Source organism: Ischnura elegans, chromosome 9 (assembly GCF_921293095.1).
Source record: "Ischnura elegans chromosome 9, ioIscEleg1.1, whole genome shotgun sequence".
Lineage (NCBI taxonomy): Eukaryota > Metazoa > Arthropoda > Insecta > Odonata > Coenagrionidae > Ischnura > Ischnura elegans.
In genome coordinates, this window is record NC_060254.1 from 7,450,589 (window position 1) to 7,522,677 (window position 72,089).

The window sequence follows — 72,089 nt, forward strand, 5'->3', positions numbered from 1 at the left end:
TATCAAAATGATTTTCCACCTTTATCGCAAGCAGTATGTTATGGAGCTTTTAATTCCTGTTTTCTGGTAAAGATAAATTTACATTCTAATCTCAATCGAAATTTTATCGCATAGGCGAGCCTGTACTTAATAGCAAACAAAAATGAGAGAATTTTCATCAATAATATTCTACCTCCTACGGATAATTTGATATCGTTACTTCCGACATCAGTAAAAAAAAGGCAACCTTGTAACTTCTGTCATTATTTTCGTTTAACCTACTAAGAGTTTAACTGGAATTTTCCATTCGAAAGGGAATACGTGGATATCCTTTTCAGGTAATTATTTTCACACGATGAAACTGTGTTCTTCATCACGTCATCTTTCACGCTTAATTTGCCATCTTATTCCTAACTTAAGCATAAATATGGAGCACTGGAGAACTAGGCACACCAAAAGACTGCTCATTGTTCCGTGTTCTTAGGGACTTAACGTAAACAGGCCTCTTAACGGTCTTGAGCCTAAACATACATCTTATGCGAATGATTATTTAAAAGTCACCTCTGCGCCATAATCGACTCAATACGACAAATTGTTTTGATTGATGAATGAGTTGTTCGGATAGGTAGGTTTCACCCCAATCCCAGGATAGAATTCCCTTCTTGTCCGCGGCGCCAGGATAATCACTCCGCTTCGAGTGCGCGCCAGTGGAATACTTTTCCTTTTACAAGTGATCGAGTATCGAGCGCAGTCTCGGCCTCTTTCGTGAGCGTCGTCGAGTGTCAGGGCCGGAAACCGAAAGGAAAGCCCAACACTACACCGACCCCTGGTACAACTTCAAGTTTTGGCAACTGAATCCATGGAATGACATCCATACGGAGAACTGATTTCGGCGCCTGCACATATCAGACCGCAGCGAAACTCTTCATCCAGTCATTTAGCCCGAAATGTTTTCAGAAGGGGTGCGTGGTAAACGGTTTACAATGCGAGCACTTCTTTTTCAATTTTGACTAATCGCAAAATCATAAATTTCATCCTACAAGCAATGAATTTCGTATTCATAGGGCTGACACTAATAGTCATCGTTGATACTTACCGGAAAGGCCGTAGTTGGCTTGGTTTCCGAAAGCGTTTTTTTCCGAAATACTCGAGATTTGTTGAAAACAACTGAAACTTCAGGGCATTGGCGGCAGTAGTTAATAATATCCGATTTTGAGGTGGTTTCGGATCTGAGAACTTGATCTTATTCCGCAACCTTTGATATTTAAGAGAAAGTCAGAGGATAAGTTCCCCAGGTGCTAGTCGTCTTCAAAGGGAATGTTTCGCAGTCACTGCAAGGTATAAAATTTGGGGGTGTGAGGTTGAACCACCCAGAATCTCATCAACCCTCGCCTACGCGCCTGCCTTCATCACTGGAAAATGAAGTTAATATAAATGAATTTACTGGAAAATGAGGAAAATGAAATCTGTGAGAGTACAAATACTGTTTGACATTTCTCGTGGTTTATGAAATGATAAAATTGAAATTAGGATAAATTCCTCATGTTCAATCACAATCATAAAGTCCAAATCACTAGTGGGATGAAAGAAATGAAAGTGGTGAAGTTTGAAACAGGCTTGTGAGTTTGAAATTTCGTCCTTAAATTATATTATTTAAGTCCTATTAAAAGAATAGGGTAGTTTCCTTCATCAAAGAAAACGAAAGGCATTGATTGCGATTCGTTACCCACCATTAGTGTATTCATAATACACAAATTATTTGGTTTTTGAAATACCGGTTTAGACGAATGGCATGGGTCAAATTTTATCCTCATTTGAAAAAGGCCAGATTGGCGCCCATGCGATTCCACTCCGCATGACGTCACAGGGACCTAGTTTCTACACGAGAGGATAGGAGTTATACATCGTCTGAGGTTACCAATGCATGCATGAGGCACAGAGCTCAGGGAAACATGTCTTAATAATCACCTATTAAAACTGGCTAAGTTCGGAAAGTTTTCTTCGTTTGATAAGGTATTAATAAACCTTTTTTAAGCCAAGCGCTACCAGACAGCAAGGTACAAGGCTAGCCGCTAGCAGCCTGCGTGGTATCAGCGCTAAGCCTCGCCTCAAGGTCACCTCGTAGGGCGGGAGGGGGAACCAGAAATACGTCACGCAGAGAGACTTCCCGACATTCATACTTAAGCGTCGCGTTTTCGCGCGCTTGAAAATTTTCACTTTTCATTTCATCGCGAAAAATAGGTATCATCACTTAAAAATCTAAAAGCGTGAAATACGTACTCCAGGAGTAATAATCTTTCGATTTAGGCAATAAAAAAATAATAGGAAACCACCCTATTAGTGAAGTTAGCTAAATGGTAGTTTTTTGATATTTTAATATTATTATTCAATATTATAAAAAGTTATTTGCCTCAGTAAATTAACAAAATTGATGTTCCTAGAATGATTTAACGGTCTATACTTGAAATCTTGTAGTCATATTAGGATATTTACTGCCAATTCAATGCAATATTTTATGATGGAGATTAATGTTTACGCATCTCTCACACACAAAGGCAACTGCATGAGGCACTTAATTTGGCGTAACATTTTTAAATATCCCCCAGACCTACGAGCTAAATATTCCACCTTTCATAGCTCAGACCGAGAATCAATCGTGAAATCGATTTTGTATAACTTTGGATAGTTCATATGCCAGTCGATAGATATTATTATTTTCCAAGCTACTGGCTGCTTTGAAGAGAAATTTCATCTTTTTCAACTATCTCCTTCACTAATAAACATTCCCCGTCAATTTACGCCTATTTAAGTAGTCGCGAAGCAGTAGCTCCTTGAGTTTTCGACTCCTAAATATGCCAAGTCAGTTTCAATTGTTGTGGACGGGACTTAACATTTATATTTCACGTCAATGGCCTCAGCGTACACGAAATTGAATGGATATGCTTTTTCCGAACATGGGAAAGGCCTTATTTTTAACCTCCCCAAGGTCATACTTTCACATCTAATTCCAAACCAATTCAAGTCGCAAACAGATTTATATCAGGCATCCGTCTTTCGCCGCTCTTTCTTCTCCGAGGCCTTATCGGGAGACAGTTCGTGGGAACGGAGTTGAAGGGAATCGCTAACACGGCCCGAGTTGAAAGCGTGCCTTCTCTTCTATTGGCGGGTAGAGAGTAGCCAAATGCTGACCCCAAGACATGCAAGCAGGCACGTAGCCGCAAATACACTTCCCGGAATGCTATGTATGTATGCGGATTGCCTATACAAGACGTTTTTTTTTGTTACTTCGAACGCATTGGAAAAATAAATACATACTACATTGCAAATATTTAGAATAAATAGATCGCTCTGCTCTCATCGACGCGCTGTGAACATTTATGAAAAATCTAATATATAACGGTCCTCATGGATATAACCGAATTTTATTATTAATTTTAATTTAAAATTTTATTACCGGATAAATATTAAAATGTAATTATTGGATACTTTGAGACGTAGATTACGGGTGCGGTTGCCTGTAATAATGATCGTATGACAGTTGAAAATTACGCATAAAATTCAATTACTTTTAATCCGTTAACGATTGAATGAAATTTAAAAATAAACGAATGATTTCTCTACCGATGTAATTAGTATTCTTGAGGAAATATAAAGCTCACGTCAGTCAAACACATTGGAAATTATTAAAAGAAAATCAAAATTGTACGGGACTGGCATTGTGCAGTCCTCTTCTCTGTAGTCGCCTCGGGGAAAAAATGACAGCCGATGGAAAAACAAAAGAGCGACGCAGCGCGAACTCCGTTTCGAGTGATTTCCACTGCAGCAGCAGCAGCACTCCTTCCCCTTGAAGGCGTTAATCACGGCTCCTTCTGCCGTCACGAACGGCCCAATCAATTCAAACGCCTTCCCACCGATCCACAACTCATTGGCAATGCGCATGCCGTGCGTGAGCCGACCTTGTTGTCCTTCGCCCCCTTTTCGAAGACGGATAGAACGAGAGACTGACCCTCATTGAACGCACTTCAGCGCAGGCACATGGCAATCGAAATTGACTTGACTTATGTTTTATTTTACCTGGCTCGGGTGAGGCCACAATCCGGCCCCCTCTTCCCCCGAGCCAAGGCTCTTTTACATACGTATTTAAGTTCATTCTTACAGTACAAAATATGATATCGGTATGTATTATTATCTTCTTTTCGTACATTTGCTTCAGCTCCTTGGACATTCAACAGTCATTGTATGTCGGGCTGGTCAAGTCTTTTCTTTGCTTCATTCGAGTTCATCTCGGGAAATCCAGCATATACGATATGTATATGAAAAAAAATAAAAAAATAAAAATTTAATTGAAGCAATATAAAAAACAAATACCTACTTTGAATATACATAAGAGTATAGGCTGCATTCCCACCAATCAGTGAAGGACGAGAACAAAAATCAGATGCTTTAAAAGTTGGAATAAAAATGTTAAAACATTATAATATTCTGGTAATCAGAATGAAAATTTTATAACAAGTCAAAAAGGACATTTCAAAATAAATTGGTTCTAACAATATAATATGAATGGACTCGTGTGCGAGAGGAATTGGACTTTAGCCTTCCGCCTAGTGAAGTGTTTTTTAACTAGACTCCGGCACTGCTTTCGCTATGAGGTATGGTATGGTATTTGAAGACGACGACCGACAGCTGAGGTCATTTGCGCCATCAGGGAGGGAAGGGTAGAGAGAAACCCGGCGTCGGCATAAGTCTGAAAGGCGCCAAGGGGATCACGTATGAACATCCCATCCGACGGACTTGAAGCGCCCCCCACAAAGAACTAAGTAGGGATCGGGCAGCCAATGAAAACTGTCCGCCACCATCGGGACTTGTACCCGGGCCCACGGGTTGTGAAGTTAGCACGCTAGCCGCCACCCCTCCTGCCAAACAAAAGACTGTGAGGACTACAGTTTACAGGCCAATGGCAGAATAAATGATGGCAAAGGAAGGCGTGCATTGAGTTGCAATGATAATTACGTTGAGCTGCTCATTTGCTTCATTTGGTAATACCGGACATCGACCGGTTTTGAGATTCACTAGTCATTATAAAGAGGAAAGACCGAAAAAAGCTGTTTGGATCTATGCATTTATTTAACGATGCGTTATCGTTGTGCGGTCTCGAGGTAAATACCGATGCAATGGCTTCGACGAGCAACTGTGATTGATTATTTTGCAATTGAGCTGTACCTTCGAGGGAACATAGTTAGCATCTCCTCTATACCAAATCATTTTACGATTGGTATTTCCTCTAAACATAAAAAAATTACTGTTCCCAAATATTTTATCACTATCTCCAAGGCTATTGATAAACACCTACGAAAATAAACATTTGCAAATACCTGTCTACAGGGTATTAATCCGGCCTGCGTCGCTAAGATGCAGCAACCCCTTAGAGCAAATTGGCTTCCCATAGTTCGGCTTAATACCAATCGAAATGAACTTCACCACGATCCCTTTCAAGCCATTATAATGGAGATTGGACTTCTCAAATCAAAATTTTTTAATTACCAGCCTAAGACGGTTTCACCAAAAAAATAGGGGGATAAGTCTTGTAGAAATTCGAAATATGTCCTTCACATCGATGTCTACACCCACACTTGTAAAACCAAAAATGAGAGTTCTAAATTCCACTAATGGAAATCGGATTTTTTAAATCTCAAAACTGTGATAGACTCTAACGAATACATTTTCATATGAATAGAGAAATTTAAAATTAGAGTTTGAATGTAAAAAGGGAATAAATGATTCCTTGACATTGTTCCGCAGGTTACTAAATACCACTGGTCACTGGAACAAAAATCAATCAAAGTGAAAAGAATTTACTTTCTATATACTTGCATTGAAAAATAAAAGATAATAAATAAAAATTCTGCTTTACTATAGCTAAGACAACAAATAAAATACATCCATCTCTATAAAAAGTTGTTCCAGAAAATACCAAATATTTTTCTAGTCCATATAAGTTAACGATCTAAAATGTATTGCTTTACTACACAAAAGTCATTTAAATTAAATTTTGGCACGCAAATTAAGAGATTTTTTCAGGATATTAACTTTAAGCTTGAATTTTACGCTACATATGCCCCACACAATCCCTTTTTACGTTCCTGCAGTGTGAAATTATCTTTGTAGTTTTGAAAAATTATAAAATATTTCATTTTTAAGTAATCATTCTAAACCTGCCATTTTCCAGCAATATCATGTAGCGGTATCAGTCAATAGCATGTAGCTTCTGCTAACTTCAGTTAAAATAGCTTCTGACTAATGTATCACCAACAACACTGAACATTCGTCAACCCCTTCGTGCAAAGTAGAAGTTCCCACAGTACTACGTAGTAACGGGATCAAGACCGCACGAGCGGTAAATCTTTATATATGTCATAAATATTTATTTTAATGGCAGAGGGGTGGAGAACACACGGCAGTGTTTGCCAAAATGTAAGTTTAAGCCACTACTTCGTGTCAGTTGTAACAACTAGTAAATGTTGAAAATCAACATGAACTTTACTTTGTACTAAAATAATTCTTTTTTCTTTTCTCCTTCCCATTATTCTGAAAATTGAAAGCGGGGGATAACACTTGTTATTACATAATTATGTTGCTTCGCTTTTTGTACGTAACTGTACGCTTATATTTGGGGGAACCAATATTTGCGTGATCATTCACATAAAAAACGAGAGAATGGCCTTAAGCCTTAAGCGAGTATTGCCGTCTTTGATGAAGTCACGCGCAAGCTATGGCCAATCGCATTTCAAGAGAATTCCGGAACCTGTGAATCAAATTCCGAGAGGTAAAATAATACTTTCTTGCCTTCCATCAATCACAGCAGCCTATACAATTGCTGACATTCAAGGAGGAAGATGAGAATTTCAAAAGGCAATACCGTCAATCACGAAATGATATATCATTACAAAATTTCTTGTTGTAAAAATCAAAATGCCATGATTCATCGCTGGGATAATTATGCTAGGCATGCGAAGAGGATTTGGAGATTTTATTTGATTGACTACATATTTTTATTTGTGGAAATTGCGCTTCGCAAATGGAACACACTGCCGATAATATTTCCAAATGGCTCCCGCATTTATTCCTCAAATATCCTCAATCAAATGTTCAGAGAGTCTTCCCTTGAATTGATTCCATGTCAAATTCTGGGTCTCATACCTTTAATTTGTTGCCGTTCGAACAGCGATCGATAGGGAAAGCTTCTTTCATAAGATTTATTTATTTATAAAGATAAATGTCGGCTGTCCACTATTTACGAATAGTTTATTTTTCCATTATGTTTTCAGAGATTAAATAGTTTCCAAATATAAACTGATATAAGAAAGCTGTATAGAGCACGGTTTTGCTCTTAGAATGCTTTAAATATATACTAAAATGATCTAGCACAGGCATTATCATCTCAGCTTCACAGGAATTCGTAGACAACGTTTGATAGTGGTGAAAAACTGCGGATAATATTGTTTTATTTAAACTTGAATGAATTATTATTATCGTAGGGTATATCAGAATTATAACAAAATAGAATTTAATTTCTATTGGTGCGAAATATTAGCAAAAAATCATCAGTGAAAGTCCGTTACAAGTGAACGGAACTTCAGGTGATATGTTCAAAGTCTGATAGTCTGTCCATAATGATCATTAATTCAGGAAAAGGAGGGCAATGACCAATTTAGCCAAAGGTCAATTTACCTTCTTTAATGAAAATTGTTCCGCCCATTTATTCCGGTAAAGACGAAAATAGCATGCAAATCAAAAGTGTTGCGTTCCTAAAGAAATTTGATCATGTTCTAACTATTTTTACTACATCAACTGAGAGGTACTTAAAATATTAATGAAACGAAGAAATAAATAGCAATCGTTTGTTTTAAAACATTTCATATTTAGCGAAACGACATTGTTTTCTTAAGTTTCGGAAAATAAAGTTCGATAGAAGGTTATAGTATCGTTGAAATAGAAAGTAAAATGACTGCGATGGGTGGTAGGGATGCCTTGTGTTGTGCCTCTTCCTAAGAATTTAATTTTTTTGCGTTGCAGGCGTCTTGCCCTTCCGCCTTCAGATTCCGCTCACTGACGACCAACTTCCTCGAGGTTTTGCTTGCGGGAAAAGCTTTTGCCCCAGATTCGTGATCTCCCTTCGGAATCTGCCATGTTCCGCTCATTCACCGACTTTCTCACGAAGTTGAACTTAAGTCACCCCTCTTGTATTTCCTCAACTTTTGAGTCATTTTCTTTTCATAATTTCCATCATATTCGACTTACATGAGGTTTATTTTTACACAATAATACTGATTCGAATGGAAAAAATCATTTATTGTGTATTTTAAAATTACAAGCAATGGTTTTCTGTCATAAATAAAAATTTAATCGAATTTTTCGCGAAATTTTCAACTGTCACGGGGTCCAATTTTTATGAGAGGCGATCATACCCGTAATCTACGCCGAAAGCCATCCGGTAATTATTGCATTTCAGCAATCGCTGTTGAAAAAATATACATGCAAGTGTCATTCCACCCCAATTCGACAAGATGGTTGGCCGATTGAGCACGGATTTCTACCAAATTAGGCAAATCACCTTCACTTCATTAGACAATAAACATTCCAAAGTTTCTAGCAATGCATGCTATGATTTAAAAGGCATTTCATGGTTGAAAAGCTGCAATTCTACGAAAGCGTCTTCCCAGGGGATGTTGTGTCTCCGTAAATAAGGAAAATTAAAAATAATTATACAATATTTCATTTTAAATGCATTGAATTAAAAAACATAATTAATGGATTTTTATAGAATGTAAGCATTTAAAATTGTTTATAAAATTCAAAATTTCAAATCGATTTTTGACCATTTACCTACAACTTCGATTCTTCTCATTATCTATATGTTGTACATACAACCCTCCTCTGTACGTTTAAAAAAATTGTAGGGATTTTATTTCATTTAAGAAAGAAGAAAAAATTAAGTAACGTTGGCCTTAGCGGCGTCCGGCTCTTCAAATTCGAATTTTGTAATTTTTTTGACAACATAGCTAGGTACCCCATTGATTTTACTCATTTGCTTCTATAACAACTGCTGTAGGAGATTTCATAATCCACAATCCACGATTTGAATTGATAAACCATGAATTTATTAATTTGTTGACATTTTGTAAAATGACACATAAGCTGTCTTTCTCAATTCAAGTTTTTTAAGATGAGACATTTCACGTATTTTTATCTTCCTTATTTGTTAATCATTCCCCAGAAGTCATTAATTGTGAAGAGCTGGATGATTCTATGGCGTGAAGCCCGCGTTACTCAATAAAATTTTATTTCTTTAATGAAATATTACCAATATCCATTTTATAACTCGCTGACGAGGGTTCTATCTATATCATATAACAAATTGAGAAAGATAGAACTGATGGCTAAGTGGTCAGCAAAGGAATTAATTGAGAAAACTAATGGCACTTTTCATTGAATAACTTTTACTTTAAATATTAAGCAAAATTACTAAAATATACTAAATTGTGTTGTAACAATTTAGATCTATTTTACTCTAAGATTTGTACCAGTTATATTTCTGTGAACGTTGAACAGAAGAAATCAATTTCCTCTGAATGGGTCTAAGAAGAATTTGCGAGCAGCTGGTGAAATGCTTGAACGTCGTCCGGCGGAAATACTCAAATTAACTATTAAAACATTTCTCAAACACTCAATGTTTTCGTGAAATTTTTATTTTCGTCCAAGACATTGTAAAAGAATTAAAAGTTATACAATTTGTCTTCTGGCATAAAATCGCGGATTGTCCACGAAATCCGCTACGTAGGGCTACAGATGCGACACAGATTGGGATGTGTGACGCATTGACAGGTATGCAAACGGAGTTACACAGCGTAAATGTGGGTTGCGTCAACAAGGATATCAATTGCTGCGGTTAATAACAGACGCTATAAGACAGGGGTGTCAAACACGCGGCCCGCGGCACCATGACTTCTTCAGTCGCATTCGATACTTCCATTGCTCCTTTAAGATTTACAGCTCTTGCAGTTGGAAGATCAAAACTTACTCGCACTTCATCCATATTACCCACATGCATTTCTTCTACTCCGAAAATGCTCTCTTTCACGAAATGTCTACTACTAATTGTCTACAGCGTTGGAAAATTTGTAATACTACACATTTTCCAACACTGAAGTCCCTGCAAAACTCACCTGAATTTCGTGCTGAAATTAACACCGAAAAATGCCGTGAACAAATTTTGAATTTGTGATCGAGTTTCGAGAAAGATTTGCAGACTTTAAAAACCTTAAGAATATTTTCTCTATCTTCCGGAATCATTTCTCTGTTAGAGCTGATGAAATCCCAGAAAATTTACAGCTAGAACTATTAGAACTCCAGTTCTGTGTTGAAGAATAAGTTTTCAACTATAGATCTTAGTACATTTTATCAGTATGTTGGGCCTAGATATCCCCAAATTGATAATTTGGCCTCAAAGATCATGTCAATGTTTGGCAGCGCACAAACAACTTTGTTCAAATTCATGACAGAAAAAAGGGTAAAGAGGTGCCAAGTTTCTGGGAGTATTAGTACCAGGAATTAAAGTAAATAAACATTTCTTCTCTTTCAGCTGCCTTTTTAAATAATAATAATTATAATATAGTTGTGGTAGTATTTTACATAATTCTCCTGTTATTGGTCCTGAAGTACACATGCGGCCCTCGAGCTGTATGAGTTGGCTAATGTGGCCCGCCAAGGTGAATGAGTTGGACACCCCTGCTATAAGAGCTCCAAATAAATATTTAGCAAATAACTGAATGAAAAATACTATGGCCCTGGCCTTTGTCCCTAAAGAGGATGCCAATGCAAAGAATACGTTAGGTATCTGTCCCTGCTTCTAAGTTGTAACGTTTTCTTTTAATTCCTCTTTGTTTCTCTTCACCTACAAACATTTTATTTCACTTTAAATAATACAAACTCGGGAGCAAGGGAACACCCGTCCGCCATAACTATCACAATCCGACTCCCCTCTTTACTTCCTCTCGCGCCGTCAACAATCACAACAATTACCTCACTCCACCTCTGCTGCTTATTATTGCTTGTATTACGTCACACCAAAAACCAAAACAAACCACTCAAAATTAGGTGTTACATTTGCCCCAATGGAAAAGAACATGGAATGACATGCAATTTTCTTTTTCAAAGCCTTCAAAAACAAAGTATTATGGGTTATGGGCGTGGCCCCAACGCCTTCAGTTTTGAACTTCCCCCTTAAGTTAATAGTAATTATTTTTTTTTACAATGGGAACACATGTCATATCACATTAGCAGAATATCCCTCGTTGACCATTTGATCGGATGTAATATCGGCTTTGACATGAATAATGTACCAGATTGCTAATAATATTTAGGAAAATAATGAACACTTGAAACCATAACTTTTAAAACACATTCATACCTCTTCTATTGCTGCTGAAAGCCATAGCACTTCACTCCCCCTTTCCATCACATAAACACAGTTCACTCCACTTCACACACTGGCATTTTATTATTCTATTTGTCACACTTCTTTTACTTATCACTCCCCTTCTTTATTCACTTTACTCATTCAATCATCATTGTCATCATTCATTCCAAGCATATAAATATTAGCTATGTACTTAATAAATAATCAACAAACACTTTTGTAATCATCCATATCAAATTATTACACATGTATTTACCCTCTTTTTTTGTCATATCACCCTTCCACCGTCTCTCTAGGGTGTAATTACTTTCGCCACTTATCTAATTACCCTATTTTAAATTTTACTCTCTTCCTTTTATCTTTCCTCCTTCTTCTCTCCACCCGATTTTCGTCCTTTCTTACGTTATTTTCACGTATCCTAAATATTCTCGCGATCTTCTCAGAGTCACTTTCTCCTGCTGATCTAAGCTCGGTTATGTGATTGTTTCCTTCCGCCATCATGGAATTGACAAGGTGCTGTCGCTCCGGTTGGCGCGCCTCCGCTACATTGTTTAGTGCAGGCCGCTGATCAGCTGATCTCTCGCCCGGCCGGTGAACGTATCCATCGCCGCGAAAGTTTTTGTCTCGTCGTCCCTCTCTCTGCTGGCTCGACGCTTGCCACTCCCGTTGCTGTGATTTCTTCGAGTCCCATCCGTGCTGCTGGTTGTGCTGGAACGCGCCTCCCGACGTCCTCCACGCACGCTCCTCACGAGGTCCTGATGTATGCCTCCCATCAAACGTCGGGACCCTCAACTGCACCGCGGATGCCACTGCGACGTCGGGTCCCGTGCCTTTCTCACGCACGATGCGTTGGACTGCTTCCTCATCTAGCCCAGCTGCCTTTGTGGTGGATTGTTGTCCGTCCGCCATCTTCCCGGGCACTTCCTCCACTTGTTTTTCCTTTCTCCCCTTACATTCTCGCCGAAACGCCGCTAGCCCTTCGTTGATGCTTTTCATTGTCTCCTCCAACTTTTTTTCTCTTTCTTCTTGTTTGCTATCTCGCCTCTCCATTTCTTCTTTCCATTTTCTATCTCGACTCTCCCGTTCTGCTTCCCATTTTCTATCTCGACTCTCCCGTTCTTCTTCCCATTTTCTATTTCGACTCTTCTGTTCTTCTAGCATCTGTCTTAGTAGCACCCGTAGGTCACTGTATCCTTGGTCCTGCGTCTCCATCTCAAATTCATGTGTCTCTATATCTACCCCTTCTTTTATCAAAAGCGGTTTTAAACGTTCCTGCAGCTCATATTTCGCCCCTTGGGTCGTCGATCCCCGATCCCTCAGCAAACTTTGTAAATCCACCTTTTTCAGTTCGTAAAATTTTTTCACTCCCGCCATCTTGAATTCCCGCTCTCTACGACGCGACTCGTTCCTCAGGCGTTCCGTGGTCTCGATCCTCTCGAGAAGTCGTGCCCTACACGTTGCGGCGCCAAAATGTAACGTTTTTTTTATCACTCTTATTTTCACGTCACTTACAAATATTTTATTTCACTTTAAATAATACAAACTCGGGAGCAAGGGAACACCCGTCCGCCATAACTATCACAATCCGACTCCCCTCTTTACTTCCTCTCGCGCCGTCAACAATCACAACAATTACCTCACTCCACCTCTGCTGCTTATTATTGCTTGTATTACGTCACACCAAAAACCAAAACAAACCACTCAAAATTAGGTGTTACAAAGTGTTATGTCAAACCTCTGCTGTTTTGGGTTCGGACACCTAGGGGCGCTGCACTTGGGAGTGGTGAACGAAGCAACGGATATATAATCGTCGTCCGTTCGCTTCCCCAGGAAATTATTCCGCGGATATATACGCCGCTCGTCTCCTTGAGAAGCAAATTCACGGATATATTCATCAAAAGTAGGGAATCTACCTCGGACGTATTTTCCATGTTCTCTAAAATGATCTTTTCACCTGTTAAATGGCCGAGCAGATCATTTCCCATGCCTACATCAGTGCAAACCATTATACATCTTCGGTCAATCGGATCTACACTTCGTGAACCGAGTGGATAATATTATAATTTGGCAAAATTAAGTAATTTGATTTCATTAATCACTGCGATAAAGTTCCTAAATCCCCGATTAAAATTAATGTAGGAAAAGATTTTTTTAATGAAGGACAAGAAATTGCCTGTGAAATGACCTGAGACCCCCTACCTTGAATTCATGGAATTCACACGCCTGCGGTTCCCTCTAACTTGAGTTTCACCATCATTGATCCAAAACAGCCCGAAGGTAGACGCACTAATTAGAATTGCCCCCGTATTTGACATGACCCAAGTAAATACCCGAAGCTAGATTATTAGATTCAATGAGCTTACGCAAACAGTCACCGTTTTGGTTTAACACATAGGGGGATTGTCAATTAGCTGTAAAAGACACAAAACTCTCTTTTATAAAGAAAATTTTCCCAAATTTTCAAATAAAACTCATTCATGAATGGCCTCAGCTCCTCTGAAAATTTCCGATTTATGTAGCCCGTACTGTCGCAGCATCTCTTAACCAGAAGTTAGTCCATGAAAGCTTACAACTACCAACTAATGATCAGTTTACAGAATAAATTGGCAATAAATTATCCGTGTGGTGAAGTTAGCGAGAGATTCCAGCGCCCATATTTAAATGGCGGCGTTCACAGAGACTGGAGAAATTAGCGCAGTTTTGAAGTCACGGGAAATTTTTACGTGAAAATTTGGAACGAGCAGGGACTTTTCTTGCGCTCTGCCACCGTGTTGTATTAGTTATAACTATGAACCGTGAAAGTATACAACTCTGAATGAAAAATAACAGAGATATAAAATGGGATTGGGAAGTTAACTCTGGAAAATATAAAGATACGGCTGACAAACAGCTCAACTCAATTTGAATACCTTGCCTTCAAGCATTTTGCCGTAATAGTCATGAATAAGAATGCAACGAGACCAAGATAATGTTTTCAATGAAGCCCCGAATATCCCGAGGCTATGAAGCTTCCTGTTTATTTGATCCTAATTTATTTTAATTGCTAATTTTTTCTATGAACAGTCCTTGCGTCACAAAAATGATAGTGTTTATTAGTTGATGGTGTTTGTGAATTTATAAACCCAAGTATTAATCAAGGTAACCAAAGGGAGCAGAAATAAAATAGTGTGCGCCTTTTCCAACGGAAATTTCAAATTTTGGGAGAGAGATGGAGAGATGAAAAGTTTGGGGCGATGACGTCAGGAGGCACTTAGGGAGGCAAAATTAGAAAATTTAATAAGTGGTGAATTTATTTTACTCTTGAAAAAATCTTTTTGGCATTCTCTTTCGTCTTGGAAAACTATGGAGAAGCGAGTTGAAAGGAATAAATCAAATGGAATTACACTGAAATTATAATTAAAGAGGGACCGCCGCTTCCAAGGCTGATACTCATCGGTTATATGTTTCCAGCGAGGATATAGTTGGTAGGGTTCCCCGCGGCCATTCCAACGGTATCTTTTAACTTACTATCACCACGTGTACTACCTTTCGTCTGGTTCTTGTCCTAAGAAGTATCCGAAATGGGCCTCCTACAATAGTAATTGAGAATAACAGCCAGCTTTTTGCCTCCGCTAATGCATCTCTAGAATGCTCAAGCCTTTTCTTCCACGACGACGTTCGAGCCCAATAGAAAGCTAATTAAACTTCTCTAACTTTAATATACAAATGAATTTATAACCAATATAAATGTGCGATACCATGCGAGTCGTAACACAAATAAAGATTTACTTTTACGAGGCTCATTCGATTGTGCTCGATTTTTAACAGAAGAAATTCTTACTTTGGTTTCCAACGTCCATTCCAGCAGTGTTTTTCAAAAATATGTTACATGGATGGCCGTATCGAGATCAATAGATGATTATTCCATCCAGTGAGGCCCTAGGAGACATTGGAATGCGCAAGTCCAACCACCGCGACAAGATTGTTGTACAAGGGAAAGGCACACTGAAATAAAATGTGAAAATACTTTTCATGAGAAATTGCGGTTCTCAACCGGCTGTCTTCCCGTCAGTAATTCATGAACGATTCGCTTCCCTTGCATAAAACTTGCATTGCGGAATTTTTAGATCGCAGATCGCTTTCGCGTGCATTCAAATCATTTTGGAATTTCAAGTGGGAGACTTCTTTCGCGGTCGCAGTTTTCTTCCCCAACAAAGAGTCGAAGTCTGCAGTCGAAGGTTTGGGCGAAAGATTTACGGAACGTCTTTATGTGACCAAGAATAGATATCGTTACCGTCGAGACGGCGTGGCATATCCCGGAATGGCATAAACTCACGTCGATCGACAAATATATTTTTAAAGATTAAAAGGGTTGGACTAGACTTTATCGAGACTCAAAGATAAAAAATGTTCTCTTCAGCAGGCAGTTAAAATATAAAATAGCCTCTAAATCTATCGGTGGATAAAAAAGCTACGAAAAGGCAACCGGAGACGTCAACTAATAATGCGCTTTAAAAATGACCCTATTAATAATGAAAGTTTTGGGTAAAACATTACGGCTCCATCTTCACCCGTCCTCACCAAAACAAGGTCGAAAACAATACGCATACACAGATATTTTACATAATAGCACTCGGATAATTAAAATAATCCAATAACCTCATTACACTACCATGCGGAATGAATGACAGCGTCTTCGTTATGAAGCAGAAGTAATTGAGGTTAAATTGATTAATTTTCGCTTGAGATGATGAAAAAAAATAAGGGTCGCAGTACCCGAGGTTAGTTCGCAAAAAATAGTAGCCATGTTTCACTTGAATCCAAGCATCTCAATTAGTAAAAAAAAATACTTAACCAATTGAAGTATTTACGCACGCAAAGCTCTAATAATTATGCAGAGAGAATAGATGGATTTATAAAATATTACGTTTATAAAAGCGGCAATAAAAAAGTGGGACAATTTTTCCAAACTTCATTACCTAAAAATTATGCAGGCTCCACTTTGTGTAATAATGATGGCGTTGCAAGAAGTATTACAAACTCCGTAATATTCTTCTGCGTTTAAATTTAAAGTACCCATCTGGTTTCGCCGATTACGTGTTCTTCGGGATTTCGATGGATTGTACTTAAACGAGTAATGGGTTAGGATGGGTGAAGATAAATTCCGAGGAAGGCTTAGGGAAAAATGTTTCCCTTTGCCTTCCTCGGAACTTGAGTCATAAATTATGATCCGCAAAAGCAGGAGTGTATTTTTGAATTAAGAAGAAAGATTTTTGGGAAGGCAATTAAAGCATAAGATAGATGAAAATTCACGATTCATTCACAGAAATAGGATTTTAGAAAGTATTATCATACTTAAAAGATTGAAACTGCTAGTTTAAAAGCATAACAAAGCCACGAAATTTGAACATAGTCTCTTAACACCACTACGGATCTTCAAATGAAAATCACCAACTTATTTATCAGAAATTAGCAAGCCACCCGGTCAGCAGGCCATCGATTTTTTTACATTGAAACCCCAAATAAGGCAAATTCAAAATTTGGGTTTGGAATAACATTTTGAGATCAAAAGGTCAAAATTGTAAAATTTGCTTACAGTCAAGAAAACTTAGGACCTTTCCCCATAGTTATGCCCATTTTCATGAATACAGCTCGAGGCGAAGTTACTAAAATTAGAGGTCAAAAATGACACACGACATGTGGGACAGTCTGTATATGGATAGATGTAGAGTGCCCAAAATTATCAATTTAGCATATTTGCGATTAAGTAAAATGTTTTTATTTTATTTATATACATTTATCATATCAGGCTTTGCCGGCGATTATTAATATTATTCTTTAAATTTATTATCCGGTGACGAGCTAGAGATATTTCATCCATGTTAAAATCTTACCCTTCGGCTCCGCCGTTGATGACCGAAGACATTTAAAAAAAGATATAGGCGAAAATGCAGATCAGTAGCTCGATGCTTTCCCCGCACTAAGTCTCATGAAGAGAATACAAATTGCAGTGGAAAAACAGTCACTATACTCAGGCGACGCAATTTTCTAACCTTGACCTAAGGCTCAACACGGCAATTCTGAGTGAATAGCGAGGACTTCACGACACCAATTTCCGCTCAAACATCCTGTAAGGGTCCTCCAGAAGTACCTCCACTCGGCAAAAACACAAGTTCAACTCTGGAAATAGCATTCAGGAAATAGAGACGAAAGTAGAATAAACGGGCCCAATAATATCAACTAGTACTGAAACTTTTGCCAAGGCTATCTAATTCCGAGTGAATACTAACTCAATCTCCTCACATTGTTTAAAAACTCACATTCTATTGAACGAAAAAATACTTTTTAATAATTTTTCTGACATCTTTGTGAGGGCTACGACATTTACCACTCATAAATTAAGTCACTTTCTTGTCTGTTCGCTACCTTGTTTCCATTATGTAATACAAAAACACGCCGTCGATTAAACTACAAATAAGAAAATCTTTAAAAATCCAGGTTTTTGTTCCAATTAAAATGGAAAAAAATATACCACCATGACTTGGTCCAAGTTCCCACGTTGAAATTTCAGTGATAAAAGACTACATGTTCAAAATAAAAAACGTGATGTGCATCAATTTCAACATCTTAAATCGAATTCTTATTTCTGTAAATATTTATTGTAATACCACAACTAAAATCTCAAATCAATGTTGAAGAATTTAACTCATTCTAGTGTCAAATGCAAAGCGAATGCGCGCCACGCTTTTGGTTTTGAACATTCAGTCTCTTATCCCTAAAATTTAAAGGTGGGACTTTGAACCAAGTCATAGTTCCATTTTACTTCAAATAAAAACGTGGGGTTTTAAATTAACTCTTTAATTGATCTTAATATTTTCTAACTCGCAGATATTTTTCACAACAAGGAGTAAGTAGTTATATCAATTCTAGTTTGATTTATCATCTCTTTACATGGATATGATAAACAAGTGATAGGTAAGTCAATTATTCTTTTATGAAACAAAAAGACATGCTAAATGGATGAGATGGAACCTTCATCCTCAAATACCATTCATCGACAGGAAATCAATAAAATCGTGATAGTCACAAGATATACATCGAAGCCTGAATTTCAATTGACCGCATCGTGGACTTGATTTTAAGTCGCTATTTATTCAAAGATTTTACGCGTTAAAGAGAGGGAACGCAGCCTTAACACGGCCATTTTGTGGTTTGCGGTTGGGAAAAGGGGAGGGGGTGGAACAACCGAGAAAGCAACCGTTGACCTTTTCTTTTATAAAAAATCCGATTGGCCTTTTCGCGTGTATAGTGGGGAAAATTGCAGTACCACAGAAGTAAGCTTCCTCTCACCTCATCTATTGTTGCACGCGAGAAAAAAAGTGTCAAAATACAAAAAGAACTTAGGCTAAGTAACTCAACGAAACGGTATTATTACTTTCAGCCAACCGCGGAAATAAATCCCCAGGTAGACAGTAGATATAAATCGAAGACGTTCGATTAGGAAATCGCTTCTTTCTATTTTCCGCTATTTTTGGAGTCAGACGTCAACTGCGGACATGCCTCGTGTATTTTTTAAATAATCGGAATAGCAGACGTTTGCCTAAGGAATAGCATCTACATGCCACTCCAATAGGCGTGTGGTAGAGGGTGTAGGCTATAGGGGTACAATCTGTTGACAAAGTAAAAGAGAAGAAAGAGAAAAAAGGAAAGGGGATGCGCGTACCAAGCCTCGCCTACAATTTCTTAATATCCATCACTCGTTGGGGGAAATCGCTATATCTGCCCACCTGGAAAAATATATCTCGTTTAATTCATCGTTTCCATCGGCCCTACACATATATTGAGGTTCTTCGTGCCGCTCCGAAATCGAAGCCTCCAAGTATGTGGCAGCTCCTGCCCTATAATCCGTGTAACAGTCGTGTAATGCTTTCTGCTCGCCTGTAACAGTTTTTGACGAATCGGGCAGCTTTCCTATTCTGTTTTGCATCTTTCTTCGCCGAATCCCATGAGCTCACTGCGTATTCAAGGTATCTAGCGATTTGATCGTTGGATTATTCTTCCTCATAGAATAACGCTCCAAGGTCGTTAGAAATTTAATGGCTTTGCCTGGTTTCGCTAGGATGGTAGGACCCGCCCGCCTTTGTGACGGTGCGGGATTCCTCGTCCCATCCCTTCCTTCCCTATTCCGTCCCCGGAGGCGTCGCGACGTCGGGCTCCTACCGCGGCGGCGCCTCCTTCCTTTTTCCTTCCAGTCCTCCCCCTTCTTCGGTGCAGAGGTGAAAAGCTCGCGCTTACAGACCCTGCCCCAGGAGTGTATTCCCGCGAGCCCGCGAGTCTCGTTCCATTGGCGTATTCAAGGTATGGCTGGACGAGTGCGAAAAACGATAGGTACCGGACTCCTGAGAGAACGCAGAAAAATCTAAATCAATCTTACAAAGTGCCTCCGTGTCTCTTCCAAAAGATAAGCACTTGCATACTATTGGCTCAACGGGCGTAGCCAGGAATTTCGTTCGGGGGGGGGGTCCAAAAGCAGAGGAGAAATTTTTTTAAAACAGGAAGCTTACATTAGAAGAGGGTTTTAAAATATTTTTAACACTTTTCATAGTCGAAAAAACTTCATTTGTTAAAGAAATATTTTGTAAATTCAGATTTTACAATATTTTATTTTCTTTTATGAAGGAAAATAATTTTTTTTATATATAGGGGGGTTCGGACCCCCCGGAACTCCCCCCCATGGCTATGCCACTGCTTAACGTAGAATATGATATTCTGTTTTCAAGATTTGATTCACAAAATCCATTTAAATGATCCCCTTTTCCCATTGCAGATTTGAAAAAAAAACTCCTCAACGTATATGAAATCTATGCAAATTCGAGCATATTACTTATGTATTGGTCACATATTTTTGATTTCCTTTCCTATACTGTATTTCCACAATGTAAAGCCGCAAAGGGTAAACACTACGTAATCAGAACTTAGTACCAAAGTGTTCGTTTGAGTAATAGAGTCCCGGACCCCCCGAAATATAAAAACAAAATTATTTTCCTTCATAAAATAAAACAAAATATTGAAAAATCTGAATATACCAAACATTTCTTTAACAAATGAAGTTTTTTCGAATATGGAGATAGTACTTATGAGTAAGATACTCTCACAGAAACTCCTGTTGAATGTGTCGAGGTAATCAAGATTTCAGAGAGGCATTCAAGTATCCGCAATCGGTATAGGTCGTAAAGGGTTTTTCAACTCGTAATACTCGTTATTCAGGTGATTTTTTTAACGATTATCTTACAGGGTACTAGAGAACTCTTTGGAGCCTGTAATACCTGTTTCGGCTCAGTCCTAGGCAGTGGAGTATATAGGATTTGATTTTAGGGGGTAAGGGCTGATCACATTTAATAGCACATCACGCAAAGTGAAACAACGAAAAGCGAGGCATGGGATTAATATTAACGAAACCTATTAGAACATCATTAACTGTGAAAATAAACTATATACTAATTTGAATAAATTATGATGTATAAAAAATATAATACCGTGTTTTTAAAACTCTTGTCTAGAGATTAATTTGATAAGTAATTTGAGTATCCATAATTTTTTTGTTATAATTATTTCTGATTTGTTGCAATCGGGAAGTTATTTTGATAAATATTTAATTATGAACATTTTTCCGTGAATAAAGATGCCTTGGTGCGAGTATAAATTTTTGTTTTGTCTGTGCTGCCATGTCAACCCCTTCGAAAGAGTGCTCTTCTGGGCTGCCTCTTTTCATTATTTTACAGCTGATACTTATTGCTTGTAAATTAATTAAATAAAGTCATACATTATTATGCTGTATAGTAATTAGTGTGGATAAATTTAAACTAAAAAAATTGATTACTGCATTTAAAAACCAGTAGGATTGCTGCGATGGGAATTATTTTTTTAGGGTTATTGGGGGAGAGTAGTTGTATACCTCTCGTTCTTCCCGTCCCCATAGTTATGCCACTACCCCTGGGAATATGGGCATCAGTGGGTTATGAAGAAGGATAGGACGTGGAGAAGGCGGTGTGATGGGAGCTTCGGCGATTGATGAGTTTGAAAATGAATTCGGAATTCTCACCTCGTGGTCTTTGAGCGTCGAAAGTGCGCGTTGAGCTCACGAAGGACGAAGCGGAAGGATTAGTTAATATGCCTCATCCTTCACGGAGAAATTCGTCAGCATTAGAAGGGGCCTTCTTTCGCCCACCCACGATCTTAACGAGGGCGAATATCACTGGCTGTATCACCCTATGGTAAGATCATTCATCATCAGCCTACATTGCTTCAAACAGTAACATTGGGCTCGGGTGAGCTCGACCACAATTATTGATTATGAGATTATTGATTAAAACTGCCATCAATTACTCAGGGACCCAAGATACTTAAGCTGTTATTTTAACCTCTCAAGCTGATTATTACTGTAAAATTTCCCATAATAAGGAAAATATTTAGCTACTTGAAGATATGTTTCTCCAAAAACTAAAATGATTTTTAAAAATAAGAAATTGATAGACTTTTAAACAATTGCATCATAATTATTACAAATCATACGAAGATTTAAGCTGAAAATGTTATTTTAATTTCATAAATTTTATTGTTAATCGGAAGTTATTAATGATAGTATTCATCAATATTCGCGCCAAAAACAATTTTTAGGCAGATTTTAAGTTTCAAACATACTTTTAAAATATAATATTGAAGTGTATTTTTTGGGCCTACCTATGTGCTCTTCGTGTTGTTGTTAACTTTTTAACTAACAACGACACGTTAATTTTTTAGGTTAGTAATAGATCAAGGTAGTGTGATTAAATCAATAACCAACGATTAAACCGAGTTAATCAAAATAAGTCAGAAATGTCCTGATATAGAGATTTTTCCAACATCTGCTCTCGAGAATATTTAAGTTATAAAGTGTAGGGCAGCTTTTTCACGATGTTGCTCACTGAGAGGCAATCACTGCATAAACATTCCTAACAAGCTAAAGATCACGCTTAGAAGTAAAAAATAATACTTATGAAATTATTCCCAAGTCGTCAGCATGCAACTCTGGCCTCCGTAATTTATGCCTTCCTCTAATTTAGTATATTTTCTTTTAATTTCTCTCTGATGGAATTTTAAATGGGGAAATATTTCGTGGTTTGCCTTGCCTGGATGGTTCCCCTAACGTGTAAATATTCTTAATGGCTTAATTTGGGCTCCCGTTTTTATTCGACTGCGGAGAAATTAAAAAAAAATAATTTAGTGCTTCAGAAGTTTATTTTAGAACTTGGGACCCCCCAAGTATTCACGTTGTTTTCTGACTGCTCTTATCCACGTGAAATCATTTGAAATAAGAGCCATTCGTGATTTTTACGGCGATTGACGATTTGAAATATTTTACTGCTTCCCTGAAACGAAAATATACGGTTCTTGCTCATTTCACACCGACTATTTATTGTATTTCTCGTGCTCTCATTCAGTGCTTTGGATAGAATAATTTGTTTCTTAATACTTTTTAAATATGCTAAATGTAGCTCTGGGTTTATTCTCCATTATATTTGCAAGAATCCTAGGTAGGACTATTTTGAAATGAAAATTCTTTGATTCTAAACAAAATATTCAGAATTATACATTAACATCATTAAGACTTCAACTGGGATTGGAATTATTTAGAACAAATAAATTCCTATGGTGAATGCTTCATACGATCCATCAGTGGATCGGTAGAAATACTTGACACTAGTAGTACCAATACTGATATCACTTGGTACTGGTAGTACTGGAGAACTCGCAGGCGTAAGAATTGATACCATAGTACCTATATGAGTATTCAAATACCATCTGAGTACTCAAGTACCTGTATACTAGGCATATTTGTAGTTTAAAATCCTCTCTTCCCGAATAGCGCCCGTATCACTGCATATTCTGAAGGCCCCTTTTAAAGGTTATAACGTTTCTATCCCTTCAAAAAGAAAACTCGTCCACCCAGGGTCGGAACTAGGAGTTTTGCCAGTGGGGGCAAAGGTCACTTGGCCGCCTACCCAAACCACTAAAATACGCAAGTACGCAATTTTTTTGAGTTGCGGTAGTTGAAATTACACAAGAGTATGTTGGCTATTATGAAGTTTTATTAATAAGATTATTTAACAATTTATAAATTCATTATCATTGCTTAATAATTAAGTAAGATGAATTAAATGACTTTTTAAAAACTTTTAAGATTATGCCCCCCCTGAAATCTGCCGCCCGGGGCACGTGCCCTGTCCCGGGCCTTCCTTCACCGTTTCTCAGTCTCTTCCTCCACCACACTTACTCGAGCACCTATTTTATACGTCCACACCTAAACGATACGACTTCATTTGCCGTCTTCCAGTTAGGGCTGCCTTTTCCCGGAGTGGCCAAAGGAGTTTCCTATCACTCCGATATTCCGATGGCCTCTTGACTGACTCTTCTTTCCCTGAATAACGCACTCAAAAACAGTCTTCTTTCCCCCACCCAAACCTTTTCCCATTCCTCAACCTCATGCCCCCACCCTACTTCGCCTCGGAATGACATCGAATCACGTGACCTTCCCCCACCCTCCCGAGCCCGAAAAAGATTCCCCCCCCCCCACCTACCTCCTTTTGGCTCGGATTAAATTGGCCCATAAAACATTTCTTTTGCCTTCTTCGAGATTCGTGCACATCCCCTGATATTTTTGTCCTTTCTTTTTTTTTTCTTCTGAGAGAAGGTTGAAAGCGATTTGTGACGTGCGTGCACGGCGAATAAAAAAAGAGAGGTTGAGGGAATGGGAGTTTGAAAAGGGGGCAAGTAAATAGTCTTTGACTTCGGAAGTTATGCTATTTATGTGGACGTCAGATGTGCATTTCTTATCTCTTTTGTTTTTCCATTCGTGTCGCCGTAACAAGATGAGATCAGGGTGCCGATATGACGAAGGGGCAGGATTTGTTGGACGCTATTCTGAACGGATCTGGGTCACGTGAATTGCATCCATATGTCATCTTCTCCCAAAGCACCATGATCGTGTCTTACAAATTAACCGCAACCACTGATTTTGGGTACTCATCTAAATGTTCCAGACAGAACATTAATGTTTTAAGATGCGTTACTGATGGGTTCTCCCTGTCCCTGCATATTCCTGTTCTTTTGAATTTTGGAAAGAAACGTTGTTCGCTTACGAGTAGAAAAATATTACATTGAATATAAGTTTGTAAATTATACCCCTTGTGTCATTCCATCCTTTGGGATTTTTACCATCTCATTCATCGTGTTGGATCTAAGATTTTATCATCATTTACAGTCACTGTAAAAGATCAACTTTCGGCTACTATGCTTAGGCCCAACACTGAAACGGCAAAATCAGAGATCCCGTGATGGGTCTGTCTGATGATAGCATTTGTTTTCAGGATGTTCGTTGCAATTTTAAACTTTATTTCCGCTACATTTAATATACACGAGGACTGAGAAGTACTAGGATTTTGCGTAAATCTATTTTTTTTATTTTATTTGCAAAAATTTTCCATTTCTCATAATACTTAATGCAGACGATGGATTTGCATCTGCTTCTGGTACTGCCCGGCAACGTCGAGCTCTCCGGCATGTATTTAATCTTCATCATCTACCTGCTAAACAATCGAATAATAAATATCCATTATGCTTCTGCAAGGGAAAATATTTTCAATAGCTTATAGAATTATTCTTAATGCTTTGTAGGCGTCAGAATTCCTCCCTATCCTATGTTCTTTTAGATGTTTTAATAACCAAGATGGCCATTCGCCTTAAAAACCTGGAAAGCCAGGATTATTTTTTATTTCGGGATTCAATTTCATATCTAAAGTACTCTTGTTTAGTCTAACGCATATTTCCGGTACAGCCGCCACCTCTACCGCGCTTTCTGATCGGAAGAAGACGAAATTAATGCGATAAGGAGTTATATTCCTAGTGGCGAACAACTGCACCAAACCGCCACGCTCCCTATATTGTAGGCAAACTCGAAGATATCACTATAAAGATAAAACAGTTATTTATTTCCACAGATTTTATTTCTTAACCGGCTTAGGTTTTGACATCATACAAGGGCGTACCCAGGATCAAAACTAGGAGGGGCAAGCCGCGGTCGTTCAAGTTGTAATATTTTAGCACAGGAAAGGTTAATAAAACCAAAATTTTAAGAAAATTATGACAGCAATTTATTTGTTTTATTATTATTTGCTTGGATAAGTAATGATTTTTATTTTAGATTTCTGTCTAAAACTTATATCATTTTTCTTCAAAAGAAAATGTGTTCAAGACTTTGGTTTTGAACTAAAATTATTTTCACTTCTAGTGGGTGGGGGCAGAGAGGAGAAGGGCAGGTGGGGGGCAGCTGCCCCCGCTGGATACGCCCATGACATTATAAACTGTCAAGATATAAGTGTAGGCATATACTGTCGAAGCCTAGGTCGGTAAAGATATAAAATCTGTGGTAATAAAACAACTGTTTTGTCTTTATCATGCTATCGAATCTCGATTTCCACCAGGTATCGCCTAAGACTCAAACTGGAAGAATTTGTTTTTCGCTATTAAATCTTTCTCTGATGCACTCCCTCACCGTAAGAAGACGTAATTGATGTCATATCACAACTGGAACACTGTAGAATCATCTTATGAATGCAAATTCCACCCAATAAGCGACATGTCTCTGTTAAATGAGAAAATATGTGTTTTTCACCTGAGAAATCGCCATTTTTCAATACTAGAAAAGGATGCGCGGCTGTAAACGTCCGATTGAGCTCACATTTTGCGCTTTCTTTTGGACTGTACTGGATTGGTAAGATAACAAAAAAACCGATAGTACTTTGAAACTTCGTGATTTTGTCATCACCCTAGTGGTACATACCGAGCGATTGTTCTTTTCATACCATCCAGTTATTTGAACACCCTTACTCGAGTAAATTTTTCCATCTCACAACAATCTTTGATTCGTATTAGGATTCTCTCAACTGCGTTCCAATTTATTCTCCAGTCAGAGAGTACTCTAACTATTCTCCCTCGCAATTTTCTTTACAATAGATTTTACCACCCAGGAGCCCAAACCATTCAAAGTCCCATACTGAAGCCGAATTGGCGATGCCGCTGAACCATGCTTCTGCATTGGAGAACAACAAACCCTGTTGAGTTGGAAGGGAGGGCCTATTCTATTCTTCCGTGCGGTCGGAGAGGAGAATGCAGCTCATCGAGGAGCGGAATTTGTCCACCAAAGCGACCTTCTTGGTCGAGTGCTTACGAGTCTTAGGTAATTTAAGTTAAAAATTATTCTGTAGCGGTCATTTATTCCGCGGAAAGCATTTCGGTGCGTACCTATCGCTGGGTAGGACATAGCAGGTAACAATTGAAAAGCCATTTTATCGCACCGATTAGATGCGTCGCGGTAAATACTTCAAAATTACCTCGCGATCGTGGTTATGTAGAATGTCCGAATGTTAATTTGAAAATCAATACGAATTCATACTATTTTCCAAGAAAATTATAATTTAAAAAAAGAAGCACAAAGCATGAGAAGAATGTTCACTTCAGGCGTTCGCAAGGAACTTTTCTTGTTTTCAGCTGATTAGGAGGAAAAACTTCCAACTTCGATTCACCGTCAGTAAAACGGGACGTCAGTAAGAGGGCTTTATTTATACTACTGAACAAAATGGTAACAGTTGAGGGTGAATAAACTATAACTACAGAATTCAGAGCGAGATTTCTTTCAACCGAAAGTACCATGGCTTACAATACATATCTTTTGAGGGTAACTGGGTGATAAGGGAAAAACTTAGAAGCCAACTATTCATCGGTTTTCGTAAAACTCAGCTGACATTTTTCTATTATTCATCTGTCTTCACCGCCCCTAGAATAGCGCATTAAAGAAAATATTATAGAAAATCTTACCCACGAAAAGTTTAAATATTGGTCTCCGGGAAAGTGCAAAATCTTACATAGCGCATTAAAGGCCATAGCAACGGGGGGAATCTAACGAACAACAACGTACGACGAACACAAACACATGTGCCCTGGATAGGGGCAGCCTACCCAGGCTCGACTCGAACCCGCGACCTTCGCTTAGCCAAGCGTGGACGACACCGAGGCCGATAAGGTAAATTTAAGGGGTAAATTCTGTTTTGGACGAGTAATCAGTTGCAAAAAAATCAAAATATGACCAGTCGAGAATTATGCATCCTATTCGAGGACCGCTTCTCCGGTGAATAGTTTGAAACGTCGCGACGTTTCGAGGAAAAAAATAATCTGGCAAGTTATGCACAATTTCTTTGAGAATATGTAAGGGAATTTTCAACTTCCTGGCTCAAAAATATTGTTTCTGAGGTTTTGGCCAGCTTTTTTCGATTCTAGCCCACTTATATGCGTCGCTGTGAAAAACCGCCCAGCATTGCTTCCGAGTGGTCAGAGGTGGCATTCGCTTGGCGATAAGTGTCCGCATAATGACCTACTTCTCTCACGAGATCCCATCGAAGCCGTCCGATCAATTTCCCGATGGGAGCGATTCTACCGAGACCCATCTGTGCGTGAGTGAAACTTATCATCGTCCAGGGGGCTATATGTATAAACGGGACCAAGAGGACCTCTAAGACACGAGAAAAACATTCAGTCTCGTAATCTTATTTCTTTTTATGAATTATGCGCTGCAACATGCGGTGTCCCTCCACAGTGATAGCTTCACGCCACAGGGCGCGCACATGCCATATATTCCCTGATAAAAATAAACTCCTCCATTGAGGAGAGGTCTACTCCTCCATTGAGGGTAAGGGAAGGATAGGTGTACCCTTCCTAAACCCTTCAGCAAGGGTACACGAAGGGTATTTTAGAACATTGGTGGGTAGGCCCTCTCCTTCCTGGAGTGTACAGGAAGGGTTCTGCCAGCCTCAATGAAGGGTAGGACCAATATAAAAACTAAAAATCCATAAATTAACATAAAAATTTTAAAAATCGCTAAGCAACTGAATTAAACTAATGGGGATGAGTAGTAACAGTGATTTATAAAATTATAAGACAGAAAAAAAATTGACCTACACTCAGCCTTGAACTCAAAACCCACACACTAGAGGATGATGACCTAGCGTCTTGAGAACTTCGGCTATCGAGGTACTAGTGAGGCACTGCTTCTTAACAAAATTTATACTACAAAATCTTAAGAACAGATTCGCACCCGAGTCTATGTGGAAGAAAGCTGTGACTTTTTTCTACCCATTTCGTTTCAGAAAATAAGATCGGCATAGAAATACCAAACTTCACTCTCGCCATGTCTCATTGTCAGCCACACAAATAGGTTACATCCTAAAAATGTGAATGAAAGAACTTCTAAATGAGCTTTTTTCACACAATTATAGAATCTATTGTGTACAGTGGCGTAGCCAGGAATTTCGTACGGGGGGAGGGGGGGGTCCAAAACCGGGTGGGGAAATTTTTGAAAAACGGGATACTAAGTAATGGGCTTTCAACTAATTCAAACATTTTTCATAGTCGAAAAAACTTCAATAGTTTAAGAAATATTTTTAAATTCATTATTTTTCAGTATTTTGTTTTCTTTTATGAAGGAAAATGATTGTTTTTTTATACTTCGGGGGGCAGAGGGTACGATTCAAAGACTGCTTACGTTCTTGTACAGAACTCAATGCTCTTTAGCAGGTGAAAGTAGCTGAGGAGACACTTTGAGAATATTTTTTCGTCAGTTATAAATGATAAGTCCCAAAGAAGGGCACACAAAGGATTTTTCTATTCTTCCCTTACCCTTAACGGTGGGTAGAGGAAGGGTTGACGGATGGTAAGTGAAGGAGTTCCAAGGAAGGGTACACGAAGGATTTTTCTATCCTTCCCTTACCCTTAATGGTGGGTAGGGCGTGGGTTGTGCAAGGGTAACTACCCACCATGAAGGCTACTACCCTTCCTTTACCCTTCCTTAACCCACCATGGTGGAGTTTATTTTTATCAGGGTTCAGTTCCATCTCAATAAAAATGTTTCCACATTATGGAAGACATTTTTATCACTGTATAATAACATTAAATTGCAACTGCGCAATCTGCAACACAGTTAACGATGTTTAGAACAACATTGACGTCACGTGCACGACGTGCTGGAACAGAACGAGACGACTGCTCAGCGAGAGGAAGGGGTGGGCAGTAGGGTGGGCGACAAATAATATATTTTTATTTCCAAGTTGTAATAGCTCGGAAAAGTTGCGAATTGAATAGACAAAGCAAAAGAAAATAAATGGGTTGACATCTTCCGGTCGCGGACAGGCCCTTAAGTTTAACGAAATATAAAAAAACTACATTTTTGCTATAATTTTTTTATTTTTTTAATTAGATGCTTTCGTTGGCCACGCCTTCAAATAGAGCATTAAAACATTGTGTTTAAACTCGGTTGAGAACAGTTGATATCTTTCAGAAGCGCATAGGGCCTAAAATTTGCCAAAATATTGAAAATTTCACATTTTTATGAGTTCTTTCTAAAATCTTTCATACAACTTTTTTAAGCGTAACAGTTACAGTATTTTTGTTTTTGAACATAACAACATTGTGTTTCAATATGGTGTGAATAAATGAACAACTTCCAGTCGCTTTATGACTCCAATGCTATAAAAAAACAGTGCCTGAAAAAAGATACGTCCATGACGTGATGGGTTACAGCAGTAACAACGGGCATGGTGCTTTTTGTCTTGCTCCGTATTTAAAAATTGAAATCTAAGAAGATTGTGCCGTTTGGACTATATTGAATATTGGTATAGCCTTATTGTAACTAGAAAGCTTCGTATCTATCAATTATAGCTTAAAAACTTAATTGCTGTCAGATCTGCTTCGCGTTAGGTCTCATTCTTTTTTGAACCTCGTGCGTGTCAAACAATTGCTGAAAACTATCGAGATATCTGCGGGCTCAGAAGGTGACTCACCAAGCATTAGGCCTCCAGAAACAGGGAGAATCGAGGCTGGTAGGCTGAAAATAGGTGAGTTGCTGAGATGGGGTAGGGATGAAACATGTTTCAATTGTTCCCGTGTAACTTGATATTTTCCTTCAAAGCTAATGATTTATGGTCTGTGGTGTCTCGAGAAGGAAAAAAAGTCAGGGGCGTGGGCTCAGTATGAGATTCATACCATGTGCCTGTCATGTTTTGCCTTAAAATTTTCTACGGCTGAAATACTGTTCCATATTTACTATGAGAGCTTTTAAACAAAATGTTTCATGAGTAGGACAACCACTGCAGTGCAATGGCTCGTGCGAAGAGAGGAATGGAACTCTTCCCACTCCCTCTTATGGGATGCTGCAGTCACTGAAGCATTAATTCAAAAAACAGATTCGACATCTTCAGCAAATTTGGATCGGAAGTATCTGATCTGACCATCCCTAGTTTCAATGCTTTATAATTTTTATTGCACTCACTCACAGCTAAAAATGATGCATCAAATGAAAAAGTAACTCAAAGTTTTTTTATGGCAGCAATGTGCATGTGCACCCAATATTTCTGCTGCAATTCGTTAGAAAGCCTTAGCAGTAATGAAGGTGACTTGAGAACAGAAAGCTAGTAATGCTTCAACTTGCAACGATGGTATCTGCAGTTGCTGTGCAATGTGCGCTCCATATTAAGTTTGTCTCCGCCAGCCGAAGAAGACCCTTCTGGCCTGCAGCTACCCCTCCTATGGCAAAGCGCTGCCACCACAGGCCAAAGTTTAATTTAAAAAATTCACAAAACCACTCTCACATTTATAAGCCAGAGAAGAATGTAAATGATGAACCAAATGCAGGAAAGAAAGAAGTTACTCCCAAAACCTACCATCACTGAGCTCCCATAAATATGCAGACTGCAAGACAGAATGATCGAATACTCTTCCTAAGGTAACACTGCATAAAATATTTCTCCACAAACGACCATGACCATATGCTAACACGTACTCAAAACCTTACTTTACCCTAATCCATATAAAGCCAGCAAAATGACAAAGTTCGGACTTTGGGGGACTTTGCATTGAAAAGAATAAATTATTCATGGTAAAAAGAATTGGACTGATGGCATCATCATTGCTTTCACTTCACTAACTAACCCGTGACCCTCTTCATCAAGTTTCACACACAGAGTGGACAGAAAGTGAAGTAAAGAAAATGGATAATGTAAATGAAATATGACATCAGACCACTCGCAAGAAATGTCCACCTTCAGAAAAAAATAGATCTTTAAATAGATCTATAAATAAAAGTATGGACAAAAATTGGACCATTAGTCATAGATACAATTTTTTTGTTCCTCAGGCTATCATAAAAATATACTTACCACAGATGTTAGTTATAAAAACTGTCCCCTATTTTTAGACCCTGCTTCAATGCAAAAATAAGTTTTTGGAATATCAGTTTACACCACTATTCAAAAACAGAATCAAAGAACGCAAGAGTGCATAATGCTCAACTAATGAAATAGGATAAGCTATGGAGACTGAAGTTTGAAAAAAGTTTACGAAATCAAAAATTAACATTGAAAAAGCAGAAGAATATATTATAAAAAATTTGTAATCAGGATTTAAAAAAAGAATGAATACCCAACTATAATGAAGACGAAGGTGTTCCAAAGGAATAAGCTCTTTTAATTCCTCTACTTAATGATAACCTTACAATAGTTTTCCAATATGGAAAATATTTTGGCCATGAAATAAGAATATTTTATCATTTACACACTGACCTTCACGTTTTACAGCAATTTTCAGATACATACTTCCAATTAACAATATCTTGCAGCAACAGTTCATTTCCAAGATTAATTCCAAACTCACTGAAAATTAAGTTATCCGCCATTGAAAGAATATATATGAGCATAAAACCAATGGAATTAATTGTAAGTTTGGAACTTTAAATTACCTCATGTCATGGAAGCGACTGCTTTCCAAAAAACAGCCCTTGCCTGATAGCTATCAAGGCTATTAGTTCTTGATTTCTAAGAATCAGTTCATTTATATTGGCTGCAATCCAACTCGGAGATTCTAAGTACAAAAATGCACACTATGTCCAAAGCAGAATATCAAGCATTATAATATTTTTTGCATGAATAAATTACCACGCCATAAATTAGTTTAAAACAATATGTAGTTACTCCTGATTTGTAAGAGGTAGCTTCTACCATTAACTCTTACCATTACTTAACAGTGATTTATCGGAACAAAATTTTAATGTTCAATAGATTATTTACAAAAACTACATTACGCTGAATTTAAATTCGGTGCATACGTTCCCTGATCACAAAATCATTATTGAATAAAACTGGGCCCAGTTTAAAAAGTTTCCTAGCTGGTAACACGCACAAAATTTTGATGATCATATTGCCATTCTTTCCTTTTGAATGAAAATATACTTTGAATGCATTTTAAGCCAAAATTTATCAAAATAGTCCACAATATGTATGACAGCAGCAAGCAGTTAGAATCAATCGGACGTGATTCCGGTGCACCGTCTGTTCCGTTGGCTGAACCACCCGTTGTAGTCGAGCCTCAAGAGCAGCTGGGAGAGATGGATTCCACTGGGATGCGACCTCAGGCCAGACAGGAGTTGCATGAGGAACACAACGCGTCTCTCCAGCTCCGTTGCCATGGCATCCGCCCACCGACTGCCCGCACTGCTCCCGTGCGCTTCCACCGGCACAGCGCCCTCTTCCTGCTCCTTCAGCCCCTCCTCGCGAACCGCATCAGTCCTTGTCTCGGCACAAAATATTTCCGCCATGCTCAGAAGATGCAACAAGCACCCATGAACCTAAAAGACATACGCTAGTTTCAACCAATCGGTAATAAAATATTTGCAAATAAAGAACACCCTTATCACTTCAGACAATTCACTAGTTCCTCAACAACAGTCATTATGTGTCACAATTATGGAGTATGAGCGACTAGTTTAGCTTAACACGTTGCGTACCGAGGTATTTAAATTCCAAGGAATGCCGTTTCTGGGCGGAGGTGTTGAGATTGGAAATATGTGCCTATTAGGGCGTAATGCCTTTGCTTTAAACATGGTTAAAAAGCTAATGTTTAGAATATAACTTTACCCAATCAAATGTTAAGATGCATCAATTCATTAAGAATAATGAACAACAACTGAAAACATACTAACGAATACGTATTGTACGCTTTTAAATTGTTTAGGTTGACGTGCCTAAATGACGAGAATCTTCGTCAGCCGTCCGGTACGTTCGGGAGAAAAATTACGAGAATTCTCGCCATCCGTATGCAACGTGTTAAGTGATTTTGTCTGATGACAGGAAATCCGAATGCCAATTGAAGTTGGAAGGAAAAAATATCTCCCACAACTAGTTTTTCGATCATATTAGGAAACTGACATAACCATTTGGAAGATTTTTTTCTCACAAACTTTGGTTGGCACTTGGATTTCCTGTCTTCACACATATTCATATATTTTCACACCATATTACTCATTTAAAAATTCCATTATCATCTTAAAATTCAAGTTATAGAGAGTAAACATTCCTCCTGAATCTGAAGGGGAAGAAATAACATCTTAGAATACAACAAGTTAAAATTTTGATGCTTGAGATGCAGGAAAATTTCACAAGTTTTAACATTACACATCCTGAAAGTTTCAAAATAATATCGTCTGTTTCAAGCAAGAAATATGTCACACAAAAATGACCAGCCAAATGGGATGTGTCCTTTTCAGAGATTATGCAGGTTATCCTCAGCTAATACTGAAGCAACTTCTCCCACAGAAGTAATAGAGCAATTTCACACTATAGCATTTTAACCATTTTCATGATGACTTCTACAATAAGGTCTTCAATTCAATCTTTGAAAAGACAGTGAACCTCAATTTCTTCTTGAATAAATTTTACGTGATAAATATTAAATAAACAGCATTAACTTGGCTCATAACTCACTTTTGGAGAAAGACATGATTCAATATTAAGACAGACATGAATACCAAACAATTTACAAAATAAGTATTCAAAAGAATGAATCAACTGGCTGCTAGAAATTTTAAAGATAACAGACACTGCAGGTCTCACAAAAGTAAAAAAGGCAGTATGTAGCAGGTTTCCCAAATACTCTAATTTTTGTAAATAACTTGAGAGAGATGACCCTCCAAAGGCATTCTCCTTCACCATTTCCGAGGGATTTGACAACATAACCAATTTTTAGGCAAAGAAAATGATATGGTGGTCAATGGCAATTATAAATAAATTAAAATGACACATGTCATCTCTCTAAATGCTAAACACCATTCACAGTAATGAGTAAGTGAAGCAGGAATGATTGACTATGAAATGAATGGTGAAGTATACACAATGTGAGCATACAGAGTTTAAAAGCTTGAAATTCAAAGCATTGAGATGAAAAGCTGAGTGATACATACATAAGCTAACGTACAAGCCACAAACCAATTATCCACGTATAAGTCGACTCAAATGCTATCCCAACTTGAAATAAGTAACATTCTTCATGACTTGTTCATCTACCAGACAGTAAGAGACTAATTCTTATTTAAATAATTGGTAGCAAATTATGTGGTGATAGCCTTAACCGGCCAGCAATCTCAATATGAATCAAACTTTACCATAGGAGCATTGTACCACAAATTTCCCAAACAATTTTGCAAAACTTGGAGAAGAGTTCGCTGAGATAGGGATTGAAAAAACTTGACCTCATTCAGATTGGATAGAAAAATTAACACCATGAGACAGACTTAGAGACATAGTTCTAACAATTCATATACCTCTCCCGCAAACTCTTGTTTTGTCTTTTCGTTTTGACTTGACAATCTGGCAAACTATGGGCCAAACTATACGAGGGCCATCAGAGGTTTAAGAATTCTTCCAATTGATTAAGAAGAATTAGAATTAACTTATTAATTGTTATCAATCTAGATTTTAAGTATCCACTCTTATCCCTAGAATCACTATCTGCCCACTTTACCACAAAGCTCATCACACAATTTCAGTAGATAGACATCCCAGAACTTAATGCCTATTTCTAAATCCCAAAGGATTCAATTTAAAACATATTTGAACAAGGGAGATTAACTAATCTCATCAAATAGGTACAAAATTAAAATGATTTTCAATCACATCTCATAATTCATGCAATTCCTTTGCTTTGGTACTTACTGGATTTCCAACCTTAGTGGATACAGCTTCGATGTGCCCAAGACCCTGCATCTTTCATTACATTCCCATAATGATGATGAGAGGATAGAACATAGGATTTACGTGAGTCTCAAAAAGAAAAAAAAAGGCAACAGAAATTAAACAATTTTTAAGCAATGCTCAAACCATGCAAAGACCCAAATTACCACAGCTTAATACACATGCTGAAGCAATTTTTCAAAAAATATCTTATGAAGATGATGAGTACAGCAAAATGGATGCGTGCGAATGGTAAACAACCGCTATGAGGACTGAAATACACATGTACAATGTGATTATCCACCATGTTTTACCAGAAAGTAAGAACTCTGACCCTATGATTCTCAAACAATTTAATTACGTTGGGTTCAAGGGCATTGGATTGGAATAATAATGTATGTCTGATTCAATCAGTTACAAGGAATTATTTCGTTACAACCCTTAAGTCTCAAGTTTAACACAATTGTTATATGTAGATGATTTTTCATTGAATTTCTTTAGTTATTTTATTTGAGTTAAATGAACTTAAGGTGAATGAGGGTGAGATATATTAAAACACATTAAAAATGTTTAATTTACTACATTTTTTGGCAAATAACATTAAATGCTTAATGTTCTGTGATATACCAATATATGCATGTCATTTGCATTCTTTTTGTTCTGGCATTTTGCAATACCACCCAATATGTAATTGAATACGACAAGGTTTAAATTTAGAAACAATTACTTTCATATTTAAATTAAATTATACACACTTTATAAATATTTCATCTCTTCTTGCTTTAACTTTAAATTCCCACGTAAACAACATCACAGGCCCTATATTTACATTGGTTACTACCAAAGCACCCAAAATCTGGCAAAAACTCAAATCAGGCATCACCCGAGTGTGAATCCTCAACTGTACATTTACCTTAGGAAACCATTCTCACATTAAAAATAACTTGTACATACTGAAGGCCATATTCGAATTCACTAGTTAACTGATGAATACGCTTCAGATGACCAACTTCATTTTTAAATGCGTTAATAAATTTCAAAATATTCACAAACGAAATAGGGTGCCACAAATTCTTCAAAATAATTTAATCCTACTTGATTAAAAACTAACAAATCCATCAAAAGTTCCTGAATTACTATCAAATTACATATTATAATAATTATTGAACCATGGGTCAGGTAAATTTCCTTATGTTAAGCGAAATATCTGCTGCTTTCATCAGATGATGAATCGCATAAACCTCAGTGCACCCTATCAATATCACTTTTTATGATAAATTAAGACCATTGAATATGCATTGATGGGTTACTATGAAATTTTTTTGTGATTTTTATCCAAATGTTAAATTTGTACTCACTTGTTTCAAAAATAAGTTAACGGTGCACTTTCATGCAAAGAAACTTCCAGGATATCCCCAGAGTACCCACAAAAATTACCAAATTACAAGTTAGAAAACCTAATAAATGAACAATGAAAGTCAAAAATTTACATAGCGAAGTAGTAATAAAATATCATAATCCAAATCAGTGAAAAATTACAAGTAATTCAACAAGCTATACAGAACTGATGTTGCATCTCAAGTAATAGTCCAAAATAAGATGTCAAACCTCAGAATACTAGATACTTAAAAACAACAATGCAAAATATTACCATATCATATTATCTAATAACTTCATGTGAGTTTAAAGGTGACAACTAACAAACCACAACCTCACTGTGATAGCGTTAACTTATATCAAATGGCAAAACTGCTAATTTCATACGATGAAATTAATCCATAGAAAAACTACAATACTTGCATATCATACATTATCTATATTTAGTACAATACTTCTGATTGATTATATCCTAATTTTGTTAAAAAAAAAGGCAGACTCGCATTCAATAAGTTTTCCAAATTTAGATTTTCTGCCAAAATCAAATTGTAAAACAGTTTAATTCATAAAAATATGGCATTGATAAAATTCTAGGTCACAAAAATAACTACCAAGGCATTTAATGCATTTTATCGTCAAAAAATTCTGCACAATAATACAGAATTATTTCAACAACAAAGTGCTACTTTACAAAAGTACATATACTGTGGCACAGGGTAAATATTTCAAATTTAATTGTTTATTATAAAATTCATGAAACTACCGATATAATGATAGGTTTTCTATGAGATTACCATAAGGATTTTATGTAAAATCAAACATATTTGCCTCTACTCTTAGAGAGACAAAGTCGTGTGAAATAAAAGAAAAGAATGACAAGTACTCACGCTGGCTTCAGGACCCATAAAGAGGAACGTCTGGCTCATTATTTGGGCTTGGAATTTTGTGTGCGCCTTCCAAATGACATCAAAGTCTTTAGATCGCTTCACAGTCGCCTGAAGATCAGCATACTGACTTTCCAAAACATCCACTTGTAAGTAATACTGCAAGTTATTTATGATGAACATCAAGCAATTTCTCAATTGCCACACCACTGGATTACTGCGGCAAATGCTGAAAAATACCCAACCCCAATTAGATCGTAGAGTCGTAGGCAAAAGCATCATGTAGAGCAACATGAATGAGTTTACTCAATTAGAATACCAATGGAGGGTCATGGAATGCGTTCTAAGGTAAGCCACCACCTGCACAAAACAAGCATGTATGCACTTGTTAACATTTCCTTCCTAAAGTTCTTTTAGCTTTCCGGCCAGGTGAAAGATTTAACTGCAGTTTTCAAAAAACTACATATGTACCACTGTGGCTAAGCCTATCCACTCGTCCAACCGCACCTTGAATATGCAGTTAGCGTATGGGATTGGGTGCAGAAAGACTTAATCCGCAAACTGAACAAAATACAAAGGAAGGCTGTGCAGTTCGTCAAAACCCTCTATGGGCGTACAGACAGCGTTACTCAGATGTTAAGCTAATTAGGCTGAGAGCCGCCTGAGACTTGGAGGCTACGCGCTAGGCTTAGATTGCTTGAACAATTGAGAATGGCTATCTTTAAGAGCGACACAGAGAACATAATATTAGAGCCCCACTATATTTCCAGGTCCGACAGAGAGATAATTTAAGATGTTTTGCTGAACGGATAGATATGGGAATTCGTTTTTTCCCCGAACCATAAAGGACTTTAATAAACGCTAGTCCCAACTTTGTTAGAGCACTTCATTTTTTATGTGTAAAACGGCTGGTATCCTAACACCCCCTGCCACAAGCCTTTTAGGCGTAGATTAGATGTAGATGTGAGAGCTTATTCATCATATGTGAGCAATAGACAGAGCCGTGTGGAGCAATCCTTGGACGTTTCTCATGGTGGGAACCATTAGAGTTGGCTAAGGCCAAGCCAGAGCATCAAGTTTCCTCCATTCTCTCCACTATGTAAGTCTCGGATGTGAACCCTTCGAAGCTCGGAGCAGAATAGACAAGACAATCAATACTCTCTGCTGCGGTTCTACTTCCTGCTTATTGCATCAATATTAAAGGAAAAATAACCTGTAAATGCAAAATACTGTGAGTTTTTCTCAATAATTCATTCTTGAGGGGCACTTTCTCTGTTTTTGGCCCAAGTGCAGACTTCATTGTAAAGAGTTTACATCATTGGAGAGGTTCGTTGCAGGATTTTTTGTGTGCATTGTCCATTGAACGGGTCTAGGGCCAGGCATATGACTTCCTAATAGGCAAGATTTCATAAACTTTCTCAGCATGGGGGTTCGTTGTATTGAGTATTTATTGTCCAATAAGAGCAATTTCAATAAGAGCAATTGGGAACATCGAAGGGCTACTAAAAAGAAATAGCACCAACTCTCAGCCATATCTGAGCATGCTTGGAGTAAACCTGGACACAACATACTCTTTGAAGACGCCAAAATAATAGCAAAATAAAATAAATACTTCCCTCGCCTTATCAGAGAAGCTATTGAGATAACAAAAATGCTGGCGAATCTCAACAGGGATCAAGGCTACCGCCTGCATATCGCATGGAAAAGGATTCTCCGACCACTAACCTATGGGAGACCAACAATGAGAGATGGACAACCACCGACCAATGAGAGAGCAGCAGCGGGATGAAGAGGCCTATATATGGCGGAAATTTTCCGAGTTACCTCACCTTCGACCGGAAGACGCTGACTGCAATGTCAGCGAAACTGTTGTCGCCAAAACCCAACGGACGCGGTGAAAACCCGAAGAGAATGCAGAGATCATAATAGTAGGATAAAACAAGAAGTGCTTATGATAAAATATTCCTTACAGAGACACAGCTGAATCAACAATCTAGTTGGAGGATCCTATGTTAGCTCTGTTGATATCGGCAGATAAGAGGAACTGCAATTGCTTTTCAGTTTCAATCGTGAGATAGGGTAAGGTATAATTCGCGCACAATTGTAGTTACGTCTATCATATGCTGAGTTACTAGGATTTTCACTGCTTAACAGATATCATGCTAAAGAAAACTCTAAAATCGCCATCTCATTTTAACAGGACCATACTATTTAGTCCATCTGAGATGCGGATGTGGATACTGACACTTTTCACCTGCATGACATCAACCCAAGGGTCAACAAAAATCCTGAAAGTTACACCACATAGTCTTAGCGCACCCGTTTGGAGTACAAGTAAACTGATGAGCTGTGGAAAAAGTCTTCTTTTCAAGTCTGACTTCCTTCATACCTTCCTCCCCTGCCTCTGTCCCTGTAAGCCTTGCAGAGCCAATGCCGTTCTATGGCTTGCCGCAAGGTGTCGCATTGCCACTCAGTGGCACAGAGGCCATCTCATAGGGCCCCTCTTGCTAATTCGCCATTTTATTCAGCACAAGCCATTGCGCATTTTATCACCAATGATGCTCTAACATTATAACAACCGGCATAAACAACCTAAATACAAAATAAATCCACAGCGGAAGTGCTCAGAGGGACGCACAAAAAGAAGTCCAGCTGAATCCCAGCTAAAACTGTCAAGCGTCTGTGTGGCCAGGCTTTGCTTCCCTATCCTAACCAGGGCAGACCAAGAAAAGCCGAATGAGGAGGAACTCGCTGCAATCAGCCATGACCAGCATACCAAGAAGCCACTCACCTTCAGTGGAGTGAATTGGCAAGGTATGTACGGGGAGCAGAATTGCTGCCAACATAGATTCTCCATGAGGAGAAAACCTGTGGCTTGTTTTCAATCATTTTACCTCATTTCTTTGGCAACAAACTGCCATCACACTTCTAATAGTATTCTGACCTTTTCCTAAAGTCTTCTTAATACGTTTCATTTCAGTCAATTGCAAATTGAGATATGACTGGATGCTTCACCAATATTTGTCTGTAGTTGTTTGTTTTGCCTTTGTTTAAAATAGGATTTTTTAAATACTAAAAGTATTTGCTGTTTACTCCAAACCATTTCATCACGATGATAAAATGTTGAGTTTTGGTTAATGCATCATTTTTTTATCTCAAGCCAAAATTTCCAAAAATTTTATGTTCGTCATCACAACAGTAACTAAATGGATGTAAGAATGTGAAGTTGTTTGCTTTTAAATAGTAGAATTGATTCACTAGCCAAACCTGAATAGTTACTCATTCAAAAAATATTAAATTAGCAGAAGTGATTAAAACTACGGTTATTTCTTGAAATAACAGAGCATTTATAGTAAAACTTTCTAAAATCATCATGTACTTCAAAGGATTTGAAATTAATTGCAAAAAATTAAAAGAATACGCAAGTTGTAATAAAACACTTGACTTACCCCCGTGTCTTTAGAGTCATATGATCTCTCCACACACTGTTCAAGTCCATTTGAATTTTCTTGATGCGAAGCAGGAAGCAAAACAGAGAATTATAATTATGAAGCACAGCCGGAGTAAACAGAATTGCTATTGGCCAGCTTGGATGGTAGGTCAAGGAGAGACGACTCCAACCGTTATCTAGATAGATTCAAAAAATATCAGAGATTAAATTCAGTTCATCCAAGTTTTGACATTAATAGAAAAAAATTAATTTCAAATAAAATACATCAAAAAAACATACCCTTCTTTAGCAGTAGACGCTAGATAAAAAGTGATAAATTCTGTATGGGAAATATTTGACTGTATGCATATTTAAAGAGAACCCAGCAATTTTAGCAGGCACCTGGCCCTGTTCAAAACAACTTCTGTAAGCCGATTGCACTCCAAGAGGCAACATATGTCAAGCACCTCCCTCGCACTGACGGATTTGCTTTCACAATGGTTATCATCTTCTTTGCAAACTTTCAGAAACTACTGCATCATTAAATTTGACACACAGCCTTTTTCCTGCATTGCATTGGGCAATATCAGAATAAGTTTCTCCTGTGATGCTGTAGCACCAAAATTAATGACCCAACAGAATCTATAAGCCATCAAAGAAGGACAGTATTTGTGCTTACGTTTTCAGCAGCTGGTGGGTTAGTGACTGATGAAGTAAAGACCACTTACCAGGAGCCGTCTTGCCCTCCTGAATGCAATCACTACTTTTAGAAAAGGTAAACTGAAACTTCTCAATGGAAGGATCGTCCTCCATCAAGATTTTTGAAGCTGCCACTGCAAAGCAAGTGTTGATCTCTGAAAGGGAAAATAAAATTTCACATTTCACAATAATCTAGGGATGAATCGATTCCAAATATCGATTCTCGATTCCACCGATTCTCGGGCAGGGAATCGGAATCGAGAATCGATCGCCTATAGTCGATTCCGATTCCAGGAAGATAAATGTTTTGAGCATAGACTATAAGCTTGGGGAATAAAGGCCGCCACGCACCTGTTTTGGAAGCGGCCGCGGTGTCAGCCTTGCCCGCGCGGAGGATACGCATGGCACGCTGGTGCTACGACGAACATACCTAAGCAGCCTCAGAAACATGAAAATGTCGGCAAGAGCGACAAACCGACAAACCCTGAAATGGCACGTGTTCATGAGCAACTCTCAGAGAAAAAAATTGGGAACCACGGGATCGGGAAGCAATGCATGCATTTTAGTTCTTTTATTAACCGCTGGTCAGGGCAAACCAAATCATTGCGATTATGAATCACCAACGGAGAATTCATCTGGACCACCAATTTTACCGTATAAAAGATCGAAATATATATTTTTTATTTTCGAATGATATTTGAAGTCTGATGATAATAAAAACGTGCAGAGAGCGAGTTTTCCTGTGAAAAAAAAGTTTCTCATAAATATGTGCAGAAAGTGGGTTTTTTTTATAAAACTTTTTTCAAAGACTAACACGCATCTGCATCAATAATAAAAATTTAGACACATCCGCATTTGTATAGCCCAATTTCCTATATGCAACCCTTGAGAAAGTTGATACTTGCTTGGCATAAGCGCGCCGCGGCCTGCGGGCGGACGCGACAGGTTGCGTTCGGCCACCACCGCGCACCTACCAGGCTGCTCTGGTATGTATGGACGCAATGAATGCTACATTATTGTTTAGCCACCACAGCCAAATGACAATGTAGCCACAGCGGCTATTGTTATTTTATTCCATTCAATACTTAAAATTTAATGACAGCAATGCTACAGATAAATCAATATCCCACCTGTTAGAAGGAATAAGAATCGATGGAATCGGAATCGAGAATTGGGAATCGATTTGAAGGAATCCAAATTGGAATCGGAATAAAAAAAAAGTGGAATCGACTCATCCCCACAGTAAACATTTATGTATGTATTACAGAAAAAATTATTTTTCTTTATAGTGAAGCATAAAAAAGTTTAAATCCTTCCTATAAAGGCTTTAGCTTTCTTACATGGTCCATCCCAGCTCTAAAAAACCTTCCTTCCCTCAACAGCATCACCTCAACAGCTTCTTAGCCAAAACCTGTTTGACACAGCTCCCTGGTGCCACGACTCAAATACTGATTTCATCCCATCCTCTTTATCTATTCCACACTTCAGTCATCAAAGAAGAAAGGTCTTCTCTGACGTCTTTAAATTTGACGATGTCACAGTCTCCAAATTTATTTACAGCTCACTGAACACTCTCATGAACTACTCTAAAATGCTTTCCCTAATCAATTTTGCGCAGTAAGTAATTATCTAAGATGTACATTCTGTCTAAATTCCTTCCTCCGAATCCCATTGATTATCCCTTCAAGCACTTCCTTGACTGCAGCACAACTTCCCCACTTAACTTTTTGCCTGACAATATTGTTCCCTTTCTTCTCTCCTCAGACTCTATCATCAAACTCGCAAAGTCTCAATGCCCAGAGAACCACTGAACATCTACTCAACATCTTTTATTTCATTTGAGTTTTCTCTCCGCACTCCCATCTACTTATACACATATTTCTTAGCTGTTGTGATGTGGTTACTGTGTCTTCTTGTTCTGTTTCTGTTTTCATTCTTTATTGATCGATTTTTTTACTGTCTGACATAAAAATGGTGGTATTCCAGCACACAAACCAACAAATAAAGAAAAAGATTTAAAAAATCAATCTTCGTTAAATATCAAGGTCCATGCCTGCATATTCATGGAGTGCTTCAGATAAATGGAGCAGCCACTTGATTGAGACAAAGTACATCCATACTGATGTGTATCAATTAAACGGAATGTATTGTATTTCCATTTTGATGAGTGACTCTGCCAACCATTATTTAACACATTGAACAATGTATGTACTAATTTTTAAATAACCTAATTGGCGAATGAAAAATTAAATAGAATTATATCAAGTCTTTTCTGGAGTCTTGGTTACAAAATAATTTTAAATTCAGAATAATGCCAGATTTCAATGCTCTGCATCATCACTTTGTTCATTTCAAAAGATATTTAGTAGGGCCAAAGTATTTCATGACTTAGTCATAAAAAGCTTGGAGTAGGCTAACATTGGCATTATTCTGAATAAAAAAATATTTCCTACCAAGACTTTAAGAAAATAAAAACAGCATTGTAACAAAAAGAATAGTTGATGAGTATACTATAAATATTACACAAAAAATTAAATTATTTTTGAAAGATACACATACTACCTGATGTCAGCCATCAATGACAGCAGTTGCCAAATGCAACATATGATGCATGAATTCTCATCATACCTAAACGCACACGTTAAGTTCTTACTCCGGTAATGGAGTCTCAAGATTAGACAACCTTGAATAATTCAAAAGATGCACTCATAAACTCACCTCTACTCATTGATGAGCTCACTGGCTTAGAGAGTATGAACTCGGACTGATGAATAAACTCATTGAAAAGCTCACCACGTCCCAACAGGAAGTAGTCCTTCATGAGGCGAAACTGCACATTAAGTTGACCCTCTTTCATTGCCAAGCTCCATAAATGCTGCAACAGTAAATAATTCGTAAAAATTTATCCAATATCACTTCAAGATGCCTACTTCATTATTCCATTTTGGACTCATGAAAAAAAATAATCTGCCTCATAACGAGGTATGAAATTTTCAATTTCATAACATAAAGCAGATGAAAAATCTTTCATCAGGCTCACAAATAATGCTCTACATATTACATATTTGCATGTATACTCCTCTAATCTCCCTTTCCATACTTCCCTATTCTCCCTCAGTAACCCTTACCATTCCCCCTTCCTTCTAATACATCAGCCCTATCTCTATACTTCTGAAAATCTTCTAAAAACCATAAGCAGAAAACTTAGTCGGCCACATTATTAGACATGATGGCAAGAGCATTCCCAGGACCAAATCTAGAGGGGGCCAAGCTGTGGTCATTCAAGCTGTAACACAGAAAATGTTAGGGAAACCAAAAGACATATAAAAGTAGTTTGTTTTTTAAATTATTTGCTCGAAAAAATATTTTTATTACGTAGTTTATATGTGCTAATATCACTTTTCCTAGGTATTAAAAAAATACTTTCATTTTAAACTAAATTTACTTTTGCTTGTAGGGGGGAGGGGCAGCTGCCCCTCACTGGGTATGCCCATGCGTGATGGCCTGATGAAAACAATTGTGGAAGGACAGATGGAAGGGAAGAAGGGCAAGGGACCCAAAAGAGTAACTGGCAGGTTATTAAGGATGTAAAAGAGAAGAAATACGTCGCTGTGAAAAGGCTAGTGGACGAGAGAGAGGAATGGAGAGCTGCGTCAAACCAATCTCAGGATTGCTGACTCATGACGATCATGAAGTATCTCCACCATCAAATATCAAATAATTTTTTAACTATATGAAACCATTCGAAAACGTTATAGTAATTGGCAATCCTTGGAATTTTTTCAGGCCTGTATGTCCAACCTGTGCCACTTTCATCATTAGTGTAGATGGTGAAAGTTTTTGACGATGCAATGGTCAGCCAATCAATACAGTTAAGCAAAAATAACTAGTATCTCATTGGAGTAGCCACTAAAGATGTCGGGAAATTATAAAAACAAGGACAAAGTCACAGTGGAAAATGATTATGAATGGAATGTTCTTCAAAGATACTTCTAGGCATCATTGAGTGGAACATTGGTACTAGTATATGTACTGCATAAGTTCAATGATTCTGATATATAGCAGGAAGTAAGTTATAAATACAGTAGAAATTCAAAGGTAGATTTAAAATGTCAAATGTATTGATCATGTATCAATTTATTATCAACTTTAAACTGACTAAATTATCTTCAAAGGCAGCCATTATTTAAAAGTTTGCTTTGAATAGATTTGGAAATTGGCACACAGCATGTAACAAGACCACTGAAAAACTATTAATCCAAACACTTGAGAATAGAGCAAAGATTGTTGACAAAAAATAATGCAAAATATTAACACAATATCACTAACATCAACAACAATGTATGCACCTATTAGATTAGAGAAAATATCTAAAACAAAAGCAACTTCATCCACAATAAGAACAATACATAGATAATAATTTTAATACAAAATTTCACCATCTCACAAAAATCTACTTGGGAAAGGCTGAAAAGGCTGTAAAAACAAGGCTGGACACTCAGCACATATAGCAAAAGGCACAAGTTTTTCCACATTTCATGAATATTTACAAAGCATTTAAATAAGTAAGTTATGGTCCAAAGTTTTATCTTTAAGTCTACTCACCTCTGTAACACAGGATTTAATTTCATCCACAACACCATCCAATACTAGAACACTGAATGTCTCCATTTCTTTCAGCTTACAAATTTTCTTCAAAAAGTATATCTCTTTATCTCCACATATCGAGGTTTCATTCCTGTGCAATGGTATCTGAACTCCTGTGAAAAAGGCACTTTTCTTGAAGATTAATGTAACTAGGATGAACATAACCTTGTAGAAAATTAAGTCGACGGATAATTACCAGAATTTTCTTTTGGATCATTGCCACACATCACAATGGTGTTTCCAACGTATAATATTTTTCCAACCAAAGATAAAGGTATATATGAAGGTAGCATTTCCTGGCGAATAGTGAAGTCAAAATGTGAAAGTTGATCTCCTTTACTCTGCTGAAATAAAATCACAAATAGATTAACCAGAGAAGCATAGATATAATTTGATCTAATGTGCGGATATAAAACAGGTATCAAACAGTCCATACAAACTGTTTATCGTCCCCTGCATTTCCTGGGCTTGCATCACTGTCTGGAGTTGAAGATGACATTGAGGAATCAAGATCATTTTTGTTCTGCACAATGAACTCATTGTAAAAATCAATCAACTGCCCATACAAAAGCCAACTGGAGAGTTGTTGATAGAAAACAGCGTGGCAGGTCTTCATAATACTGAAATATGGAGGAAGTCAGTCACATAAACGAAGAATGACTTAGCATGCACCAAAAAATTGCAAACCTGCTTAAGCTGATACTACAAATATCATAAGAACTCAAACAAAGAAGGATTTTAATAAAAGATATACAGTTGGAACTCAAAAGTAATATCACTTCTATGGGCACCTATGTTTTCGAAGCCGCACTATATTTCCAGGTGCGACAGAAGCAATAAATTAAGAGAGATGTTTTGCCGAACGGATAGATATGGGAATTCGTTTTTCCCCTGCATTATAAAGGACTTCAATAAATGCTAGTCCTAATTTCCTTAGAGTACTTCCTTTATATGTTAGAATGGCTGGTGTCCCTCTGTCACACTCCTTTTAGGCGGCTTGTAATATGTAGATGTCTCACAAACACCACTTTACATTCCCTAAAGGCAAGTTCATATATTCCACTTTTTTTCTATAAATCCTCCATCAGTTTACCCCCACCACCTACTGTTGACCAGTTTATACATAGTTGCTAAGCTGTATCTGATGATGATTCTCAGGAGTCAAAACCAGAGTCATGACAGATACTTTTTGCGTGGTTTGCTTAAGTTTCTTTGGTGAATAATATTATGTGGGGAGGGGCTACTAATCAATTGGAAGGGGTCGGATATCCCTGAGTCAATGAAAGGATGGGAGATATCAAGGCCAGGGAGGACATGTTGAGGTGTGACAGGGATAACTATATGAGACTGAACATAAACAATGTTCTTTAATAGGTAGCTCTCTCTAATTTTTTCTCATTGAGATGTCATCGACAATATGATAGCTACAATTGACAATAATAAATACAAATAAGAACGATTTTCTCTATCAAAAAAATTGCTAAAAGCGGGACTCTATGGAACATTGTTCAAAGCAGGATTTTTAATAAGGTCGAGGGTCCTCATTTTATTACTTGGTGTGCCCAGAAGATGGAGTGCTGCATCACCTCCGAAACATCCACCAGATTTGTGAATATGTAAAGAGGGCTTTACGCGCTTTCACCCAAAAGGCTAAAATAGGGCAGTGATCACAAGATAAGATTAAATATGACATGCAAAATCAGCACATACAACAAAATAACATGAAATTGGAAAATATATGAAGAAAAATTGTGCAGAACTACAAGAATGTCAGCAAATGAAATAAAATTGCAACACTCTGAGTAAACAAACACAATTTGGCATTCCAAGACATTTCAAATGACACTAAACAAGCAAATAGCTATTTGATTGGAAACACTCAAGTCAAACAAAACATTCTGGGATAAAAATTCAAACAGTAGAGCATAGTTTTAACACAAATCCTTACGAATGAAGAAAGGAGACTTGGATGTCAAGGATTTCATGATAAAAAAATTCATGGAAGCCATGAATACTTCCCAACTTTTCATTTACAGAGTTTAGGATAGTACGCATCACCAGAGAGTTTAGACACTAACCATTTCAATGCTTCCTTCACTTCAACAACACCAGACTTTGAATGCCGGTAAAGGAATTCCAATAAGTAACAACCTCGAACATTATTTTTCTTTACCTATAAGAAAATAAGAGTAGCAGAAGTAATTCAATAATACATTAATTAAGGAAGTTGGCACACAACTCCTTGAGTGAAGTTGTCCATGGAAAGTCACATTTATTACATGCAAATACATGCCTTTTATATCATCTACAATTAGTACATATTATTACCTAATCTCTTCAAAATCATAAATATAATAAGAAAAGTGATCTAAATAATTGGTATTTTATGTTTCAATGATATTTTTTTAGTATGATAATGGAGTTAATTCCGTATTTATATATTTAAAATATATTCATATAATCATTGAATTCACTAATTTTTCATGCCAAAATATAACTGGCCCACATTGTTTTTCAACTTTCATGGAATATTCTTTAATATCTCCTCTATATTGATTTATGCCAACCTATATGTCCACATTATTCCAATATGTATATGATTTCAGTCTCCTCTACAGTGGGCCTGTGAGAAGGACAGGGCAGTTTGGAACCGGTATAATAATGAATGCCAAAATGAGAAAAGGTCTGTTAAACTTTGAACCCATCGATTTAGAAATATTTCCCTAATATAAGCCCATTCTCCAGTGGTAGACAAATATGAACTTAAGAAAGACCAATTCTATGACGGATTAGAGAGACTCCTGTTAAGGACACAAAATCATGATATGATTATAATAGCTGGGGACATAAATGCACAACAACAATACCATTTAAAATGATTGTTGCTATTGGGGTATGCTTCATCCTGGATAATGCAATAACTTTATGTCTCCAAAAATGTTTGAGAATGTTTTAAGCAAAAGGGAAAGTGGATAAATGGAAATAAATAGGAATTAAGTCTAAGAAGTTTAACCTTTTCCTGCTTTATCAGGACTTCTTACCCCATTTACTTGGGTTGGCAGCTTTTACTCATGGGCTATATTTATATATTATTTCGTACTGCTTTCTAATTTGTAACTTCAGGAAGTGAAATTTTTGTGTAAAGTCTGTTGGGCCCTAAGGGTTCATGACAATAAACGCTTATTATTATAATTATATTTTAGTTTGCAACCTTCGGTACTGAATGGGTTTCACACTAAATACTGGCCACCAGCATGAAAATAGGTGATAAAGGCTCTATTTTGAAGTTGTCCAATCTACATGTCAATTTTAAATCCTCACTTACTGCACAAAATCCATACTTAACTGGTACCTCAAATATACTTATAGCAGAAGATACCCTCCTGTAGTGCAAAAACTTATTAAAATTAAGGTAAAAAATAATCAACAAATACACACCTCCTTTACGATGGAATTCAAAGTTTGCAACACACAGGAATGTTTTTCCACTCTGCTTAAAATATGAGTGAGTGACAGGCATGGATCACTCAGGATTTCCAATTCGAGATCAATCAATTCTTGATTGTAGGGCTCAGTAACTTCCATAAGTGCATCACAAAAAGCTTGCATATACATTCCAGGACATTGCTGGCCAGATCCGTTTGGGTTGCACTCATCCCCTAAAATTTTAATTCATTAATTCATTGAGTTGCCCAATTAGATATGTCTATTCGCAATATGAAACACCCGACAGCACTCTACGAAAGAAGAAATATATTTCTAACTTAATATTAACGATCATAGGCATGCTCTCACTTACTCAGAGTGGCGTAGTACAAGTTGTTCTGACTTTCAACGAAGCTTTTAAGGGCTTTATACTCCGAAGCAACACACAATATTCTATTCAACAGCGTCTTGTCAGAGTCGAGGATGTAAGTCACTGAGTCGGCAACCTTAAATAAATAGGTACCGATACATAACTTCCAACATTATGTGAAAAACACTCTGATGCATACGCCACAATAAACTACAAACCTGTATTCGGTTGTCATATTCAACGAATAAACTTCCAGGAAAGCCCGACAAGGCTAATAATACTTCGTGCAACATCTTACTTAGATGTTACCCAACATCACAGATTCGGAAAATATAATACCTGCATTACAGATTAAGTTGATGACTCACAACTAACATTTTTACACGCTGACCTTAAATGACAACTGATTTAAGGCAAAAATCGACAATAATATTGCCAATATGAAAACGTCAATACATTTCTCCGCCTTTTGTATCGTATTTACGATGCGAAAACAAAAAAATCGATGTTCTTATGTTTCTTGATAGGTCCCACCGGGAAACTCAAAACTTAAAATGTTACTTTTCGCTAAAAATGGAAGTTATATTGATTTTCCAGCAAAATAAGTAATTGATAAATGGAATAAAATATTATTTCAATCTTTATTACTACGAAATTTGTAGAAAATATGTATTTTATGGTATCATATTTACAGCACAGAAAATTTACCTTTGTTTACAAATTACAAATTTGATGATATTTGATCAGTGGAATCGGACACCAAGAGCGGGCCCAAATAGGGTGCACTCTTGAGGACCGGGAACCATGTCAGAGACTTTTACGCCTGCGCCATCCCGAGAGGGAAAGGACTCGGGAAGGAAAAAAGGAGGCATCGCCGCGATGAGAGCCCGACGACAACTCCAAGGAAGGGGTAGGTGTGGAAGGGAAGGATAGGAAATACCCGCGCCGCTATGGGAACGATGGGGCCCACTACTAGCGAAACCATGACTTACTGTATCTACAGAAAAGAAAAAAATGCCTACTAGGAAGGAAATTTCAACGATTTCTCGTAGATTGACATTTGATCAGTCTGTGGCCGAAATAATCTGATTTTTCCTTTCATTATACCTTGAAACACCAATTTCGAAATTTTGCCATTCTATGATGTGGCCGTGCAAAAATCCTGTTTTTTTTTAACCTCTCACTTCCCTTGAGTCACCACCTAGAAAGAGTCTTTCTAGGTGGCTATGCTCACACTCGCTAGCCCACCTCCTTGGCTCTCAGAGCGGGAGGCCAGCTGATAACTGCAGACCGCGCCGACTGCAATTTCAACTATTGCGACTACTAAATCAAATAAATGTTTGCATCGTATTTCCGCAAATCATAAGATCAAAACGCATTTGAACCGTGTTTCTGCGATAAAAATTAACGACTTCGTGAACTTCGCTAAAAATATGGCTCTCGACCGCAGGAAAATGGCAACAACGATTTAGAATGGGTGAGTTAGCGGGCTATTGAGTGAGTTTCGAGAATTATTTGGCCGTCTTGGACTGTTCATTTCTATTTTGACCATGAAAAGGGAGAAATATTGTTGACATATTTGTCCAACCTGAAAGTCAAGAAAAAGGCATTCAGTACATTGCATCATTTTCTTTTCGATTTCTTTCATTCTTATAATCTATTCGCTGAAATTTTAGATGACTTTCGTTCAAAATTAGATTAAAATGATAAAAACTATATTCATGGCAAAAATTTGGACAGGATTTTTCAAAACAAAGGGATTATTGCTTGGAAAGGAAACTGTTTGGTTGTTCAACCGTTGCGAAGAAAAGAGACTCGTTTTTAGCAGCACTTACCGTCGGCGTCAAAATGATGCGCCGCTGTACTTTGCAAATTTATACCTGGACTTCAAGGCATGCAATAATAATGAATAATGCGTCATTTTTAAAGGAAATTTTATTCTCAATTCTGATTTATTTTTTGCTGTATGAAAAATTCAAAAATCAAGACACGCGTGCGCAATAAATGACTCCGCGCACTATAAAATTAGCCGTTTTGTCAAGTTCACGAACTTTGTAACTAAGTTTAGGGAAACCTATCACGTCTACAACATTCATCTGCCACAATAAGTTGCAAACATTGATGTATATTAATAAAATGGCTTTTTCGTATTCTAGGACGAATATTTTGTTGCAAAATAACTAAAATGTTTAAATAATACCTAGTCTACCCCGAAAGAAAAATAAAATTTATAGAAACACTTCTTAATTTATATGCTATTTTTCTATGATCCGAAAATACAACATTTTTATGTGGTATAGTTTACATATGGGCATTTAAAAAAATCCGCCAGAGCGAAAGAATGCTGCGTTGCCACGTCTTGCGCGCGAAACATTGCTTCCTGGCAAGGTGCGTATAATAGGCACCCTGGTGCCAATAGGGTAGTTTCCTTCATCAAAGAAAACGAAAGGCATTGATTGCGATTCGTTACCCACCATTAGCGTATTCAAAATATACAAATTATTTTGTTTTAGAAATAACGGGTTAGACGAATGGCAATGGTCCATTTTTATCCTCATTTGAAAAGGCCCAGATTGGCGCCCAAGCGATGCCACTCCACGTGACGTCACAGGGACCTAGTTTCTATAGGAGAAGATAGGAGTTATACATCGTCTGAGGTTACCATTGCATGCATGAGGCGCAGAGCTCAGGGAAACATGTCTTTACAATCACTTATTAAAACTGGCTAAGGTCGGAAAGTTTTCCTCGTTTGATAAGTTATTAATAATCCTTATTTAAGCCAAGCGCTACCAGCCAGCAGGGTACTAGGCTACCCGCTAGCAGCCTGCGTCGTATCAGCGCTAAGCCTCGCCTCAAGGTCACCTCGCAGGGCGGCTACGGGAACCAGAAATACGTCACGGGGAGAGACTTCCCGACATTCATACTTAAGCGTCGCGTTTTCGCGCGCTTGAAATTTTTCAGTTTTTATTTAATCGCGAAAAATAAATATCGTCATTTAAAAATCTAAAAGCGTGAAATATGTACTCCAGGAGTAATAATCTTTCGATTTAGGCAATAAAAAAATAATAGGAAACCACCCTATTATACGCACCTTGGCTTCCTGGTAACCCGCACTGGCCCCGCGCGGCCCCGTTGGGTAACATGACATTAATAGAAGTTACTAACATTCACAAATATCAATATTTTTTTACAGATAATGGATGCACTCATTACATTTTATTAATAGTAGTTGATATTTAGCCGCACCAACAGTTTCCCTTCATCTATTTCCGTCCGTTGCTTCATGAGTCAATCGCAAAAAAAACGTACATTTTCTACAGGCAAAATTTAAAGAAACTATTTTTTTATATGGGACCCAAAATTTTGAAATTTCTTTTTGTCAATCATACAATCTATTGAAGTGAGTGGCAGAGATCGTGAATAATATTTACACTGTTCGTTTCAATTTTTACTTTTGTGCTGTCTACGGACGTGATATAATATGTCCTGTCCACCAGTGGCGCAGCGAGGGGGGGGTTTTGGGGGTTAAACCCCCCCCCCCCCCCAGAGCTCAGAGAAATGCTTAAGTTTAATCCATTTTACTTAATTGGATTGATATTGCTGGAAGAATAGAGTAAGCATTTATAAAATATCCCTCAGAAACTTACCATTTTGAACCATTTATCTTAAAATTCCGCAATTTATTGATCTCGAACCCACAGCTTATCCTGGTGGGTATTCTATACCCCCACACACCCCGGTATTAGTAACCCCCTTGGGCGGGGGGGGTTTAACCCCCAAAACACCCCCTCGCTGCGCCACTGGGTATATTCTACGCTCTTACCTTCGAGAACAACATATATTTTCAAACAAACTAAATATTTGTGGCGCGTAACCAAGGACAATAATAGCAGTAAGTGAAGCTCAATTTCTCTGAGGAGCAGAAGTGGCGCCGCCCAATTTGTCAAGAAACGTGTGGAAACCACTGTACGTATAGCTGTTGGTGGTCAACTGGTTGATCTGCAGACCCCGTCTATGACTTTTGCAACATAAAATACTATGGTAAGTCATGCTGGTTTGTCATCATGTCATCATGCTTGCATGTCATCAAATTCGCCGCACGCATGGCGGTCAACAAGTTGACAATATCGGTACGTCGACTGTGCTATTGACTTGAGGACCCTAGGAAACTTGGATATCTTAACAGCTACGCCATACCTTTGACGTCGGTGGTTGCCACGCCTGTGACCTCAATAGGGCCACGGTTGTTTTTTTTTGCTAATGAAAGTAGCTCTTTCGTTTTCTCAGGACCTTGAACCGCTGGTATATCATTTCCACTAAGGTATTAAGACTTTTTCTATCTCGAAATTACTTTTTAGGATGAAGCCCATATAAAATTTAACATTGGGACCCACATTGTAAGGTCAAAAATATTCTCCTTTTTACTGTTTATTAGTGTCACTCAATTGAAAACCAGCAACAAAAATATAATTAGGAAATTTATCACCAGTAAATATGACACAAATAATCTTACAATTCTGATAGTCTCCGCGGAAGCCACCAAAATTGTTGCAAAAAAATTATTGCATTCATCGGAAAATAATTGAGAATTGGTAATAGGTAAGTGTGATACTGTTATGGAAGATCAGAAACGCAGACTGGGCATATAATAACAGCATAGAAGAAAATCCTTTAGCAAAAAAGTAATTGAAAAATCGTAGCACTTCAAATCTTTAATAATCCAAGCTTATTCTGCATATACTTACAAAAAATAATACATACAAAGTTAATCTAATAATTATTGCTATATTTTAGCACAAAGAGACATTCATATCCATATTACACAAAATACTAAAAATCGAAAAAAAAGGATGTACAAAAGCGCATATGTTGCGAAGAATACGCATAACTGAGAATGTTGCTTTATTTTTAAATTTACGTATTTTACCATTGTCATTGCACATCTAAACGTTTCATAAGAGAAGTTAAAATAAATAAAGACAGTAAATATATTTTTAATTCATTCAATGGTTTTCGGCTCAACTTTGTGGAAATTAATACACGAAAATGAAAGCAACGAAGTCTCCTTTTCATTTTCATATTTTTAATTATTTTAATTCCTTAAAAAAGACTAATAATTATTCACCTCATCATTTTAATGAGAACCAACAAAAAAAATCAATACCAAACATTGGTGCATATAATCAGCTAAAGCTGATAAAAAAGTGCTTGATAATTAAATCAGTAAGGTTATCATGAAACACATTTCAAGCAAAAGAACTAAAATAACAAAAAATGAAAACATCACAAACAGAACAAAATTACACGAGCAACATATTGGATAATATTCACCTCCTAAATATATAGAACATCCACATAATTTGAAAAGGCACTAGGATACCATACTGCTTTAGCCAGAGGAAAGTCGTACGCCACAATTCAAGCGGGATAATGCATTATAATCAACAATTGATTGGTATAGACTTTCCTCTGTTTATCCCCCTCCCCACGTAGAGGGAGCAGTTTGGATTTTGAGGGGGAGGGAGGGTGGGTAAGGATTTTTAGTGAAAGGAAGGGACAGTTAGTGTTAGCATTGCTACTAACACTACCATTAGTACTACTATTACAAGCACACAAACTCACTCACTCACTCATACCAAACAACATTCACACACCTACGATAACCCCCATGATAATGTAAAGTGGGTACCCATCATCGCAGCGATCCCTAAGGTCGAAAACAATACGGACCTAAGTTCCTGCCCCAAGCTAAACCACCTAGCTAAGTACGAAGTCAGTTCTATCTAATTCCCTGGTAGATAGGCTACGCATGTCGACGACCTAAGAATCTAATTTCCTACTCTCCTGCCTACATTCCCCCATTGCTGTAAAAAAACAACAACACATTACAATAAATAAATTACAATAAACGACACATCAATAAAAAAGCACACAAAATAGTCCACATTCCAAAAAACACGACTCCAGGACTTCAGCTTCTTCAGTTTCTTCAATCTTCGGCTCTTGAGAGACACTTCGTTGCACCTCGTCTCCTGAGTAACGCAGCATTATGCAGAGTCACCTGTTGCAATAAAAAGCATCACTTGTACTAACAATACAACTAACAACCGTAACGAGGTTTTCCCCTCTGTACTAAAAATAAGATTTGAATCATTAATAACTAAAGAAGGATAGGATTGGTCAGAACTGGATGAGGCATTTAAAATAAATTAATTTCCCAATGCATAAAAAAATTATGTGATTGGAGGTGACTGAAATAAATTGGTTCCTAATTTAAGTAACAAGAATAAGCGAGTGTAATATTTTCTAGAAAAATGAATAACTGTATAATTTATTACACTGATTTCTTTAATAATTTGCACTGTGATAAACTTCCGTTATGATATATTGCAGTACTAGGTTTTGAAAGAGTGCAGCAATGAATCATTGAATTTATGCATGAATGGAAATAGACCTTTTTTCACATTATTGTCACACGAAAAAATTAATTCCATTGCTCAAAACTACTCAGAAAATTGGAGCATTTTTAATAATTACATATAACGAAGGAATTGAGAATGAAATTTAATTTAGAAGTCTAAAGCGAAATAAGAACAAATTTCATCGGAATATCTATATGAGGGTTTACATTAATTAACATGAGCCTTTTTGGAAATAACAATGGAAAAGATGCGTTTATGATCCATTTTCGAAAAAATACAATCTCAAATAAGAATATGAAAGGGGAAGAAACTTAAAAAATAGAAACTGTTTACAAAATTTAGTTCGTAAATTTTGATGACGAAATTAAAGGCATTACGCATCGATGCAAGAAAGAAAACGCCATTATTTACAATATCTCAAAATTACGTCTTATTAAAAAGTTGCGATCTTTATGATGAACTTTATTCGTGTGAAAAGTTATATTTTTTATTTCAATATGAAGAATCTCTATTATATATCTAAACATATAATTTGAAAAGGAAATAAATTAAATCAATTCCTACCTCTTAAGTAATCGGTCCAATCTGTTCTTAAGTCTTCATAATCCACATTCTGAATTCTGGTTCTCCCGAATTTGAATTTGATTCCGGGATTTAGTCATAGCTAAGAAGAGAAAAATGCGTAGTTAACATAAATGCAGAAATAGAAAAGCAAAAAGGCTGAGCAAACAGCACTTAAAAATCAAATGAATGAGGCAGTTATTTTAAATAATAACCATAGCCATTAGCAAGAGAATAATATAGGCAATTATGATAAATCGTAAAATGGACGAAATAAGTTTACAGAGTATATGTAATTATTAACTGCACTCACTGTTCATTGCAATGGACTTGAGGAAAATATATTTCTAACATCTTCCAATTAACGTTAACATTTAAATAGAAGTGAAAAATGTGAATACAGAATGAAACAGTGTTAACTCAAAATCAAATTATTTTTACTGGAAAATTTTTCATACGCTCAGTTAATTTGATAAAATTAATAAGATTTTTAATTTCAAAGTGAGATCTCAGGACACATGAATGAAAGTAGGAGTATGAAAATGAAATTTTTATCTTACTGTGACTAGAGGGCGCCAAGAAGAGATGTTCTTCAAGAATCGGAGAAGCATTCCGTGCGTCCTCTTCTACCGTTGTCTTCTGCTCTTCGTCTCCGGTGATGACTTGAGCCTGGGGAGAGGTAGGATTAGTAGGCACATGCAAAAATAAAAAACCCTTGCACTCAAAATCCCCATGACGCATATCGCCTATCCTTACGTTACGCAAATTATTCGGCTCTAAAAGCCCAAATCAAAGCTAACACTCGCATTATCTTCTTATCTTCCTCTGTTGTATTCCGTCTTCTTTTCTTCAAATCCAGAGATAACTTTGCTGTCTTCTTGTCGTGGTCCTCTTCTACTGATGTCTTCTGTTCTTCAAAACCTGGGGAGAGGTAGGATTAGTAGGCACATACAGTAATAAAAAAACCCTTGCACTAAAAATCCCCAAAACCTCGCATACACTCCACGACAACATACAGGGGGTATCTTTACACTCAAACCAAGTGAAAGTCCCATTCCTGTACGCTGCAAATGGATTAGCGTGTACACGAAACTTTGGTTCAAAAGACTAAAAATAACGCACGCAAATAATCGCCTAGCCTTACGTTACGCATATTAGTCGGCCCAAACAGCCCAAATCAAAGCTAACACACGCACGCATTGTCTTCTTGTCTTGGTCCTCTTCGACCGTTGTCTTCTTTTCTTCAAATCCAGCGATGGCTTGATTCTGTGGAGAGGTAGGATTAGTGTGCACATACAAAAATATACATGACACTCCCAAAAACACAACCAAAAAAGAAGGGGGAAAACACAAAAATTGGCCACAACACACACGCACGCACACACACACACCCCTACCTACGTTTGAGCTCATAATCTCAATAAACCATACTAAAGGTTTATAAGGCCTTTCATTATAGTCTTCTTTTGGGGAGCATACCTTTACCGCTATTTTCATCATTTTCTTAACCTTATTCTTGGGTCATGACCTTTGTGAATTTTTTTATTCACTTCCTCTGGTACCAGTTATTATAACCTCTTATTTGTTGCAACCATTTAACCAGGTTTTTATTTTTTACCCTCAGGGTCTATTTTGACTCTTTGCATTTCTTTCATTCAATTGACGTCACCAACGATGGATATCTCATGTACCTTTGTACCTTGATTAATAGTGTGTGTAATTTGTGTGTAAATGTGTACAATACGGATACATTTAACGACAGGGCGTTGCACATAAATATCTATCATCAGCCATAAACTCCTAGCGATGAAGAGCCTATCACTTCTCCCGATTGAAGCCTCCTCTTGTATTTTCTTTGCTTCCGATGATTTGAATTTCTTCATTTGATGATTTCATTCTTCGTTGCTTTTTCCGTGCCCTTCAATTCTGTAAAAAAGAGAAAAGAGAATTCAAGTTGTAATATAAGTCCGAAATTACCCAAGAGAACAGGTCCTCAATGCATGAAAACTTTCTAAACTGTTTAGATTGAACTGATTAGAAACTAAGGAGATTACAAAAGTTATTAATACGTCAAAAGCAAAATCTGCGGGCTGTGAAGAATAATATTTATCATGTAAATACAGAGGAATTACCAAGATATGTAAATAAAATATAGTTGGATATTTTATACATTATTTATATATTTTTATTCATTAATTTTAATTGATATTAGGTCAGTCGTTAATCAATGGATTAGGTTTTATACCCTTTGGCGGAAATAGTTAAAACTCAAAAAAGGCCATTAGCAAATAAATTCATAGGGAGAGTTTACAAACACGTCATCCTGAAAACTTTTTTATTTTTATGTACCCATACATTGATCCTCTCATCTTTGATCAGTTAAAAAAACAGTTACCAATCAAAATAATTGATACCCATTTGAATAAATGTCGAAAAGCTTATTAAAGAAAAATTTATTGCCATCAGTTGCGTAGCCAAGAGTTTTGTTCGGGAGGTCATTGGAAACGTTAATAGGTAATTGTGAGTATTATCCTTTCTTCTACAAATAAAATTGACGCACATGTATGGTATGTATTGTTTTAGGATTGGAAGAGCGCACCTTTATTTGCCAAAAAAAACTCTTTCTGCGATACTTCAAGGGTTGCACCAGTTTTGAGTGTGAAATACGATAACTGAGATCCATTGCTCACGATTTTATTTTCAAGGAGGCAAACAACCTTTTCGGATGAGAGTGCGAAAAGGTTGATAAGATTTATTAGTCGACAGAGCTAAAGGGCTAGATGAAATTCCGCCATTGCTAATAACAAATGCAGGAGGAAAGGTCTTGTCTCAAGTATACAAAACTATCTTCGATATGTACTCAACAGGAGATGTACCTGGTGACTTCGATTAGAACATCATTATTCCCAAAGTGAAGATCTCAGAGAAGTGCTGAGACTATATTACCATAAGCCTGACGACACATGTGTCGAAGATTCTGACGAGAATCGTTCACAGGAGAATAGACCGAAGCGCAGAAGAATTCCTAGATGAGGACCAATTCGGATTTAGGAAAAGCAAGGGCCCAAGAGAAGCAATTTTGGCTCTTAGGCTGCTCATAGAGAAGATAAAGGAGATAAACAAACCGACTTTCATAGCATTTGTCATAGCATTAGAGAAGGCATTGATAATGTGAAATGGAATTCAATGCTAAGAATTCTGAAAAAATCGGAGTGCTCTACAATGATCGCAGAATTGCTTATATTTTGTATTAAAACCATGTAGCTGTGATCAAATGTGGACCCAACGGTGCAGAAGCATGAATAAGAAAATGGGTGAGACAAGGATGTGCTCTTTCCCTCTTAAATTTCAATGTTCACATAGAGATGACCATTAATTAAATCAAGGAGAAAGCTTCGGGTGTCAATATCCACGGAGAAAAAAAATAGTGTGCGGCAATTTGCTGAAGTCGCGACGTAACATTCATAGCCGAGTCAGAGAAGGATTTGAAGAAGACAAATATGGAAAGGACAATGGCCAAATATCAGCTGAAAATAAATAAAAGAAGACTAAGAATTTAGTTTGCGCCAAAAGAGAGGAGGCTAAGACAAACATTAGCCTAGGGAAGCATATGCTTGAAGAGTTGAAACAGTTTTCTTACTTGGAAAGCCGTATTACCTACGATGGACGAAACAAGAAAGAAATAGCCGGTAGAATAGCGCAGGATAAGAGGGCTTTCTACAAAAAGAAGAATCTTCTTACAGCTGAGAATACAAGCATAGAAGTTAGGAAACAATTCATCAGTTGCTGCATATGGAGTATGTTTCTCTTTGGAAGCGAGGCTTGGACGTTGACAGCAGCAGAGAAGTCAAGAGTGGATGCATTCGAAATGTGGTGCTACTGAAGGATGATGCAGATAAAATGTATCGACCGTGTTAGTAACGAGGAAGTGCTGAGAAGAGTGGGAGAAAAGAGAAATCTCCTAAAAACCTTAAGCAGGTGACGGGACACTTTGTTGGCCGCATTTTGAGGCACGACGGCCAGATGAAAACTATCGTAGAAGGACAGGTGGAAGGGAAGAAGGGTAAGGGACGGCCCCGAATGAGTTACATTGGACAGGTTACGGAGGATGCAAAAGAGAAGAATTATGTCGCTATGAAAAGGCTAGTGGATAGGAGAGAGGAATTGAGAGCTGCATCAAACCAATCTTAGAATTGTTGACTTATGATGATGATGATTATGAATGACAAATTCATTTACTGAGAGGAAATCAGCAATGAAAGTGGCCATGGTTGTATCTTCGTGTATATGCGACTAATTACTATCAATTCTCTGTCTAGTAAAATTCATACGCTTAGTATCGACAACATGCAATAAATAACCAATATATATACTTGTCTGAAATCGTTGTGATGATCCTAGAGCACGATTAATGATTTTGATTCTGTAGAAAATCATAGTAATCAAACTTATAGTACTGTGTCACTAAAAAATCTGCAAAATTTCGTGCTTTTAAAGCACCAACGCTTTCCTTCCATTGGGCGTGCGAACCACAAATACAGCTAAAGATCAGGTGGAGATAAATTAGTATACAAACTCTTTCACCCTAAATAATCCGACGGCTATTGTTAATTCCATATTTATGATCGAATGGATATGAATCATTTCTTCAATATTTCACGAACTTTTAAGTGGCCATAGCGAAATATTTTTATTTGGAAATCTTATGGTCTCACCGTCTGATTTCGTCACTTGCAACGTAAGAAAAACTTCATGCCGGCTCATTCACCAGACCTATACCCCATGCAAACAAGTATGGGGAATAGGGTGTTTTTTTATTGCTTGAATCCAAAGATTATTTACTCCAGGAGTTCGTATTTCACGCTTTTAGATTTTTAAACGGCGGTTCCTATATTTCGCAATTAAATGAAAAGTGAAAATTTTCAAGCTCGTGTAAACGCGACGGCTAAGTATGAATGCTGTGAAAAGTCTGTGTGACGTCATTCTGGTTCCGGCCGCCGCCGTGTGAGGCCACCTTGGTGCGAGGTCCTGGTGCGAAACTTCCCGACTATAGGCAATCTTAATAGGTGATTAGTAAGAGACGTTTCTCTGAGCTCTGTGCCTCATGCATGCATTGGTAACCTCAGACGATGTAAAACTCCTATCTACTCGCATAATCTAGGCCCCTGTGACGTCACATGGAGTGGCATCGCATGGGCGCCAATCTGGCCTTTTTCAAATGAGGTTAAAATTGACCATTAGCATTCGTCTAAACTAAGATTTCTAAATCCAAATAATTTATTCATCATGAATACACTAATGGTGGGTAACGAATGGTAATGAATACCTTTCGTTTTCTTCGATGAAAGAAACTACCCAATAATGACAAATGGCAGCGGAGGGCGGTAGCAATGGGTGCCATAGGCGCTTATCTACGGCTTTTAGAATGCATTTCGACCTCGTACACGAGAGGAATTAGTTGAATCATTGGTTAAACGTCTGCAGAAGGCTGTAGAAACAGCGAGTGACTCCACTAAATATTAAGTTACAAAAAGAATGTCATGGCTTCACTAATTAAGAAGGTATTCTACAACAAAAAATTCCTCAGGGAAAAATCACGTGTGAGCCTGATTAAAAGTTTGAAGACATCCATTTTGGTCATTTCGATTAGAAATGATTGTGTTAACGTTGAATGTCAATATTTTAAAAAAAATAACCGTTCCATGAATCTGTATTGACCCTTTCCTGAGCCAACTGTACCTACTGCATTGCTGTTATAATCTGTAAAAATAATGAAAAAATTGTGATTACTTCGAACTCTGACCTTCTCAAAACTTCACCGCAACTACCGCGCACAGTATAGAGCCACATATTAGCAATACACAAACGGTGAGTCCAAATACTATCGAAAGAGGGGAAAAACTACGCCACGTAACCCGAAAGAAAACATCCCCAAGACCCTTCCTCAGTGCATTCAATTCGCTGGCATTAATTCCGATTTTTCACCGACCCAGCCCCATAAGTTAAGTGGGGCTCGTGGGTGTCTACATTCAATTAAAAACACAGAAGTACAAGTGAGCCAGAGTTCTTGTCTTAGGCTTTGTCTTCTAAGGAAAAAAGAAAGCGGATGGAAAATAGGCATGAAGAGTTAAATTCCCTGAAATCAAATGACACTTGGGTACTCGTTGGTAAGAAGCTATTGCAATATGTAGTGGTATTTCAGATAAAAAGTGATAGTGAGGGTAATGTGATTAGGTAAAAGGCAAGATTTAAAACAGGTAAGAAGGCCAAAGATTTACAAAAAAATATGGTGTAGATAAATCGTATTCGTCACTTTTTCTGCAAAGGTTAGTTATTCAGCTTTGAGAGAACTCATTGTTCAATCAGCCCACTTTGGCTGGGAAATAGACCACTGGGATATTAAGACGGCATTCCTAAATGGAGCACCGAAAGATGATGCAATCAGCGGGAATGAAAATTGCAGGAGAATAGAATGTACGCAAGTTAAAAAAAAAAGTCTTTGTATTATCTAAAAATATCGTCTGAATAATGGAATGAGGCATTATATTCTGTTCTACTCCAATTAAATTAGAAGCAATTTTGGCCTATCATTCTCCCGCACCGTGTTCGCGGGCGGCGTGGACAGCAATTCGAATCTGTAGAGGACGAGAGGCATATATACCACCCAACTTCAACGCGCTCAACGAGCCTATTTCTCAAAGTGGGACATTTATATGCATGTGCATTCACTCAGTAATTGTCAGAAAAACTCGTTGTTGAAATAAATTGTCTCAATACGAAACCTACAGGCGTTGGTTGGGGTGAGGGGGAACTGCATTCTTACCGTCGCGATATTTGTTGAAGATATCTTGGTTTTTTGCAATGATTGTGTTGAACAGGCCAGTAGTGCTCAAGAGTAAACTTATTATTACGTTTGAACAGAATAATACCTCGAAGCAGTGGAAATTATCCTTGATATGAGAGTAACAAATAGAAGTGATGGCATACTGGTAGAAGAAAGCAAATGCTTTAATGAACTGTTGACCAAATTTCAAATGGGCAGGAGATAGTGTTGCGCTATTTAAAAGGGACTCATGGTCAAGAATTATTTTTTAAAGAAGTAACTAATCACTGCTTTATATGAATGGCTAAGTAGATGCATCCCATGCTAATGACCTGTTAGATCGAAAATATTATACAAGGCTTGAAATTACGTCGAATGAAAGTGTTTTTTATTCATGGAAAAGCATAAAGAAATTGAATGCAGCGATTTACAGTACAGGGCTGAATACTTGGCCCACACTGAAGGTACCAAAGAATATACTTAACTAATCTTCTACATGAATTAACTGGAAAGATTAATTGTATTCTAATTATCTATCTTCAATGGAAACCAGCCTGCTAAGAAACTTGCAATAAATAAAACTAGAACATATTGATGTACTTCTTCGTTAAAATTATTTGAACGGAATCAACGACCATATGAAGTTTACACTGGAGGTGGAGGGTGACTGAGAACTTCCATTTTTGGACGTTCTTGCGGAAAAGAAGGACAGTGGAAATTGGGAATCTCCTCATCAGTCAGCACAAATAAATGGAGTGGTGAACTCCAACGCTCCAACACAACAATCGGCCAAAGCAACTTTCCCAAAGAAACGCGGAAACTAGAGGCCATTCTACGGGGAAATGAATTCGACGACAGAATTAACTCACGAGCATTTAATAAAGTCATGAAAAAGAATGAGTATGATAAGAACAACACCTCAGAAGCGAAGAACTCAACAAATAACCTCGGTGACCGAAAGAAAGCCTTCCTACCACACATAAAGGGGCAACAGACAGATTTGGAAATATCCGAACAAAATCTCAGATAAGGATAATCCTGTCTCCTCACGTACAGATAAAACATCTCTTAAAACCCATCAAGGACAGAGCTTCACCACAAGTCGATAGGGTATACCGGACCCCTTTTCAAACCTGTGGGAAGAATTACATCGGCGAAATAGGTAGATCAGCAGAAACACGCAAGGAGGAACACCAGAGAGCGATTCGACTGGGGCAGTCAACGAAGTCCGCGGAAGGTAGCCGAACACGCAACGCTGGGCCACGCAATCGACAGAGTATATAATCTTTGCAAATCGACCTTAAAGGAAAAGAAATTGTCGCCAAAGTGAAAGGCTTTAAACAGAGACTCGTAAGAGAAGCCATTCAAATAACAAAGGAGGAGAAGAACAATCTTAACAGAGACACCGGCGTTGAAATAATTCGTTCTTGGCAACCTGAGATTCGGAAAAACACTGACCAACCTACTTCTCCAACCTCCCGCTCCCCTTTCCCCACCCCCTGACACGGATACCAATATAGGTATAGGAATAAAAATTCTTAATTCATCTTATCACATTGAAAAAGCGACCAGCATTCGTCGGGAAACGATGGGGCCACCCGAAAATTGACGCGGCGACATGGCCCTAAAAGTTTTTTCACTAACATAGTGACGATCTCTATCACTTAATTAGAGGGGCTGTAGAATGGTTGTAGTAGCAATAAAGGTTGAACTTCGGTACACTGTAAGTGAAGAAATGATAGCCAGTATTTCAACGAAACATTCGAGAGCATTTAAAGTTACAAAATTTAGAAAAAAAGGCTGAATTTAGCACAAAATGTTATCATATAAATATTGTTTCTTTTGGGGTGAGAAGTGTGTTCTTGTTGGGGGGAGATGCCGTGTTGTAAATCTGATACGTGTAACTAAGAGCCCACCTCGACGTATTGGCAGCACTGTTATGATGTTGTTGTGTGTGTTCTCTTGTTTGCCCACTTCAGTGAGTCTGTTCGCCGACCTACGACAGAGCATTGTATTCATTGAAATTTTACGAGGCAATGAAGGACATTGAAAGCAGGGTAAATTATTTAAGGCTGTAATCCGAACTGGGCGAATAATTTAAAGCTGATTTCTAAGCTAATGATTAGCCCTTACTGATGGAACTCTGAAACTTCCTCCCTCAACGAAAGATATATGGCCCAACTCAATGACAAAAATTAATCAGGAGGTTCACCTTTCAATTAGAAGTGATTTAATGATACTATTATATAAAATAATGGAATATGTGGCCGAAGTTGAGGAATATCTTTGTTTAGGTTTACCTTGATCGACACAGCGATATTTTTCTCACTACAAGCGTCGTAATATCAATTAAACGGCCAGATTACTGTGACGTAGAAGGCTAGGGACAACCACCAGCATTATCACTGTATATAATAGCTACTACAAGTCTATCTAATAGCTAGCTCAGGCCGCGAGGTATTTTAACTTATGCGCTTATAACGAGTTTGGACTTTAGGAGGTACGTCGTACAGGCCCAACTACAGCACTAGGTAGTGGTTAACATATAACTACTACACATCCGAATGTTTGTAGGCATATATAAATTTGCTAAATAATGCAGAAGTGGAGTGTATCAAGATATCACAGAAATAATAAAGCAGGATAGAGGTGAATAAGGCGGGAGAACAGCCGGGAAACAGGGATGATATAACCAAAATGAAAGACTGACAAAGAACACAAGCTAGCGGTTGCGAATACAAATTTAAATAATCACAGCCGAAGAAGATATATCAGGAAAGTGTTAGTAGACATGAAAAGATCCTAAGTTGATTTAATACCAGCAAAAGAAAATGATTCAGCAAATAGAAAATGGACGGCCTAGTTACCCTAGGGCTTTAAACGACCGAGGCTATGTCTCAATAGTGATGTTATATCACCCAAAATAATAAAATTAAAAGCTGAATAAAGCGGTGAGAAGCATTTGGCAAGATGAAAATTACGAAAACTCGGTATCAAGTGTAATGTCAGGTGGCAGAGGAGAACAAAATAGCATTCGTGTGAAACCATCCTGATTACAGGAAGCCGACGCACACGGGCCTATACCTTAACGGACGAAGCCATCATCACCCTTCACAGAAAGCGGCGAACCTGACAACCCTACTCAGTACATCGTGCCAAGTGTAATTTCAGGAGGCAGAGGAGAACAAAATAGCATCGGATGTGACCGAGAAATCAGAGGGCGAGAGTCACGCAAAAAGTATTTATCTCACTGAAGGTACCACTACTACAACTGAGGAATGCTAAATAAGTATAAGGAACGATATTTGTCAGAAAGCCAGAGAGGCCAGAGAAACGTGGTCGAGGAACACAAAAACATCGTGTGCATGGAAAAATAGAGGCTCGCTAGGGGAACACAGGGGAATCACTACAAATATTGAGCTTAGGATGAATACTGAAAGTGAAAAAAACGGAGAACTTATGACCAATAACTAATACAAAGAGAAGAGATGGGTTGAATTTCTGAATCAGATGCGCATGGGAGGGCGACTAAGTACCAAATCAATTTAAATGAATATCGAGAATTTGACGCAGCAATAGCTAGGATTAGAATTCCATGCTTAGAATCTCGAATGAAGTTAATGAACAAAGCTGGACAATAACAAGTGACTAATCCATAATTCATTCTTTAAAAACCAAGAAGGGGTGATAAAATTAGGGGCCAGCTATTATGAATTAAGAATTTGGAACGAGGTCAAGTGAAAAGGTTACGTAATAAGTTACAAAAATATGTTAAAAAATTGAAAAAGATTCTTGTAAAGACGGGTAGGCCATCACGACCAATGCCATCTCAAAATCACCATCAATTTTAGAGTGTAGCAAACGACAGGAAATCAAGATTATCATAAAATTAAGGAAACTACGGAAATAATCTGTAGAATAGCCCAGGCGAAGAGAATATTTCATTAAAAAAAGGATAAAATTACCATTAAAAGCAACAAATTTTATCGCATTTGGAAATTTTTTATCAGAGCTTCAAATAATTCGAGTATTCTTCTCCATGGCAATCAATCATGGGTAATGACAGCAGTGAAGAAACTAATGGTTATTCGAATTTATGGAATTTAAATGGACCGTACGAGTGAGGACTGCGGAATTCCTCTCGCGAGTGGGAGAGAATAGAAGCATAGTGAACACATACTTAAAGTAGAGGACAGACCTTTATAATGGAACATACAATGAAAATTTTATTTTTATGGCCGAATGAAGGCAATCCTCGACGGACAAGTCGACGATAAAGCCGAAAAAGTAACACCTCTGAGTTCGTATTTTAAGAAACGGATATGAAGAATATGAAAGATTCTATCGCTCTCCACGTGACATGATTAAATATTAAAGTGTACCCTCTCAAAATTTACGTGAGCAACGTAATCTTATAAAAGTTTTAAATCATCCTAGTTGCCTCCATATGCATCATAGGCACAGAGACTCATACAAGTTAACAGCTGAGATTTCGTAAAATAAAACACCATAATAAAATAGTAAATGATAAAATATCGCCATAAAAGTTCTCACAGAACAAGTAAATTTTTGCGCACCTCACAGGATTTCCATTTCATTTAGCTACTACTAGAGACAAAGAGAAGCAGAAGATCCATGTATGGGAATATTCAAAGACCTATCAAATATTTTTTGTGAAGTGAATGATATAGACTCACCATAATCCTTCAGTCTTCCTCTTCCTGAAACCCCATGGCAATGCCCCATTTGACCCCAACCGTTTCACGGAATTGAACCACTACCCCTAATTCAATCGAGGACCTGGAAAGAAAAAGATCGCATTAAAGGCTGGCAATATTCACGCACTGAAAGTTTACACCTTACATGGAGCATAACTTAAGGATGATGGTGAAATTAAAGGATAAAACTAATTGTCATACTAACGACAACAACGGTGAAATAAATGGTAAAAAGAAAGTGCCAATTGAATTGCTTTAAATTCAATTACGATCGCCAATATTCAATTACATTTCCTCATCATCAAAACTATATGACCAATGATTTCAAAGTGGTTTCGGAGTAGTAGGTGCATGTCTTGACGGAATAAGTTGATTGCAGTTTCCTAGGCTTAAATATCAAGGACTTTCTAAAATGCCTCGTAGAAACTATAATTATGTGGAAGAACTCGACATTTAGGTACCAATTAGGGAAAATTTTAAAGGATGAATAAGGTATTCTGACTAGCAACTGAATAAATCACGGATAGGAGCTTCATTTTCAAATTACATGTTCTCTTATAATGAATATCAAGGCAGTGTGGCTGGCATGAAATATACAATTCCACGTTCACTGTTAATACCTTATATTTACAGTCACAGAGTTGAAATACATTAGTATGACCTTCGTAAAATTGTACTAATATACGGAAGTACTTACTATAGGTAATGTAGCGGATTGCCGTAAAGATCATAATTCCCGTAATCAAACCGTTATCTTTGATGTTTTCAAAAACACGATAAATGTAAAGACAAAACTACTCGCAGGTTGCTTACTCTGGTCAAAAGTAAAAACTTCAGAACGGAATGCAATTTCCATGCTTTTAACATACATATTCCACTCGGACACAATTCACACGTACTTTTCACTTAAAATATACGCCACTCTGACCACGATTACTGAATGCAGTTGAACAAATTGTATTTGCGAAGCATCCTACACTTCAAAGAACAGATTGAAAGAGCATTGAACATAACATGAAAACGCTACACCAAAGAAATAATTTTGGTACTCACCTCTTAACCCCAAGAGAGCTCGCAGCGAAGTGAAGTCCAGAAAAAGAGGGAGGGGAAGTTCCGGCATTCCGTCAGCCATGTGACGTGTACCTGTGACGTCACGATAATTTCGAACCGATTCATTTTTTTTTGCAAATAAAAACAAAAAAAAACGCTGAATATCGTAGATTTTGTTCACTTGATATTTTACCCAATAAAATAATCAATAAATACATTGATATTCCATATTATAGTGAAAAATTATATCGCGCGGAAAATCAATAATACGCTTAACCAATAAGATTCATTCATTTGGTGCCGCTGTTATACTAAAATACCGCGCAATTTCTTAAGCGGCCAATGGTCGAAACACACGTGATCAATGTTCCAGAATTTTCTAGTCACCAGCGAAGGTCAGCAAGTACCTTTGCATAACACGTCATCGCATTACGAAAAACAGTACATGACACTATCAACGGTCTGCATTCAACTGTCGTCCCCGATTGGCCACCTCCCTGTCCCCAATCCCTCACCAACCGTCATTTCGGTAGAGTCACATTTCTGAAAGTTTATAATTTATAACATTTATTTCCTGAACTTTTTCAGCAGTTCCTACGTTCGTTGAAGTCACCGTCTCATTCCGGGGAAAAGGGAATGGATTGCGATTACAACAAGCTACATATCAACAGAAATACTACCTAAGAAGAAATGCAGCGGTATTGACTGAGGTAAGTGAGTACATGTAATTTTTATGAAATGGTGAAAAGAGAAATTAATTTTGATCACGATTATCCTAACGCATAAACATGTCACTAAATCATATCATCATGTAAAATTAATGCATACGACAGTGAATAGTGGTAGCGAGTTCGCGAGCGATGAAAACATTGCTAATCCTACTTTACGATAAATACAGAATGGATAAATATATTTGTGTTCATATAAGTGCATAAAAACTCTTTCCTTTACGATTCACTTGATTGTCATCGATGCATCAAATTTATTGTAGATTTAAATACGAAAGCCACACTTGAATTAGTAGCATCTATTAAATCAAGGTCGTATTCATTGCATAGATTAATACTCCTTCGGATCAACGTCTTATATCGGTGGTAAAGTTTTTATGAAATGGAGTTATTCTATTGAAATGCCAGCTGCGAATTAGTTATTCGATGTTGTCATAATTGCTGCCCTAAGTTTAATCGCAGAAAAACTTTCAAATGACTCCCACAAATTACTTGTTATCATTTTAAATAGTCAAGCGTAAGCAATAAACCTTTACAAAGCCAAAACAGAGATTTAAGTTTCTTCCAAGATCTTTAATTTTTGATACGACGTATGATATTCAAACCGGTCAACAATGTGATCATCTTCTTTCTCTATGCCACAGATATCGCTAAAGCATACTAATTTGCATGCTCGTTTTTACACTTGTTCATTTATGATGACATAAGTAAGTAGCTGTCACGCCTTTCTTGGCCTCAAAATAGTGTCGGTAAGCCTGAATAATGATCTCATAATTCCTTAATGTGTACGCCGATGAAATTAATAGCTCTTGATTTTTAAAAAATTGTATTGATTTTTTCTTGTCATTCGCAGGTTCCTTTCCCAGATAGCCAAGCTCAACTTAGGCCATGCCCGAGTGGAGTAACTTTTTGTGAATAATGCCGTCATCTTTATACAAAGGATTTGCTAAATGGTTCACTACAATCAACACTGGAGGCTCTATAACCAACTGAAGATATAAGTCACTAAACCTACTTCAAGAAACACATAACGACGGACAGATGGAATTAATTTCTTTCCGTGGAGAAAGTATTCTTGGTCTCCATCGTCGAAAACTAAGGTAAGTCATATCGTTATCACTTCGTCATTTGAATTAACATTTTTGTAACGACTCAAATTAATTATCTTCGATATGGTTAATTTAATAATTCATTGAAAATATGAAACCTGGTATTTTTATTAGGTTAAAACATTTTAAATTAACGCAAATTTTGGTTTTGTTTTCCCCAAAATAAAAAAATTGTCAGTTGGAATTAATTGTGGATTTTAGGCTCCACTAAGAGATATTAGGCGCTATTAGAGGTTCTGTGTTTTAGAGGCTAAGTGAAGGAGATTCC

At 37.5% G+C, this 72,089-nt stretch overlaps 1 protein-coding gene across 5 annotated transcripts; it reads right to left on the minus strand.

Moving 5' to 3' along the window:
* Window positions 1–32,020: 32,020 nt before the first annotated feature.
* LOC124165300 (gamma-tubulin complex component 4) lies at window positions 32,021–50,898 on the minus strand. Of its 5 annotated transcripts, XR_006866188.1 has the most exons (14): window positions 50,629–50,898; window positions 50,414–50,546; window positions 50,053–50,273; window positions 48,693–48,787; window positions 47,051–47,234; window positions 46,811–46,958; window positions 46,573–46,727; window positions 44,686–44,842; window positions 41,997–42,122; window positions 41,288–41,465; window positions 37,842–38,067; window positions 35,560–35,610; window positions 32,313–33,197; window positions 32,021–32,226 (listed from the first exon to the last, which is right to left on the minus strand). XR_006866188.1 is itself a non-coding variant. In XM_046542650.1 (13 exons), the coding sequence occupies exons 1-13, from the start codon at window positions 50,701–50,703 to the stop codon at window positions 32,874–32,876; spliced, it is 2,070 nt and encodes a 689-aa protein (XP_046398606.1). In that variant the 5' UTR covers window positions 50,704–50,898; the 3' UTR covers window positions 32,021–32,873. The 5 variants fall into 5 exon arrangements, 4 of the variants coding, with proteins under 4 accessions (XP_046398606.1, XP_046398607.1, XP_046398605.1 ...); XM_046542650.1 differs by having other exon boundaries at window positions 32,021–33,197; window positions 46,811–46,955; XM_046542651.1 differs by having other exon boundaries at window positions 32,021–33,197; window positions 35,560–35,604.
* Window positions 50,899–72,089: the final 21,191 nt, after the last annotated feature.

Coding starts and splice junctions, on each gene's coding strand:
- LOC124165300 (XM_046542649.1), bottom strand. CDS start 50,703: ATGTTGCACGAAGTATTATTAGCCTTGTCGGGCTTTCCTGGAAGTTTA. Junction 50,547..50,628: donor AATATGACAACCGAATACAG/GTTTGTAGTTTA, acceptor TATTTATTTAAG/GTTGCCGACTCAGTGACTTA. Junction 50,274..50,413: donor CTTGTACTACGCCACTCTGA/GTAAGTGAGAGC, acceptor TTAAAATTTTAG/GGGATGAGTGCAACCCAAAC.